General features: G+C 36.6%; 1 protein-coding gene across 1 annotated transcript; it reads right to left on the reverse strand.

Annotated features, from left to right (window-relative positions):
* Positions 1 to 36,411: 36,411 nt before the first annotated feature.
* Positions 36,412 to 37,166, reverse strand: LOC131624257 (light-harvesting complex-like protein OHP1, chloroplastic). The gene is made up of 3 exons (XM_058895209.1): positions 36,929 to 37,166; positions 36,720 to 36,842; positions 36,412 to 36,599 (listed from the first exon to the last, which is right to left on the reverse strand). Exons 1-3 carry the CDS (start codon positions 37,097 to 37,099, stop codon positions 36,531 to 36,533), a joined length of 363 nt encoding a protein of 120 aa, XP_058751192.1. The 5' UTR covers positions 37,100 to 37,166; the 3' UTR covers positions 36,412 to 36,530.
* Between the last annotated feature and the right edge of the window lie 34,923 nt (positions 37,167 to 72,089).

The following is a 72,089-nucleotide window of genomic DNA, read 5'->3' on the forward strand; positions in this document are numbered from 1 at the left end:
GCTCCTATCATCATGGTCCTCACCGGTGGATACCGATTGCGACAAGGTCTCCTGTAATTCATTTACATTTCAATAATTATTAGTGGAGATAAAAAATCATTTATATATCAAAAAACATTTGATTTAATTAAAGACACAGTGTTATACTTACACATTCAGCATAAACTCTTTAAACATCGGGATCGACAACTTGATTCTTGCCCACACGAGCTTCCTTCCACAACACATGTACTGGAAGTGAGGTTTCCTCACTTTTCGTCTCCTCTAACTATGCATTGACACAAATAAAATCGTCAAATAAAACACATTTAGACAATTAATTAAAACGCATTTCTATTTACTTACAATTTTTTCCTCTAAGCGTGCATATCCCAAACGCCCTTTTTTGTATGGATACGCGGCTTTTGATGCTCTCGCACTATTTGTGGCACTCCTTTTCCGAAAATCTTCATCTCTTTGCTCTACAAACTTAGCCCAATCATTATCATTGATGAACATCTCATACTTTTTTGGACGTCCCGGGGCCTCTTCAAGAAAGTTTCCTTCTTTATCCTTAAGATAGTTGTTTGTTAGATAAGCTTTCCACCCTCTATATCGTTTTCCGGCCAAACTAAGAATGAAGCGTTTACGCTCATCTGGTATGGTAAAAGACCTCTACAAACAAGCATACGCATAGAGTGTGTTAGTATAAGTAATTTAATCAAATTATCGTCAAGATAATAACAACAACCATATATGATACCTTAAGCTCGTCCCAAATCATGTCTTTTTTCTCGTCCAACTCTTTGCTTTTCAGATTCCATTTAGCTACGGAGACTGGAATATGCAAACGAACAAGTGTACCAATATAGCTTGTCAACTTTGCAGAATTAGGACCAATTGGTTGGTTATCAGAATTCCATTCCAAATTATATATCAATCCTTGGTCTCTATGTCGAATGATTCCCTTCATAAGGGACACACCTCGTGCAACTTCTTTTGATGATGTATCCAGAGCATCTATATCTTGTGAGTTTTCTTGTTGGTTCTCTTGTGGGTTTTCTTGTGGGTTCTCCTGTGGGTTTTCTTGATTACTAGCCATTGAACCTGTATAAAACAAACTAAAGCACATTAGTACACTATTAACAAGCTAACAATCTATACAAGTCAAATGGAAGTCAAACCATGCATGTACAAGTAAATCGGAATCGAAATCGGTGAAATCAGAATAAGCGACAAAAAAAGAAAGTTGTCGGAATTGAACGAAATTTACATGGCTATGGTAAAACGTCCTCACGGACTCAAAAATGAAGTCGGTTCAGACCCTAAGCCCGACTTTTGATCACGGGCAGAACCAAAACCGATAAAAAAACAGTCCCGAAATGTAAAGATAAGTGAATGAGCTGCTCCGGAATTGTCAAAATAGTATAGTTACATGTAAAGAAGTCGACAAACGGATACATGGTTCAAAAGTTATGTACAAAACGAAAATATGCACCAAAATTGAATAAGTATTGTAACAATCGGAATACAAATTGAAAAAACTATACAAATTGAATATATAACATTAGTCGGAATATGTATACCATTACCTTTTTCACTAACGTCTCTTTCTTTTCTTGGTAGGATTGTGTGCTACGCGTCTCTTAACAACGCGGACGGTTGGATTGATCCAAATACCCTCATTATGATCATTTCTAGTACAAGATTCGTTCTCATCTTGATCGTTTCTTGTACAAGATTCAATGCCAACACCAATATCACCTTGATCTCCAATGGTAAGATCGCGGGATCGACCACCTTACTGCAAATTGACCTGAAGAAGAAACACAACTTAGTTATTGCGCTTCTTACTTTTTCTGGCAGAATAGAACGTATACCTATTGGTAAAAAGTGTTCCATTATAACATGGCAATCATGCGTCTTCAAACTCTTTAACTTGAGGTCTTTCATGGACACAAGTCTTCTAATATCTGAAGAGTAGCCTTCTGGAACTTTAACTTCACTGAGGAACTTACACAATGTTTTCTTCTCCTTTCTAGATAGAGTGTAAACAGCAGGTGGCAGATATGTTCGTTTTCCTTTCGTCACGGGTCCCAATTCAGTTCTCATTCCCATGTTTACCATGTCCTTCCTTATGTTGAGGCCATCCTTAGACTTTCCTTGTATATTGAGTAACGTACCTATGACGCTGTCAAATACATTTTTTTCAATATGCATAACATCCAGGAAATGTCTTACGTACAACGACTTCCAATATGGAAGTTCAAAAAAAATTGACTTCTTCTTCCACCCACCCTTGACAAGTGAATGTGCAAAAGGCTTGCCAAACTGAGTGCTCACATCTTTCACCTTTTCAAAAATTTGATCACCTGACAAAAAAGGCGGGGCTGTACGATGTTCGGCCTTTCCATTGAATGCTTTTCTCCACCCACGGTAGTGATGATTAGAATTTAAGAATCTACGATGATTAGAATTTAAATAATGCATAATATCTTTTGTTTATTTATTTTAGGTTTTATTCATTTAATTACCAAATAAATAATACATAATATTTTTGTTTGTTTATTTAGGTTTTTTTTATTTTATTCACTTAATTACCAAATAAATAATATGAAGTATGAATGAAATCCAAAAAGAAAAAACATGGGACACTAACATTTTCTGCCAAGGGAATTCGGGAGACTCATTGGGCCAAAACAAGAAGGTTTAGATGAGATTTTCTAATCAATTTTCAATCACACTCAATGATCAATTCTTACCATATTTGTTGACCTAAAGAAATCACATATAAGAGGACAGAAGGTTTTCATAAAGGAGTGATGAGCCGCGGGAGGAGAATTGGAGAGGCTCCAAAAAAACGGTGTCCGAATTCAAGAAAAGAGGAAGGAAAATTGGAACTTGGTTTTTATGGTTGCAGGGCGATTCACTGGGTTTTGAGGATTCAAATACGTCCTTGGAGTATCCCTGAAGCTGACTGATCCTCCAGAGGCATCTAACAAGCTCGAAATCGTTGTATATATGCCGCGGTCTGTCAAGAAAATTTACATTTTCGAATATGCCAAATTATATGTCATAAATGGCTTTTGATTATGTTTTTGAGTTTATATGATTGTAAGGAGTGTTTCTGGATTGATAATTCGAAGTTTCGTTGCGAGATAGAGAATCCTCCATTAATAGGTTTTCAAGCTTTGAATTAGGGGTTCCGGATATAGGAGGAATTGGATCAAACAAGGGCCACCGTCGTGTTCGTGGGATTAAACCGAGTTGAACCGTTGCATTACTTGGGATTTACGTCGCGTGATGTGTCGTTTACGAGTCGCAGGAGCTACGGCCACGCAAACCAAAACCGTAGCCAAAGCTCTATGTCTCTGCAGAAAAGAGAAGGGCCACGCGAAGGAGAAGAAGGACGGCTGGGCGTGGATTTTCAAATTCATTCACGAGGAATTTCCTTTAAGTGGATTACGCGCCATGTTAATGTCAGCTAAAACGGATGGTTCAGTTGGCAAAGGTATGTTAGTGTTCAGCGTGAGGGCCTGGGTTCGAACCCTACTCTCAACGCTTTATTTTTTTATAAAGTGTGTCTGCAGATCCAATGTTGCTCTCTCACAAATACCCATGGTGCACCCGCGGCGAGGACCCTTGGATGATCTTAACTTTAGATCCGACGCACATCAACATGAAAGTCTACCATGGAGCTTCAAGAGGCTATAGCACAGGATTATTACCCAGGTTTTTCATACAATTTTTTTTATTTTTTATTATTTGAATATTTAGGTTAATATTAATTAATGCTATTTAGTTTAATTAATTAATTTAATTAGGATTAGAATTATAAAATTAGGATTAGGGTTTAGAATTATTTAGGATCACCCGATTATTCGACTTATTTAATTTAATCATTTTAATTAACTATTAAATCACAATAGAAACCCTAGATAGGTTCCCCACACATTAGGGTTTGCCCCAATCCCATTTGGGTAAAAATTTCAATTGATTCTTGATTAACTTTGAATTTTCTCCTCGAACCGACTATACCTATTAGTCGCATTAGGCGAGAAATAATTTTGATCAATTCAATTTATTTATATAAATTTAATGAATTCTGATTTAATTCTCTCCTCGACCTGACTAAATCAATTAGTCGCATTAGACGAGAGATAAAAAATATTACAAATCTAAAATACATTTTAATTTGCTGCCCGCGATGATCAATCTATCGATCTGAGTAATCAGCAATGCCCCTTAATCCGTTAGCTATACTGACCAAATCTATTGGTCACCGCATCTAACGGTGCCATATCAAATCAGGGTTGTACACCCAAACAAACATTCAAAACACACTAAACCACGACACTATGGATTTTTATCCTAGGCAATTCAAAATGCCTTTCAGATCAAATTCAAACTACGATAGGCCATTCAAAAAGCCTTCAAACACTTTCATAATCAATTCAAAGGCGTACAACCTTGTGCCCGAACTACGTTGACTCTGATTCTCCCTAAGGAGATACGTAGGCACTTGGATAACCAAGGCGAGTCCCCCTCCCTAAAATCTCAATTTTCCCCCAATTCAATTCCTTAGTTATTAACCTTAACTTTTAGCCATAAAACTTGACCCTTAGATTCAAAGCCAATAGGAAAGGGTTGAGGGTGCCTAACACCTTCCCTCGACCTGATTATAATAACTTACCCCGAATCTTTATACTGCGTAGGGTTTCCTATTCGCCCTTTAGAATAGATGGCGACTCTAAAAGCTTAATTTTTAGGGCAGGTTGCTATAGTTGGATATGAAGACACCTGAAGAAGTTTGGTCGAGACATCCACCAGATCTCGACAACTGAGAGTATTTGGCTGCATAGCACATGCTCACATTAGGCAAGACAAGGTCTAACCTAGAGCTCTAAAATGCATGTTAATGGAATTCCTGAAGGAGTCAAAGCTTATAGGCTATGGTTCCTATAGCCAGGTCACAAGAAGAGTATCACCAGTCGAGATGTAGTTTTCAATGAAGCTGAAATGGACTTTAAGAAAACTGATGATGTTGGTCTAAGTGAAGAAACATCTGACGAAGAGCTAGAAAAGGTAGAGATCCATGTTGAGGTGGAGCATGTTAATATGAATTGCATAACCCTGATGAAGTCAAAGAAGAAGCATAAGATGTTGAGGAAGTTGAGGAAAATCTTGATGATTATAGGTCATCAAGCCACCTCAAAGACTTGGGTATGCAGATCTTATAGCTTTTTCCATAATCTCTGCAAGTGAGGTTCTAGACGAAGAACCTAGAGACTATAAGGAAGTTATGAGGAGTCGAAATAAGACTGAATGGTTGAAGGTCATGAATGATGAGATGAAATCTTTTCATGATAATCACACTTGGGAAATGATCAAGAAACCTGTTGGGGCAAGGTTAGTCAGCTGTAAATGAATTTTCAAAGTTAAGGAAGGAATCGAATGAGTGGTGTCGAAAATATACAAGGCAAGGTTGGTCGCAAGGGGTTTCACTTAGAAAGAAGGTGTTGACTTCAATGATGTGTTTTCTCCTGTTGTGAAGTATAGGTCCATTCAAATTTTTCTTGTCATGGTGGCACAATTTAATCTTGAACTGGAACAGATGGATGTGAAGACTGCGTTCTTGTATGGTGATCTAGATGAAACAATCCTGATGAGGCAACCTGAAGGGTATGTCGAAAATGGGAAGAAAGATTATGTGTGCAAGCTGAATAGATCCTTATATGGACTGAAACAATCTCCTCGACAGTGGAATTAGAGATTCGACAAGTTCATGGCACGCATAAGTTTCGTTAGAAGCCAGTTCGACCACTGTGTTTACTTTCGATTTCGACCTTGTAATTCTTCGTTATTTTGTTGCTTTATGTGGATTATATTCTCATAGCAAGCAACAATGTCGAAGATGTAATGAGGGTGAAGTCTGAACTCAATAAGGAGTTCAATATGAAGGATCTGGGAGCTGCTTCCACGATTCTTGAGATTGACATTCGAAGAGATAGAAAGCAGTCAAAATTATGCTTATCTCAAGAGGCATACCTACGGAAGATTCTCGAAAAGTTTGGTATGTCGAATTCAAAGCCTGTTGTGACTCCAACAAACCCTCAATTCAAGCTGAGTATTGATCAGTTTCCCAGTACTGATGTTGAAAGAGCCTATATGAATAGCATCCCATATGCTAATATAGTTGGTTCTTTAATGGATGTTAAGGTCTGTACTGGACCTGACATAGCATATGTAGTAACTCTTGTAAGCAGGTACATGGAGAACCTTGGAAAGGCTCATTGGCAAGCATTGAAATGGATTTTAAGGTACATAAATGGATCTCTAAACAGAGTTCTAATTAATGGTAGAGCCTTGGGTGAAGATAGTAAAGCAGTAATTGAAGGATATGTCGACTCTGATTATGCAGGTTGTATGGATTCTAGATAGGGGTCCAGGTGCTGAAGGTTTCTACAGATCACAACGTTGCTGATATGATCACCAAGACATTACCAAGTTGCAATTTTTTCCACTGTATGCAGTTGATAAAATTGCATGAAGAAAACTAGTTTGTTCTTTAATGTTATAGAGTTTAATCCAAGGTGAATATTTGTGAGAATTGGATCAAAGTCTAGTGGTTCGAAGAGAGGCTTTTGGTTCAACAAGGTTTATGCATGCGTTGAAGTATGTTAACATGCTGGTGTCGAATACCCACATATTGCAGTCGAAGTGTGTTCTAGTACGTGGGTGTAGAAATGTTAGGGTTGTTAGTATTTCGAATTAGGCCTGTTTGTTATGTCCAATTTTTTAAGTTAGCTTGTACCCTAAGTTGACTTGTAATGTGTATTTGTGAAAAATCTCATTACTTTAGTGTGTTAAGTTTTATTATAAATAGCATACTAGTCTCTCATCATTGCAAGCAGCAAATCCTAATTTAGGGTGAGAGGGTTATTTGTTATTCTTGTAACACTTGTAATCTTGTTTCAAAGAGAAAGTAAAGAATAGCAGTTATAACCAATTCTTGTTGTTCTTCTTGCTTCTCATTGTGTTCCCTATTATACTTTGTTCTTAGCATCCTTTTCACAACAGAGAGGTTGAAGTTAAAAAACAAAAACTGAATAGGGTGTAATTGAAATTAAAATAGGCTACACTAAAACTATATTTTACATAAATAAATAGTTTTTTACTTTTAGAAAAGAAAATCTTGTTGGACATAAAAATAATAAGATAAAATAGTATCTAAATGTAAGTATTATAAATATTATATTATATTTAAAATATAGACGTGAGAATTTATCTTTTTACATTACACACAATCTCTCCCGTGAAAAACAATTAGGTTTTACCATCTCTTATAGTTTTTTGTTTTCATTCAGTGTGAGAATATGTCAGATCAACTAATCGGAATCTACTGTCTAACATACACAACTCAAGTCAGACCATGCTTTTTTTTAACTAAAAAGGCTAGGTCATGATTCGTTAAAAAAAGTCTTTTAAGTCTATCAGACCGATCTATTTAAGTAAACATCAATAAGTTTATTTTTATTATATTATATTTTGTACTTTGAATTAAAATACAAAAATAAAACTTAGTTATCTTAAATAACTTATTAAAATAAGTTGAAAAAACTTTATGAAATACTCCCTCTGTTTCTTTTTAAGTGTCGTTTTAGAAGAAATTTTTTGTTTCCATTTAAGTGTCATTTTTATAATTTAATGTTATAATTTGTCAATTATACCCTTACTTTTTCAATAAATCCACTTCACATTTTCCATAAAATTAATTATTTTCTCAATTGGTTATTGGAAAAAGAGAGAGTGTATGATTGAATTTATTTAGAAAGAGAAAATAAATGAGGGTATAATAGGAAAAATAACTCTAACAATCCACTATCTTGGTGTAAGAGCTTTTTGCTAAAACGACACTTAAAAAGAAACGGAGGGACGTTATCGTCATAAACTGTTTTCATAAGTTCTCTCGAACAAATAGTATAAAAAAACTTAAGCTAATATGTAAAATTGAACGAGTCAATGAAAACAAACATTTAATCTTATTGATCTTTTAATTTGATAGTCTCTTTAACATTAGTTGAATTGTCTATTTACAAATGTTCAAATGAAGTGGGCTTTTAAGTAGGCTAGTAGGTCAAGCGTAAGAATAAGCCTATGACAAGCCACCAGCCAGACTTAGGCTTTCATTTTTTTAGCAGGTCAAACTCAAACTTCGAAAAGCCTAACTCGGCCTAGCATATTTGCATTCCTAATTTTAATAGAGCTATGCACTTCATCATACTTGAGAGAACAATTACATTCTAATCTCACAAAAATAAGTCAAGTGTACCAGTAGCTGATAGATTATTCCAATAAGGTTTAGTGATACCACAAAATGAAAAAACAAATATATATCTAAAAGGATTTAACAGAAATACCTCATGGAATCTTAATCGTGACTAAAAGTCTATCAAAGATTTCTTCTAATGAAAGAATGTGTTAGATGATAGACTACAATCTAGAGGGGGTGAATAGATCCCACTAAAATATTTAAGCTTTTTAACTTGTTTTAAAAAAGGGCTAACGAAGGCGTTTCAGGATCGACTTTCGTATACTCCAAATCACTATTTATAGAATTGGATATGCGTCTAAACCTTTAATAAATGTGAGAGATACTAAAGATGAGAAGGAGCTTGAATCAATAGGTTTTGAAATTAGTCATTTGAACAATTAAACACTCAAGTCACCTACTCCCAATGATAATGAAAATGACAAAATTGACTCTCTCAATTTGTCGAACACTTGTTGTGCAAGTATTATTATGCACAAACAATTTCACAAAAAGTTGGTATGCAATTTATTGTAAGCCAATGTTATCTAAGTGTTATAGATTGTCAAATACAATTACAATTTACAATTGCAATTCTCTACACAAAACAGTTTTGCATCACAATTTAAACACTTAGAATTATTAGTAACTAAGTAATTGTATACCAACGTCAACAGCAAGTAAAGAGAAATAAGGAGAGAGGAACACAAAGATTTGGTTAGGAAGTTCACCAATCATTCTCACTACAATTAGATCTTCCCCCAATTCCAAAAAGGAATTGAGATGGTTTTTATTTATTGGCAAATGTTTTTACAAGAGAAGTTAAAACAACAAACAAACAGACTCAATTTTGATGTTGATTCTTTATCTTCTCTCCCATTAATTTTAAGCAAGATCAATTCGCCCAACAATTCTGAATCAATCTTCCAATTACCTTTACTCCCTTGACCGGATCCGTGTCCTTCAAGGCTTTCACTCGGATGAATTCCAATCGCGAATTGTTGTCACCCAATATCGTTGATTGATCCTCCGTCTACCGTTACTCCCTTGACTGAACCCACCATTCTTCAAGGTTTTCACTTGGGTGAATCTAATACAAAGCTTCTTGTAAACCCCCCCCCCTAAATCAATCTGATCTTGGAGAAAAAACCCCAATAGTTTTATTCAATGAAAACCCCAAAATTCTTCACCCAATTGGAATATACAAATCCCTAACTTTAGACTTTATCACTCTCAATCTATGATCACTCAATCAACTATGACTATGTGTAATTGATGAATGAGCAAGAAGAAGAATGAAGATGAAAATAATGTTTGTCTTTTCCAGGTTTCAAAGTTGTGTTGAAATGGATGCATGAATGTGTCGAAAGAGGGCAAAATCTGGAAAATTCATGTACAAAAATGCCCCAAAAGGAGTGATGTGTTTACCTCTAGGACCTTGTGTGCCGACCTTTACAAGGCAGTGAGGTCTAGAGGTAAACATGCATAGCATGCGTCGACCTCTTAGTCCTTATGCGTTGACCTACACAAGGCACTAGAGTTTGGAGGTGAATTGCATAACATGTGTCGACCTCTAGGACCTCATGCGTCGACATACACAAGACTATGCATCGACCTATAGCTTATGTGCGTCGACCTATGCCTAGAAGAAGTGTTTTCATGGATTTTTCCTTTTCTTGCTCAGTGGAGGTCGACCTCCAAGAGCTATGCATCAACCTATGGCATGCATTTTCACCCAAAGTCATGTTTTTTACTTGTGAACTTGATCCACATGCATATGAACATGTTTAGAATGATTATGGAAACATTTTTATGCAAGAGTGCACCTTAGTTTAAGAGGATCCGTCCAATACATTCTACTTCTAAAGACCTATTTTTGTCATCACTCAAAATAAACTACTTGAGGTATGCACTCACAGAATGATCATCTGAACCACATGATAAAAGTGTATTGAGAATTTAATAATATACCTTAATTATTTTGATTTGGGTATGATTAGTGAAGATAATATTGATTTGATGAATTAGAAACTCATGATGCATATATTGAGTCCTGCAGTTGTATCCTTTCATCTCTTAATGCTCCCACATAAATTTGTCTTCAACAAACAATTTTAATTAAACATTTACAATAAAAAATCAAATAAAAAAGTATTTTTTTACCCTAATAACATATACTATCTAAGATCATATATGCATATTCCTCAAAGCTACATCTGTATATATCTTCAGTTTCATAATATGCTATTTATAATACTAAAATTGTTAAAACACCAAAAGAAAAAAAGGAACCTGTGATGCACAAAACTATTTTAACAACACAAAACAGGAAGAAAACTAAAATTAAAAGAAACATTTAATTTAATCGAAGCACCTCAAAATCTTGAAAAAATAACAATGCGAAGAGATAAAAATTGGAAAAGGGACGTTTTCTAATATAAGGTTAGGGATGAAAAAGGAAAAAAATGAATTGAAGAATTGAATTTGGAAATTAAAAATAAAAAGAAAAGGAAACTAACTTATAAATATAATAAAGTAAAAATGATTTTAAAAAATAGAGAATCTGAGACATATGAGGAGTCGTCCAAAAAAACATCTGATTTATAGTTTTTTCCCTCAAAGTTACACTAGTTGCGATTTAATGGCTATCCGCTTAAAGATATATGATAAGTTAAGTATATTCTTTTCTATCAATTAATATTATCACATATCACTATATGTTTATTGTTTATGTCTAAACAACAACTTGAACTCAATTGTATTGTCTAATAGACGATTTCTCAGTTGATTTACCAATACGACAATATTAAGATTCGACAATGTATTTCTTAGTTTAGCATCTATGTCCATAGTTATAAGTCTAATATATGAAATTAAATCTATGTCCACGGTTTAGCATCTAATATATGGATATCTTTGATCTAATTAATAAAAGTATTTCTCAATAACATTTTAAATCCATTATAACAAGTTGTAAGTAGTTAATTATAACAAGCATTAAGAACAAAGATAATCATCAATATTAATGAATAATGACATCATATATAATGTCATCATCAAGATAAATATACGAGTATTTGGAAAAATACATATAATTCCTACAAAAGAGAATTTAGCTACTCTTACTCATGGTAGCTTTTCAATGATGATCAAGAAGAAGACATGAATAATCATTCACGGTCAAACGAAGCCTCTGCCTTTATTATTCAATATTTCCCTTTGGAATTTCTCTCTCAATTATCTCATGTTGTTATAGAATTTTTAACTAGAAAAATATGGATTGAACTTAATTAAAACATGGAATGAATGTTGTTAAACTAAATGAGAACTCTATTTATAGAATATTTTATAGTATCCTTATTTAGCAAGGTATTTGACGACTCGCCTAACGAGCTTTCCCTTTTTTCATAAGTAGTTTTGTTCAACTTGTCAAATTTATCCAAGTGGGTTTGGTCGCCTTATCTCGCTTAGTGAGCCTTCATTCTCACCAAGCGAGAAAACACTTTCTTTACCCCTATGTTACTTAATTAAGGGTATCTTCTGAATCGTCTTAATTTTCTTGGTGAGCTTGCCACCTCTCCCAATGAGTTATCTTACTTCATATTGAAGTAACTTGGCTTAGAAGAAATCCTTGACCGCTTGTCCTTGCCAACCAAGCTTATCTCTTTTCTTGATGATATGTAGTCAACAAGGTGCCCTCTTTTACTCTGTCATTAACATGCATTTGGTTAGACGGGCTTCTACCTTACCTAGCAAGTTTTCTGATATCAGCTTGAGCGGTTTGTGATTTCTCTGAATGATTTCAACTATACTCTTGAATATCATAGGTAAAATATTCATACAAGTGTTTTATCTTATTTGAATGTTAAATTGGTAGATTTTCATGTGATTTCTCGTGTTTTAAGTTAATAGGTGTTTATGATGAATAAATAAATTTGGAGCTTATCTTTTATCACTCAACACATTTGTTTGGTTTATAGATTGGGTAGGTTGAGTACTTGTTATAATGAGTAAAATATACATACAAGTGTTTTAATATGTACTTGTGTTTTCTTTCCATGGTTCTATTTTAGAGAGACATTAATATGTACTTGTGTTTTCTTTCCATGGTTCTATTTTAGAGAGACATGTGAGAATGTCAGTCCATGAGATATTTCGTCAAGGGTATAAAGTCTCGCCCAAAATTAGATTGAACAACTTTAATTTTGGTATGCAACTGAGTTTGTACATAAGTTGGGAAAAGTTTGAAAGCAGTTAAGGGTACATATTTATGTTTTAATAAGTAAATCCACGTGTAATTAGTATAGATATTGATAAATGCTATAAAATAAAGAGCTTAAAGGTAGTGCACTGTCAGTGTAAAATTCTTTACACAGTCAGTGTATCACAACCCTTGAAAATAAATACTTTAAATGTTATTTAAAGAAAAAGTCAAACAGTTATAAAAGTTAACGGTTAGAATTTTACTGACAGTGTAAAACTGCTTTACACTGTCGGTGTATTCCATTAAATCCTAAAATAAAATAAACCTTCACTAGATGGATTAAGTCTATGAGACTTTCCTATGCGGTTATATTTACGAAATTCAACACAATATTTATTACTCAAATGTATATTACATATATTGACAAACGCGTATAATTTTTAATTAAAAGATTTAATTAATATATAATTAATTTACAAACAAAATAATTCTATTATTTAATATGTTATAAATTGAATAGATAATTAATACTAATTTTTTTAAAACTTTCTTCATTTATAACCAAAGGGGTTTTAAGCAAATAAAATATTAAAAAAATTAACACTATTTGTATCACTTCTATTATGAAATATTGATGTTACAATTCTATTCCAAAAAAAATCCAAAATAATATTAAATTAAAATATATTTATTTTGCAAACAAAATAAAAATATATTTAATAGGTTTTAAATTGAATAGAAAATTAATATTAATGTGTAATCTTATTTAATTTAAATTAAAAAAGTTTAAATAATGTGTATTTAATTTGTAGTTATAGCATATTTAATAAATTATAAATTGAATAATTAACTAATCTTCAATCTTAAGTAAACAAACACATTTTTTTTTGGAAAAAAACAATTACTTCATTTCATTATCAATAAGAGAATGTATACATGTTGGTACATCAGTGAAAACCTGAAAACTAGCGAAGGATGTAGCCGCCCGAGCCAAGACATGAGCAATTTCATTAGTTTGTCTCCTAATGAACTTAACATGAGAGTTCCTAAAAAAAGATGCTAGTAGTCGTTTACATTCGAGAGTAATAGCACCACAATCCGTATTGTTAGGATGAGACCTATTCACATTATCCACAACGCTTTTTGCATCCAACTCAAAATCCATATTATTATAACCAAGTGTAAGCACACATTTGATAGTTGATAGAAGCCCCATAGCTTCTCCAACAGCAACTTCAGTGATAGGGGAGAACCATTCTGTCCTGGCTGCAATAAAGATGCCTTTATCATTCCTGATGCAAGCACCTATGCCCACTTTGTTATTAGAAAAAGAAGCATCAATGTTGCATTTGAGACGATCAACCGACGGAAGTAAACAAACACATTTCAAAAGCATAAAAATTGAAAAAAATACATTTCAATACATGCATAAAAATGCATCTCGGTGCATACCAAGACCATGCACGCAGAAAAATGTATTTAATTTCGAGATGTATAATTTTATTTAGGACATGTCATTTTATTGTAACTGAATAAATTCAATGCATAATAGTTATACCACATTAGTATAATTTAGGATGTATCAAATCAAGAATCATAAAGGGATCAGTAATCCAAAGTTAGCTTATATAGTTAATAAGTGTTTATTATATTTTTTTATTAAACAACAAGGTGTTTACTTGGAATTTTCTTTTCTTGACTATAAAGAAGATGCTCTGTTACCAAACTCTCTGTTACCAGACTCTTTGTTAAGAACTCATGTAGACATCTCTTTAAGGAAAATTGAATTAGCAAGCCTCTTGGGAGGGGTATTAGTTTAGCTGGTGCTTGGACTCCAATTCTGTTTTCCAAAAATGCTTAGTTGGGCAGAGCAATTTGAAGGTTCTCTGATGGTTGGCATGTGTTTTGCTAAAATATACTGAGGAACATCATGTTGAAAGAAATGCAAGATGAACTAGCACTTAGACTTCAATATGTCAAACAAGATGTCGTAACATTCTGTCATGACATCCTGACTGCAGGAGCTGATTTGGCAAGTAAATTAGGCGGTTTTATTTGCTACAAGAATCTCATGTTTCAGCTCAGAATATTCGGAGAAATCAATTAGCTGCTATTTTTACTAAGATTAATTCAATCAAGAGATTTCCACACTTTCTATTATTGGAGACAATATAGGAAAGTTTGGATTGAAGACCTATTTTCTTGGAGATCAAGTAGCATATTTTTTGGCAGCCTCTATGCTGCGATTTGAATCCCAATCCAGTCGAAGATATATATATATATATATATATATATATAGAGAGAGAGAGAGAGAGAGAGAGAGAGAGAGAGAAGGGTTGTAATCGAGTTTTAGTATATGCGTTAGGGTTTTAGGAATCCTTATTTTCTATGAGTTCCATATGTGTACATTCACAAACCTGTAGGTGTTGAATGTTGTGTGATCTCCGAAGCTTTTAAGCAAGGAGAGTATTTCATCCTCGTAAGATTTTAAGTATCGAGGAGTGTATGTCTTGGAAGTGTGTCTTATGGTTTCTTTGTTTATTTTATTTTGTCACAGGGCATTGTGATTGAGGGGATTTGAGGAGGGCTTCATACCTTGGTGAGTCTTAGGTAGAAGTCATAGGAAGGGTAGTGATTAAGTGAGAAGTGTAAACTGGGACGGATTAACTTCGAATTGATACTATCGTATATTGGTTTCATCCCTGGCTTGGTAGCCCCTAGAGTGGGAAGGATTGTTTCGAACTGGGTAAACATATCGATGTGTTCTTTACTTTCTGCATTATTATTATTGTTGCTATTCTACTTGTTCATAACTGTTAAAGTGCTCAGATATTGTGTCGTGACATCTCAATCGACATCACATATCTGATACCAGAATTTCTATTGGTATCAGAGCAGGCACTCTGCTCTGCATCTAGGTGAGATCTAGGGAGGTTACTTTCTGGTACGATGGACAAGGAAGTTGGATTTCTGAACAGACCACCTGTTCTGGATGGAAGAAATTATGACTATTGGAAACCTCGCATGGTGGCCTTCTCGAAATCCATAGATAGTCGGGCTTGGAAGGCACTGTTGAAAGGATGTAAACATCCTGTTATTGTGGGAGCAGACAAACAACCCATGAATGTGCTAAAGCCTGAGGAAGACTGGGACAAAGAAGACGATGAACTTGCGCTTGGAAATTCTAAGGCGTTAAATGCCATATTCAATGGAATTGACAAGAACATCTTTAGGCTGGTGAACACATGTGAGGTAGCCAAAGATGCATGAGAGATCCTTAGAACATCACACGAAGGCACCTCTAAAGTAAAGATGTCAAGATTTCAGCTGTTAACCACTCAATTTGAGAATCAAAGGATGAAAGTATTCATGACTTTCACATGAATGTTCTGGAGATAGCAAATGCGTCTAGTGCATTGGGAGAAAAGATACCTGAAGAAAAATTTGTGAGAAAGATGCTCAGGTCTCTTCCCAAAAGATTTGACATGAAGGTGACTGCTATTGAAGAAGCTCAAGACATTAATCGGATGAGGTTGGATGATCTAGTAGGATCGCTTCAGACGTTTGAGTTAAGTATCAATGATAGAGCCGAAAAGAAGAACAAAAGTGTAGCTGTTGCTGCCAACACTGAAGTTGGTTTGGAGGAATGTGACCTGGATTCACATGAAGGTATATCCAATGCAATAGTTCTACTTGGAAGACAATTCAACTGAGTGATGAAGCAAATGGGCAAAAATCCAAGATCAAATGTCCAGAACAACTCATCTGACATTCAAAATTCACATGATTCTGGAAAGAGGAAGTCTGAAGAAAAGCCTTCTCATGAAAAGGGTATACAGTGCTATGAATGTGGAGGTTTTGGACACATTAAACCTGAATGTCTTACATTCCTCAAGAGACAAATGAAGGGTTTATCTATAACCTGGTCTGAAGAAGATTCTGACAGTGACTCGAAGATGAATCGGCCAAACATGTGAATGCTTTAACCAGCATGTCGGTAGATGATGAGGATGATTCAACATATGATGATCTATTTGCATCATACAGAGAGCTGTATCTCACAAATGCTGAATTATTCGAAAGAGGGGAGAAACAAAAGGATCTAGTGCGACAACTGAATGAAGAGAAGAAAGAACACTTGAAGACTATCTCTGAACTGGAAGTAGAAATTAGCTCTCTACAATGTGAACTCAACAAAGCTCAAAAGTTAGTTAGAATGCATGATACTGGGTCTATCTCCCTTGAGGAAATTACTCAAGTAGAAAGAATGATAGGGGACATGAGTATCCTAGGGATGGATGAGGAAAGGAAGTCATCTTTAGACTCTAGTCATTCCCAGACTAGATCAAAGACGTTACATTAAATGTCTCAACATCCTGACAAAAGAAGTATGAATTTTGCCTCAACCTCCAGAACCAGGATAGAGATGACCCCTAAAAGCTCATCCGACGATGTGAGCGTGTTAAGAGAACCGTTCAACAACATAGGTAACTCCAGGCTGAATCATGAAGGGTATGAACAAAGGAATAAAATCATATATCTCAAGAAGCATGAGATAGGCTCAGATGTGTCATGGTCAGGAGAAAGGGTTAGACCAGAGAATGGAGTAACGAGACCATGGGGATCGATTGCTGAATCAGATGAATTTGATACTGAGTCATATATAGGTGAACTTACTGTAAGTGAACTGGCAGCAGGATTCTCAGAAACTTTCTTGGAAAACAAAAGGCTTCAGAAGAAAGTATTATAGCATAGAAATTCTACAGCTCTACTACAAAATGAGAGAAAGGAACTATTGGCAATCATCGAGGATCTTAAGAAGATGGTGTGATGTCTAAATTAGACCAACGCAACATGACTCAAATGAGAATAATCTCATGCACAGAGACCTCTGTGAAAGGAAGGAATCATTGGAAGGGAAAGAACAGTAAAAAGATCAAGAGTCCTAAATCAAGAAGTCCAGAAATTGGGGAGGCTCCTCAAAGGCATAAGCAGAGGATGTCAAGACCTGAGTCTCAACATCTCAAGACGGTAAAGAAAAGGTACGATAACTCTCAGCATAAACACATTAATTGTGATCACTGTGGCAGGTCCGGTCATTCAAGGGCTACTTGCTACAACTTGACTGGATTTCCCAAATGGATGTTGTCTCATAAAGAGAATCATAGTAAGACACACTCTGTGTCAGAGAAATTTCTCACTCCTAGGACAAGTGTGAAAAATGCATCTCAGGACACATGTCATGCTATGCACGAAAGAAAGTCCAAGTTAACAAAGGGTAAAGGCTCAAAAGGAGGGAATAATGCTGGTGTAATGAGTATTGACCTCTCTAAGGTCGAAATGATGAGGTCTGATCAAAGGAAGTTTGCGGATTTGAGGATTACAACTTGCAAGGAAGAGAACTGTGACATAACCAAATGGAAGGAGATAATGGATTATACTGATGTGATCATCAGTGACCCTATCACAAAAGAAAACACTGTCAAAACAACTGCACTAGCAACTGACAGAAGCTTAACTGAAGATGTTTCAACATATGATGTCAACCCTAATGGATCTAAAGCAAATGCTGAATCTGAAGAAATTCAGGTTGTTGCCAAAGACCTAGGTGTCAGAATGCATCAAGATATGTACGATGTTCCTAGCCCAAAAGCTACTTCCCAATCAAGTGAAGGCTCATCAAGTCTCAGTTGTAGCTTAGAGCATGATTCATAGGCTGATCGCACGGAAGCGGATCTCAATCAGTACATGAGGAATGATATAGAGAACTAGGTCTTAATAGATTATGACAGTGGCCTCAAGGATGAGGAGAGTCTTGACTATCAGATTGAATATCCAGGTGAAATTCAAATTGAAGGGGACTGTATAAGTAATCGGTTCCTGCTTGAACCCATACTCAAGCAATGAATGTGTGTGGGTGAAACTGACCAATACCCAAGTTTGTGGTATATGATGTTGGCTGAACCTCAAGTCCGTCATGGGAATAAAGGAAATGAAACTGACAAAGCTCTCTATGTTGAGAATAAATCAAGAAATTATGCTCAAATGTATATAAGTATCAAAGGGATATCGGATAAAATGATCCAACAACTTGTCAAACAGATACAACCAAAGATTGAGAAGTCTACAAGGAATGAAGAGTGGGGACTTAGCTTAAAAAATATCAGTCATGGACGAAACTAGAAACACTCATCAGATTGTGACTAAGGATGATGTCTCTCTAGATGTCATGACTTTGTCATGTGACATATCCAATACTTACAAGGATCCTAATCATCTCAACAGAGATACTGAGGAGCATGATGATAAGGAAATGATGCCTACTACAACTTCTATGAAAGACCCTAATGATACTAATCTCAAGAAAGATCTGTTAGAACAAGATTTGTTCTGATCAATATTCTTAGTTTTGATGATAACAATGTATATGAATTTTGTATGAGATAATGTGGTACTCTAATACTATGCAATTTCCATTTCAGGAATTATATAAAGAGTATGCACAAAATCAGCGCAAGAAGCACTGACTCAGAAGGTTCAGCATGCAACATCAGAACATGGTCTGGCAAGACATCAGAAGATGGTCAAGCAGAATCAGAACATGGTCTATGGAAGCATCAGAAGAACTTGAGATCAGAAGCAGAAGCACTGAAGTTCTCATGGTATCACTCTAAGAAGCACTTCAAGGTCAGAAGACAAGAAGATGCTCTGCACCAAGCTGTTTGTACTCTGATGATATTCAAATTTTGTTTACACAAACATCATATGAAAAGCAAGTACTAGCTGGCAGGCTACGATGACTGACAAAAGGAACGTTGAAAGCTATTAAAGGCAACGTCAGTATGTCATACCCCAATTTTTGACCTAAGATACCACCTCATATCATTTGCATATGCATCATTTGCATCTCTAACAAATTGCATAGCTTGTGTTTGCTACTTGTGACTCAGCAGGATTTAATCAGGAAATCACTCATCAGTGCAAATAACACTCAATTAGGGTTTTGTTCTCCCTTCATCTCAAATGAATCATCTTCATCAATAATCAACATTTGGTCCTCAGAGATTCATTTCAACAAGCTCAACAGCTTTGAGTCGACTGAATTAGGGTTTTGACGGAAGACAGCACACTCCTGACTTTTGCTCAGAATTTGACCTAATGGCTTGGGACATGATATCAAGACCTCAAGTGCATCATTTTGACCTAATCCATTGGCTCATAACATCTCCTACACAAAGATTGATCAGACAAATCCTCAGATCAGGGTTTTGAACTATCAGGGACTGAAATCAGGGATCACATTTGGGAAACCCTAAAAATCCCCAGGAAGTCAATCAAAGGTTTCAATCATCCTCAAATAATCCCTATGACAATATCCCATGGGAATTGCATCTCAATTCAAGGTCCACAGTCATCAATTTCATCAGGTCGACAATTAGGGTTTTGACCTAATTCACTGAATAACTGACTTTTTAATCAAGGCATGGTGCCACAACTCAAACCATGGCTCAATATCCTCTAATGCTTCAATATGATCCATTCATACCACTCATTTGGTGAGGATAGCCTGTTTCATTTGAAAACTCCAGAAACGCGATTCGTCTGAAAAAGTCAACTGTACAAGATCACCATTGACTTTTGGGGAATTTTGGTCAACCATGACTTTTGAAGTTTTAAATCATCAATATATGATATATGAAGTCATTTGATCAAGAAAAATCAAGAAAATCAATCAAGAATCAAAAAGTCAAAAGTTTGACTTTCATACTTAGAAAATTTTTCTAAGTGTTTTTCATAGTTTTTTCCAAACTTTGGGAAGGAATTTCTCAAAATTTCACCTACAAACTGAAAAAAACTTCCAACATGAAAGTTGTAGATTTTGATCCAATGAACAACTTTGTCACATATAATTTTTTCCATAAGATCAACCATTTAAGAGATATGGAGCTTCAAAGTTGGTATCTTTTGAAAACTTCACTTAAAACCTCATTTTTCTCAAAGTTCATGGATCTTTTTCACCCACTTCCTTAAAGATCTTGAAGAAACTTTCAACTAGGGTTTTGAAGTATGTAATATGAGCTTTCCAAAATGTCCAAGAGCATGAAAAAATATGGAGTGTAGCTATGGTTTTGAATTTTGACATTAGTGACCATTTTCACTTGAAATTTCAAGCCATTTTTGCAAAGTTATGAACCAATTTGCCAAATAATGCAAGTAATGACACACCAAAGCAATGATTGAATGATATTTTCTGGTTTAAGATCAGATAGGAAAGAGATAAGAAGCTTGGCCAAAATAACCATGGTTTAGTTACTTTTAACCATTGCATTAAATGTGAAAGATTCCTTTCTATCCCTTAAGCCAAATCATCAAACTTTGAAGCAAGTTGCAAAGCTCTGAGTGCAGACTCTTTGGCCTATAAATAGAGGTCCAAACTCCATTCAAAATCACACCAAAGTCACACAAATTATAGGCTTTCTCTTTCTTTCTTAGAATGCAAGTTTCTTAAGTTTCAAAGAGGTAAAATGCTCAACCTCTAAACCTTTGAATTTCTGACCAAAGTGATGCTTCCCACAAATCCCAAACATCATATGGGATGTGTTTGATCCACTCACACACTCTAAAAACATCTCAAACTCAAAATCACTACCTCACTTCTCAAATATGCATAATCTAAGCCTTATCATGCCAAAATCCATTCAAGATCATTTCTGTCCAAAATAACACTTCTAACACCTCACATATATCACATATGAACTATCCAAACACTCACATATGATCTGTAACCTCATAATCTTCAGATTCGATTCACACTCCAAGGTTATGCAGTTCGGGTACCACAGCTTAGCACAGATGAATTCATATGGTTCCAAGCATCCAGACACCTTCCATAATCATCATTGAAGCTATTCAGATTGATACAAAGCATCTGTAACATCTCCAGATCAAAATCCAATTCTCAGTTTGGCCGTTTTTGAGGTAAGTGCACTTGAACTTCAAACTCATACTTGCACGCATCATAAATGAAATATGAGCATACCATCTTGTTTCTGCACCTATGAGGATCATTAACCCTCAATCAATTGCATCATAACATGATCATACACGATTTCACATTGAATTTCAGTTCTAGGGTTCTTCGTGTTCATCAGAAAATTGATAGTCTTAGAGTGAAAATAAATGAAATTAAATGCTATCATCATGTTCCTCGTCCAAAACCGAGCAAGATAGACCCTTCACTTGATCAATTTGGTTCGGTTTCAAGAATTTTCAAAATCAAATGGGGATGGTGTTCTTGGCGCCATTTTCTGTTCATAATTTTCAAATATCAGTTTTCAAATATAATTAAACGAAGTTGTTATAATAACAAGCTGCGCGCGCAGCTGGGTTGGCAAGTGTTTTGGCTGGTAAACACAAGGGCGTGGGTTCAACACCCCTAGGGACCAAAACCATTTTTTTACAACTATTTTTCTTTCATTTTTTAACAAACTTCAATTAATTATTTAACTAACCAAATCAACTCATTTTTCATTCATTTTTTACACACCTCTCATTTAATATATATATTTTAAGAATATCAAAAAAAATCATCAAAAAATATTTATTTGATACATTTTAAATAGTTTTAAAATGACTTGTTTTAAAGTAATTTTAATACTTTTAAATACTATTTTTCATTTGATTTTCAAACTTAGTAACTTGTAAATATTTTTTGAAGCAAATCCTAATCGTCTAAGTGTTAATTGAGGATGATCTTTTGATTAAATTGACTTCTTTCAAAATTCAAATCGTTTTAAAACGAGCGATCGCGGTTCTTTTCAAAAACAATGAACCATTTCTTTTTGAAACTTTTGATTAAATCTTTTAATTGATCAATTGATTTTCAAAACGATGTGGGGCCTCTCGAATATTAGAGAGTATAAGTCCCTTTTCTTTTTCTTTGTACAGTTTTTTAAACAGAAAACTTTTTCCAAATTACTTCCAAACAGTTTTTAAAACAATAAATCTCACATCTTTTTTCAAAACCATCCACCCTGTTTTATGAAAATAAAACAGGGGCCTCTCGAATATTAGAGAGTATAAGACCCACTCCTTTTTCTTTTTACACAGTCTTTTTATTCAAAATAAATAAACTTTCTTTCAAAACAAACTTTCAAACCGTTTTTCAAACGACGCGACTGTAAATAAAACGATCAACCATGTTTTGTAAATAACTCCACGGGCCTCCACGTAGGTATAAGTCCCAAGCCCCTTTTGTACATACCCATTCCAGTACATGAAATTAGGTATTTCATTGTACGCCTTTTGTACATATCTCAATCAATGCGTTTTTTTTTACTTTGAATAACAAACCAAAAATGAAGGTTTCTTTAAATCTTCCCAAAAATATACCATGGGCCTCCATGTAGGTATAAGTCCCAAGCCCTTTGTAAATACCTGTTTACATAGCTTTGAATAAACTCAAGTGGACTTCTCCCCGAGTGTGAGTCCCGAGCCCTGTGTATACAAATGGATCATGCTTACAGGTATATTTCCTTCATAAACTCCATTATATACACGCACTTTGTCATATATGTATAACTGTTCATATTTGTTCATGTACTTGTTCATGTTTGTTCGTACTTGTTCATATGTGTGTTTGTGTTATATATGCTTATTCAACTTAGTACAACACTAGGTTCCCCATAGCCTCCTATTGGGCTTCGTGCAAAGAATCTCCACTAGTTTAGGTTAGGACATAGAGTATGGTTTCCCGGTGAAATCGCTCTAAGAGCTCAAACCAACTATACCATGCCTCCCCTTGGGCTTTGTACAAACGAGTGACCCTCCCATAGCCTCCTCTTGGGCTTACAATGCAAGGACCCTCGATAGTCCCTCCCATAGCCTCCTCTTGGGCTTACAATGCAAGGACCCTCGGATAGCCTCCTCTTGGGCTTCGTACAAGGACCCACGGGCTTCCTATAAGCATCCCCAATATCCAAAACAAATACCCTAGGAGATTAGACATTTTTCATCTCTATGCTAGGAGTATCTCTTTTATATCATCACAAACAATCAATCAATCAATCAATCAAACTTTTTTGCCACAAGGCTGGCTAATCAATCAAACTGTTTTACCACCGTACTGGATGATTAATCAAAGTTTTTGTCACAAGGCTGACTTCATTGAAACTTTTGCCACAAGGCTGGCTGATTAATCAAAGTTTTTGTCACAAGGCTGACTTCATTGAAACTTTTGCCACAAGGCTGGTTAAACAAACAAAAACATCTTTATCATTCTAAGCACCCTAAGTGGCATGGCCCCAGGCTTATAATGAAAAGATTTTCAAACAAAAAACAAACAGATGTATGTGATGATATAGATTAGATACATCTAGCATTTAGACGACATTTGTCTATTTTTCTTTGCTTCCACTAGCATAAGTGGGAACTACGATTGCTCTGACTTTCTTAACATCCCTTTGAGAATACGTAGGCACAAGGTCGATCCTTGGCGAGCAAAACAAAACAAAAAAAACCTTTCAAACCTTAGCACCCGTAGACCCCGAGCTACAGATGCTCTGATTCCCTCTAAGGGATATGTATGCAGAGGATCGCGATGATCTTTGCGAGCATAATCAAACAAACACCTTAGGTCCCACCTCTTTTTCACAAGAACCTCCACCACAACAAGAATGGAATAAACAAAACAAAGAAACCTATAGAGTACTATAGATACGTTGGGTGCTAATACCTTCCCTTCGTATAACCAACCCTCTTACCCGGAATCTCTCCCCCACCTTTTAGGTTATTGCAGCTTTTTTCCTTTTCCTCTTTTGGAAACAATAAAAAGTTTGGTCCGTACAAAGAAAAATCATTTTTTTGACCACTCGAGCCCAAAGAAGGCATCAGGTGTCTCATCCACAAAAAAGAGGAACAAAACGATTTTTCGCCCGCGACACAGTAGACACAGCAAAAGCAAGGCTCGAGGTAGTTGACAAAAGAGTGAAACATTAAATGCAATGCTGTACGAATACGCAAAGCATTAAATGCTCCCAACGGTCATCTTCTCAAACGCCTATAAATATGAAGTTCTGATGAGAAGCTATGTTACGAGTTCTGAATACAACACTTGCGCAAAATTTACAGAAATGTTGTAAAATTCAAAAAGCTCTCAAACTTCATCTTCAACCTCACTACATTGCTGTTGTAATATATTAGTGAGGTTAAGCTTAAACTTAAGAGAAAATCACAGTTGTGATAATAGCTTTATAAGAAGCATTGTAACTCTTAGAATTTGTTTACATTAAGTTGTAAGAATTAGAGTGATCAGGTTGTTGATCAGTATACTCTAGAAAGTCTTAGAGGGTATCTAAGCAGATTGTTCCTAGAGTGATCAGGTTGTGATCAATATACTCTAGAAGACTTAGAAGTTGTCTAAGTGGAAAACCATTGTAATCTTATGTGATTAGTGGATTAAATCCTCAGGTGAGGTAAATCACTCCAAGGGGGTGGACTGGAGTAGTTTAGTTAACAACGAACCAGGATAAAAATCATTGTGCAAATTGTTTTTATCTTACAAGTTTTAAAGCTACACTTATTCAAACCCCCCTTTCTAAGTGTTTTTCTATCCTTCAATTGGCATCAGAGTGCCGGTTCTAAGGTGCAAGCACTTAACCGTGTTTAGAAAAGATTCGGGAAGAGAAAAACGCTTAAGTCAAGATGTCTGGTGAAAATCCAACAAATACATCTACATCTGGCTCTGCTGACCAATACAATGGAAATGGTAACAATGGTTACACTAGACCACCAGTGTTTGATGGTGAAAACTTTGAATACTGGAAAGATAAACTTGAAAGTTACTTCCTTGGTCTAGATGGTGACTTATGGGATCTGCTGATGGATGGTTACAAACATCCAGTGAAAGCTACTGGCGTAAGGCTTACAAGACAAGAAATGAATGATGATCAAAAGAAGCAATTCAAAAATCATCATAAGTGTAGGACTGTTTTGCTGAATGCTATCTCTCATGCTGAATATGAGAAGATATCTAACAGGGAAACTGCCTATGACATATATGAGTCATTGAAAATGACCCATGAAGGAAATGCCCAAGTCAAGGAGACTAAAGCTCTTGCTTTGATCCAGAAATATGAAGCCTTCAAGATGGAGGATGATGAAAACATTAAGAAGATGTTCTCAAGATTTCAAATGCTAATTATAAAAATGCACTAACGCTTTTCAGGCTGAAGAAGTAGATTCTGAAGAATTAGAATCAGAAGAAGAAGATGAACTATCCATGATCTCCAGAAGGGTAAACCATCTCTAGAAGAGCAAGCAAAGGAATTTCAAGAGCTTCAGAAGTTCAAAGAAGCCTGAAAGAGGAGAATCTTCTGAAGGCAGAAGATCTGACAAGAAGAAGGTCATCTGCTATGAGTGCAATGAGCCTGGACACTTCAAGAATGAATGTCCAAAACTTCAGAAGGAGAATCCCAAGAAGAAGTTTCATAAGAAGAAAGGTCTGATGGCAACATGGGATGATTCAAAATCAGAATCAGAATCAGACTCTGAAGGTGAGCAGGCAAACCTTGCACTGATGGCCACAGTGGATGATGGATCAGACTCAGATTCTGAAGAGGTATTTTCTGAACTTTCTAGAGAAGAGTTAGTTTCCGGTTTAACTGAACTTCTGGAACTCAAGGCTCATCTTAGTATCAAATACAAAAAGCTGAAAAAGCTATTTGAATTTGAAACTAAGAAGCTGGAAGTGGAAAATACTGAACTGAAGGAAAAAGTTTTAAGATTATCCAAAGATATTGGATCTCCTTCTGAATCAGAAAAATCTATTCCTAGTCTCAATCATATTCTGAAAGAATATGACTCGAGCTTCAGGAAGTTTCTATCTAGAAGTATTGGAAGAAGTCATCTTGCTTCTATGATATATGGTGTTTCTGGAAACAAAAGGATTGGCGTTGGCTATGAGGGTGATACCTCACAAAAATTTGAACCTGTTGATGATTTGAAAATCACATACAAGCCTTTGTATGATCAGTTCAAATATGGCCACTCACATGATATTAGGCTCACTTCACATGCCAAAAGTTTTAACACTTCACACACCAAGAAGCATGTGACATAACCTAAAAAATATCATGCTGCCAAACCTAAAGAATATCATGTTGTTCCTCCTGTTACTTATCATGCTAAACCCAAGTTCAATCAGAACTTGAGGAAAACTAACAAAAAGGACCCAAGAAATTGTGGGTACCTAAGGAGAAGATAATTTATGTTGCAGATATCCTTAGCAGCAAAGAAGACAAAGCACAAAATGTCATGGTACCTGGACTCTGGGTGCTCGCGACACATGACGGGAAGAAGGTCTATGTTCCAAGACCTGGCACTTAAATCTGGTGGAGAAGTCAAGTTTGGAGGAGATCAGAAGGGCAAGATTATTGGCTCTGGAACCATAAGTATTGGTAACTCTCCTTCCATAACTAATGTACTTCTTGTAGAAGGATTAGCGCATAACTTATTGTCCATAAGTCAATTAAGTGACAATGGTTATGACATAATCTTCAATCAAAAGTCTTGCAAGGCTGTAAGTCAGAAGGATGGCTCAATCCTATTTACAAGCAAGAGAAAGAACAACATTTATAAGATTGATCTTTCAGATCTTGAGAAGCAGAAGGTGACTTGCCTTATGTCTGTTTCTGAAGAGCAATGGGTCTGGCACAGAAGATTAGGACATGCTAGTTTGAGAAAGATTTCTCAGATTAACAAACTAAATCTGGTCAGAGGACTCCCAAATCTGAAATACAAATCAGATGCTCTTTGTGAAGCATGTCAGAAGGGCAAGTTCTCCAGACCTGCATTCAAATCTAAGAATGTTGTCTCTTCCTCAAGGCCGTTAGAACTTCTGCATATTGATCTGTTTGGACCAGTCAAAACAGCATCTGTCAGAGGGAAGAAATATGGATTAGTCATCATCAAAAAGGGGGAGATTGTTAGAACAAGATTTGTTCTCATCAATATTTTTAGTTTTGATGATAACAATGTATATGAATTTTGTATGAGATAATGTGGTACTCTAATACTATGCAATTTCCATTTCAGGAATTATATAAAGAGTATGCACAAAATCAGCGCAAGAAGCACTGACTCAGAAGGTTCAGCATGCAACATCAGAACATGGTCTGGCAAGACATCAGAAGATGGTCAAGCAGAACCAGAACATGGTCTATGGAAGCATCAGAAGAACTTGAGATCAGAAGCAGAAGCACTGAAGTTCTCATGGTATCACGCTAAGAAGCACTTCAAGGTCAGAAGACAAGAAGATGCTCTGCACCAAGCTATTTGTACTCTGATGATATTCAAACGTTGTTTACACAAACATCAGATCAGAAGCAAGTACTAGCTGGCAGGCTACGCTGACTGACAAAAGGAACGTTGAAAGCTATTAAAGGCAACGTCAGTAGACACAACGAAAGCAAGGCTCAACGGTCATCTTCTCAACGGTCATCTTCTCAAACGCCTATAAATGATCCCAACGGTCATCTTCTCAAACGCCTATAAATATGAAGTTCTGATGAGAAGCTATGTTACGAGTTCTAAATACAACACTTGCGCAAAATTTACAGAAACGCTGTAAAATTCAAAAAGCTCTCAAACTTCATCTTCAACCTCACTACATTGCTGTTGTAATATATTAGTGAGATTAAGCTTAAACTTAAGAGAAAATCACAGTTGTGATAATAGCTTTATAAGAAGCATTGTAACTCTTAGAATTTGTTTACATTAAGTTGTAAGAACTAGAGTGATCAGGTTGTTGATCAGTATACTCTAGAAAGTCTTAGAGGGTATCTAAGCAGATTGTTCCTAGAGTGATCAGGTTGTGATCAGTATACTCTAGAAGACTTAGAAGTTGTCTAAGTGGAAAACCATTGTAATCTTGTGTGATTAGTGGATTAAATCCTCAGGTGAGGTAAATCACTCCAAGGGGGTGGACTGGAGTAGTTTAGTTAACAACGAACCAGGATAAAAATCATTGTGCAAATTGTTTTTATCTTACAAGTTTTAAAGCTACACTTATTCAAACCCCCCTTTCTAAGTGTTTTTCTATCCTTCAAGATCTTGAGATAAGTATTCATGAAGAAGTATAGCAAGTACTTCATGAGCCGCTAGTGGAAGGACTGAAGACAATGGAGCTTCTACTGTGACTGCGGGTGCATGACTTCTGGTCATGTGATTTTATTTTGTTTTGCATTATTTTGGTTTTTGATTTTGTAAGGGTGAAATGCCCAGGATATTTTGTTTAGCTTTCTGGAAAAAAATAACATAAAAAAATGTTGAATAGGTACCTTGCTTGGTTTTACTACCTTTGTCACTTTGTAGCTAAAAAAGGGGAGTAGAAGTTAAGTATATAGGAGGTGCTTGTGCTGAGGGGGAGTCTTTTTGGTGCTTGTAGGAAATTTTTCGCTGCTGGCTCGGATGGATGGTTTTGAAGGGGAACTGCTATCCCCACATATTTTTCTACTACTGTTTTTTTACATGTTTATTTGGTTATTTTAGCCAAAATGTGCCAAAGGAGGAGATTGAAGGTTCTCTGATGGTTGGCATGCATTTTGCTAAAACATAATGAGGAAGATCATGTTGTAAGAAATGCAAGATGAACTAGCACTCAGACTTCAACATGTCAAACAAGATGTCGTAACATTCTGTCATGGCATCCTAACTGTAGGAGCTGACTGGTAAGTGAATCAGGCGGTTTTATTTGCTACAAGAATCTCATGTTTCAGCTTAGAATATTTGAAGAAATCAATTAGCTGATATTTTTACCAAGATTAATTCAATCAAGAGATTTCCACACTTTCTATTATTGGAGACAAAATAGGAAAGTTTGGATTGAAGACCTATTTTCTTGGAGATCAAGTAGCAGATTTTTTGACAGCCTCTATGCTGCGATTTGAAGCCCAGTCCAGAATTTCATAACTCATGTCAGCAGTTGGGTCTTGTTTATACGATAACACATTTAGAATTGTTATAAAATATATTTCCTTTGAATAAAACTATAATACCATTTCAAAGGTTACTATTATAAAAGAGTGAGTCACCAGTATAATGAAAGAGAACATAAGTCATGATAATCAAATCAAAAATATAATGGGACATGAAATATGAAATGGAAGAACAAATGGACAAGAAAACTTAACAGCGAAGAAAGCACCATCAGATTTACAACTAATATATAAATTGCCAACATTTTACAACTAATCGATACATATTAGATAAACTGAAAATTTGAAATAATAACTATTTTTATTTCTGATAGCCCAACTCAAGTTTTGATTAAAAACGCAACACAACCAAAATTACACAATCTCGCCAAACAACCTGTCATTACAAAGAATCGAACCAATATCTAGTTAAAATTATTTTCCACCCACTCTTTGTTCTCCTTACTCGTTCCACCGATACAAAAGTGGAATACATCCTAGGCCTGTCAATAGTCATTTACTAATGGGATATCCAGTGTGACAACAACATCCTATTCCAGCAGTAGGTCAACCTCATATAGACTCATGAACCACATATTTTCCAAAATTGGGAGATCTAGGAGCTTTGGAAAACTATCTAGGTTCTCCATTTTTCCATGTAATTCACATGTATAAATTAGAATCAGTTCCATGGTTATGAGAAACTATGATAATGAAAAAGTGTTAAAATTAATAATTTTTTGAATAGATATATAATTCTAATAATAGAATAAACTCAAAATATGTTGAGAGAACTTGAGATTACTCACCTGCTCGTGGATACAATTTTGAAATATGAACTTGAGAGAACTTGTATAGTTGTATTCTTTTGCCACGGAAGTTCATAATAAAAATAGTAATTCTCTCATGAAGCTCTATCAAAATGTACATCCAAAGGGACAATTAGTAAATTAAAGAGGGAGCAGAGAACATACCATTCATCTTATATTGTCGGCTGATAACTGCATAGAAGGGACAGTCCTACGAAATATATACAAATCAATTTCTTGATTATCTTTCATCACCTACGTAAGATATCTCCAACTCAAACTTCTTATATGTATATTATTAATTTTATTTCAAAACCTTATAAAGCATAAAGGAGGTAGATATACTAGGGTTTGGCTAAGAGAGATGCCCTTTCTGTGATGACTCCTCATTGTTGATAGCAAATTGAATTTTACACTTTGTAGAAACTTCTCAGCAAGATCTCTAGGTTCAGCCACAAGAAATACGTCATAGTGCCAACTAAATACAAGGGTAGCATTATCAACATTTTGTCCGTAAGTAGAAAACCAATTTTTTATAACATAGATTTCTTAATAGTTTCTCATAAAAACGACTTCAAATAACAATAATTAAAGGAAAAAGGAGATAAGGTTAATAGTTATTACCAAGTATCTTATACCTTTCAATAGTTTGTCCTTGATTTTGAAGGACATCTTTTACCATACATCCAAACAAATGAACAAAGTAAGCTGCAAAATCTAAAAATTGTTCAATTATCCCAATGGAATAAACATCAAATTAAAAAACAACATAAAAATAATCCAAGTACACAAAGCAAGCAAACTATAAAAGCGAAGAACAACAACATTGAAAAAATGTTTCTTAACAATGTAGAAGTTAAAACTATGGCAAATGAAATGAACATTGAACAAATGTTTCATTGGATGTGAGTAGACTATAATACCTCATATGAAAAGGGAAGAAACTAGATCTAGAGTGAAGGAAATGAACATGAACATCTTCACACTAAAAAACTGGATAAGAAAAAATATAACCGAGTAAACAACATATTCACACTAAAAAGATGAAGAAAACTAAAAAATAAACATGAAAACGAATCTGTAACAGGTGAAAACGAAAAAATCTCAGTGAATCGCCATTACAGATTTAGTTGTGAAATTTCAAATCTAACATACAATGTAAAATTCTTCATGACACAATCAAAAACCCAAAACTGTATGGAAATCACTTCAAACACTCACCGTCATCTAATAAATCCCACCATTGTGTAACCATCCCTCCTCGGTAACTTATTTATCCGGAACACTAAAAACAACAACAACATCGTAGCCATCGTGTGAGTCTTCTTCATCTCATGACTCTCAATTGCGAGTTTTCTTCATCTTTCGCCCAAGTGCGAGTCTTTTTACATTTTTCGTCCAAGTACGATTCATTTTTCAAACACATTTTATCGCCCAAGCGCGAACCTTTTTTACCCTTTCTCCAACACTCGTCCATGTTGGTCTAGACACTTGTTATGTCGCCCAAACCCAAAAAAATTTAGTTCTCTAAGAACTACGTAAGCTATGAATTTCTCATTGCACGTGGGAATACGTAAGCACAAGGTTCTAAAATCTTGTCGAGCCCAAAAATAAAAAGCAAAAGCATTTTCCTTTCCTTTCTCTTTTCCTAGCATAATAATTAGGAAGCAAGTAGACATCACGCTAACATTCAATCACAAAGTTACCTAAATGGGTTTTGTTAAGTATAACAAATGTGAGGGGTGTCAATACCTTCTCCTTGCATAACTGACTCCTGGACCCTAATTTGGTTGCGGTGACCGTCTTATCCTTTCTTTCGCAAGTTTTATCGATATTTTCTCTTTCCTTTTGGAATAAATAAAGTTCGACGACGACTCTGTTGTATTATGAGCGCGCAATACGCCCAAGTATTTTTCGTGCCGCAAGACACCTTTATGAGCAAACCAATTTTGTGTATGTGTAGATCATATTGATGCATAGTAAGAATTGTAGCTTCCTTATGCTCTTTGTTGAGCTGGTTCAAAAAAAGTATCATAGCGATGCTAAAAATTAGTCACTAAATGTGCATATTTTCCACATAACTCACATGTTGGACGATTTCCATACTTGGAGTTTGTTTAGGCTCTGCTGCAACCTCAACTCATATTGTTGGGTCTTTTGTCATGTAACTGTTGGTGCCACCACGAGTGTTGTTCGAATCATGATTTGCTTAAGTGTTCACCATATTTGTCGTTGCATTTGTAATAAACAATTCTATTTGATACTTGTCTAGTTGAGCCTTGTATACATATAATAGGATGTTAAAGGTTCAATTTTGCCGTATGTAACATCCCGATTTTATTAATAATTTATTTTATTAATTAGTTAATTGGTGTTTTAATAATTCTTTATTTTAATTAATTATTATGTGGCATAATAATTATTTTAATATTTAATTATATGTGTATTTGTGCTACTTGGGTTAATAGAGATATCATGAGATAATATGTTATTGAGCCTAAGTGGTAAAGTTATAATATTAGGAGAATCGGTGGGATAAGCCCAATTAACTTGAGAAAGATAGTAAGAGAACTAGGTTAGTTTCATAACTTTCATTTTGGGGAAAAGAGGAAAAGAATAGAAGAGAGAAGAAAAGAGGATTGTGAGATTCTTGAAGATAGAAGGAGATTGACTTGAGGTAAGGGTTAGAATCCAAATTGATATAGGTTTATATGATTGGGTAATGTTGTGTGTATGCTTTGTGTGTAATCTCTTATTCTTTAAATTTCATGGATTTGGAAATGTTAGGGTTTATGTTGAAATCATGAGATTGATGCTATTAAACATGTTTTTAGTATAGATTGTTGGTAATATATGCTAAATATTGGTTGTAAGTGCTATTTTTAGTAGTATAAAGGTGGTTTAGAATGGTAGAGACCCTCATTTGCGAAACATATTTTTCTGCAATTTTTCTGCATAATCGCGAGTCCGCTAAGCGAGCTCAGACCGCTAAGCGAAGTATGGGAGCAAATTTAAGAAATCGCGAGTCAGCTAAGCGAACTTGGTTCGCTAAGCGAGATTTCGGAAACCAAACTTTCTGGATTTAGTCCAGGGAAGCACGCTAGGAGGCCGCTGAGCGAACATTGCTGTGTAAAATTTTATAAAACTTCTAAATATCATAACTTTTGATTTGTAACTCTGTTTTATGCACCATTCGAAGTGTTAGGAAGCCAATGTAATTATCTACATGATAAGATAGGATTTGTTGGTACTTATTGAATTAATTATGATGTTGTTGAGTGAATAACATGTAATTATGTATATGTGAGTTATGAATCGATGAATTATGGATGACATTTGTTGGTATGTATGAGATATGATATCCATGATATATGTGATTGAATTTCTATGTGCTAATTGATGCTTTGATGGTTGGTTTGAAGTCATGTTGTGTAATATGGTACAATGTTGGAAAGATGTGATTATGTAGTTTAAGAGGTTGAGAATCATCTTATTAGCATAAGTCTTGTTTGTTTTACACTTACACTAGCATGAGTCTTTGAAAGAGGCAATGTCGGTAATCTCGTGGAGATTATTTGTCTGTCTCAAACCTAACGAGTATGGGGTTTGAAAGCTTAACGAGTATGGGGCTTTGAGGTGGTTATCTAGTTTGAGATATGGACAATCGGCTTACCGGAAATGATAACGGAGGGATCCACATGCATATTGCATAGAGTCACACTTGAGTCGCACGTGTCGGTGTGAATTGTTGTTGTGTGTGATCATGTGATATGAATGTGTGGAGACGAGTTTTGATTGATATGTATATATGTGGATTTGGTGAATCATTTGACATGAATTGTTGAATGTGTTGTGGATGTGATATATGTGATTGAAGCATATGTGATGTAGATGTGAATATATAGGTATTAATGATATATGTCTATATGTGGATATTTGTGATTTGATTTTACATATTTGATTGTATTTCATTATTGGATTACAATTGTTGGTTTTGGTAATTGGATATGATTACTTGAATTATGGAACTTAGTCGAATGAGCTAAACATGTTAACCTTGATATATGGTATATGAATGTATGTTTTGAGAAGAGTGATGAATTTGTGAAATGTATTCTTGTTGTGTTTTGCATTTCCCATTATTATGTTTATCTATAATAATTTGAATTCTCACTCTTCTGTTTGAATGATGTTCATCGTGACATCGTGCAGGTTCCGACGAGTAGTGAACTTATTCGAGGATTTAGCCGAGGAGCTTTGGTTTATCCTTTGATTAGGTAGAGATTCAAATGCTCTGGTCATGTAACACTTGGGAGGGTTTATTTGAACTCATGATTTGGTTATTTGAATATTGTTATCTTTTTTCGTATTTGACATGATATTTGGATATGTTGTTAAAGGCTATGTTTCCTAGATCTTGGATTTCATATAGCATAGTGATTATGTTATTTTGAATTGGTAGATGAATATAGTATGAAATATATTCATTGAAATTATTTGAGTTATATTTATTCTTCCACGTGCGATATGTATTATATATGAAAGCATGAAGTGTCAAATTGTGTTACAATATGATTAGTGCATGTTTTGTATGTTGTTCTAGGTTTTCATTGCGGTGAAAATAACATGTGACGCCCTTTTTATTATATGCATATTAAGGGTCTGTTTGGTAAAAATAGCGATTGACTGATAAGCTAGCTGATAGCTTATAGCTTATGACTGATGGCTGATGACTGATGACTTATAGCTTATGGCGGATGGTTGAGACTGATAACTTATAAGCTCATTGAAGTGTTTGGTAATATTAGCGGTTTAATTAACTTATAAATGTAAAATGACATAAAAGATATTTAATATATAATTATTTTATTTTAAATTAAAATAAATTATAAGGGTTAAAAATGGATTTTAATTAAAATAATAAGGATAAAAAAGGAAGGAAACATAATAAGCTATAAGACATAAGCTAAAACGCTATTTGAAATAGCGTCTGGAAAATAAGCTATAAGCTAGTAAAATAAGCTATAAGTTCGTGAGGAAAAGACTGTTACCAAACGGGTCTAAATTATCATATGAGCTTATAAGACATAAGACATAAGCTATAAGCTCGAAAACATGTCTTACCAAACAGAGCCTAACACTCCGGGAATAATTGTTATAATTTAGAATTAGAAAATGGGTGTTACACCCTATATCATCATCACAAAGGGGTTGTACTCCTCTAGTGACCTAACATCAATTTTGTTTTTTATTCCAGATATTGCATTCCCAATAAGAGAAGGGAAATGGTTATTGCTCAAATACTTATAACATATTCTTAAAAGGATCGATTTTCTTTTTGTGGTTTTCAGTTATGACCTAACTTAATAAACATTAGCTTTCATAAGGGTGTTTAAGTGTTTATGAATCTGATCCCAAACATCATAGGCACGCTTCAAATAAGAACACGATGAACAACAGATTATGAGATTGCTGAAAGAAGTCATGCAAATAGAACATGATATTGAACTATCAAAGATTCATACTCCTCCGATTTTATGTTGTTGAAACGATCTTTCTCAATTTTGAAAATTGGGGGAATTTGGAGTATGCGACAAAGTTTTGGAATAGAATTATCCCTTCAAACATTAAGTTAGCGACATACAATTTCCTTTTTGTGATTCTAGTGACAATTAAATTTCTGATAGATGAAAGGGATAGACAAAGTGCTTATGTGAAGCTTGGTCTAGCCGAATGATACCATACTAGAATTAAAACTTAGCCATTTGTTAGAAACTTCCCATTCATTGTATTTTCCCCTTTAACTATTAGACTGATTACATGAGGCTAATTGTATATGAGCTTTTGAATAGAATATAATTACAACTAACTAACTAAACTGCATTTCTAACATAATGGTAATTACCAATATCATTTACATCCACTTATCAAACTAACTTGCTAATACAAGGTGAAAACAATATTTACTGCTGCTATTACTTCACCCAAATACTTATGACTCATTGTTAGAGAAACGAAATTATGAATCAATGACTTTTACTTAATTTGTGTCTAGTAGACTAGTACATAAGTTTTTCTAACACTTAAAAGTAATGATAAAACATTTAAGGACAGAGTTAAAGGACACATTCACAATTGTATTGGCATCTCTTAATCCAAAATTTTGATGTAGCCAAATGACTAGAAATGAGAAAACATGTTCTTATAACAACTTTAACTGAATACATGTGACAATAGTTACATTACATGATTAATCAAAGAGGAATATCAAGGCCTTTTCCAATCTCAACTCCAATCACTTCAAGTATACCCTTGTGTATTATCTGCAAAATACATCACACTCACACAGTTTACTAAACTATAGAATGAATAGAACTTAGTGCTTGTTTATCATTTGCAAAATGCAAAGTGTGATTAAAATAATAACCATAGAAGATACTTACAAGCTCTACAATGAAAGTTCCAATGAGTCCAATCATGCATGCTCTAGAGTTCCATATTTCTGCTGTCTTTGTAAATCCAAGAAATGGGGGTTTAAATTGAGGCTTCACTTTTGGAAATTCAACCTGAAAATTCAACTTCATAAATAACAATATTTTAAAAAATGAAAATTAACAAAAAAGTAAGAGAGCTTAAAAATGAAGTTGCTTACACCAGAAGGAGTTTTGACTGCTTGGACAGTCAAGGAGACTCTCTTCTTGTGAAGTGATGATGATAAATTCAAGTTATGGTTTTGAAGAAATGAAACTTGGTGGTTTGTAGAGTGAAGTGATGGGGTTCCTAAGATGAAGGATGATGGTAATTTGGTTGATGAGATAGCCATGGCAAAGGTAATGGTTGAGAACCGCAACCACTTCTACACTGTGGGGGTTATCTATTTTTTTTTTCCTTTCATTTTTCCACTTGTTTTTGTGTGGTTCAAAATGGAAGAAGATGGGGTTGACATACTTGTTACGTGTAACGATAACAATGGCAGATAACTAGATGTGATAAACCAAGAATAGTTGAAAAATTACTCTATCTAGTATTTTTTTCAAATATCTTTTTTTTTTTTTAATCTAAAGTTAAATGTGTGAGACTATTACAGAAACGTTATTCTTACACTTACACCGTATATACGGACGTCACTGTTCATGTACGGACGAATACTATTCATGTACGGACATGTACTATTCATGTACAGACGTTTATTTTTAATACTTGAACGTGCATTAACCAATTTCATTACTGCATTAACCAAGTTTTTACACTGCATTAACCAAGTTTGATGCCTGCTAAAAAATATTTTTAATACCTGTATGTTGCATTAACCAACTTTATTACTGAATTAACCAAAACTTTTACACCGCATTAACCAAGTTTGGTGACTGCTAAAAATTATTTTTAATACCTGAATGTTGCATTAACCAACTTCATTACTGCATTAACCAAATTTTTACACTGCATTAACCAAATTTAATGACTACTGTAAAGTACTTTTGAGTGTAAGTATTGGTGTAACAATTAGGTGTATGAATAGCATTACTCAGACTATTATTATAATTTTTGAATGTTAATAAAATTACAAATACATTCCTAAGTTATTTTTGTTTGGTGTTTTATAAACTAAATATAAGATATATATTTTTTAAAATTAAAGTAATTAATTAAATATGTTTAATGTTTAAAATTAAAATAATTAAGTAAGGTGATACCGAATACTTTTTATAATAATCTAGAGTATTTTGGTATTTGTTATGATATAATTTATTATACCTCTCTTTTTCATTTAATATAATACTTTAAGGTGTGAGGTAGGGATGTCAATGGGACGCGACGGGGCGGGGGCAGGGGATACATTTCCATCACAATCTCCACCCTCGAATTTATTCTCCATCCCCTCTTCGGATCCCTGTTATGGGAGATTTTATACTCCATCTCCATTCTTGCGGATTCCCGCGGGTCCCCACGGATCCTCAAGGTTTATGCGGAGATCCATAAATATAATTTTTTATATTTATTATTTTAAACCAAATTAATAGTAAAAACTTCAAAAACTAACCACGAAAAATTTATAAATTATTTATTTATGATAAATATATTATTTTAACAGTATTTAATATATAATATTAAGTATAATGACCACCAAAATTTCAAACCAACAAAAAATTGAAATAATCATATAGATCTAGCTCTTTTACTAACACTACATACATATTTTAAATTTGTGTACAAGATTAATTATATGAAATGACAAATAAACTTACATAATAATTTAAAATTATATATAAATTAAGAATATTATGTTATTTAGGCGGGACGGGGGATATTTACGCCACCCCCGTCTCCGAATTGCCTTCGGGGAGACTTTGTTCCACATTTCCGTCTTTGCAGGGGAAAATTCTCCGCCTTTGGGGTCCCAAACAGGGAATTTTTACGGGGATCCCCGCTAATGGATACAAGTTGGAACCCCTAATGTGATGATGAAGTTTCAAACTAAGGTAAGGAAAAAATCTAAAATTTAAGATTCACTCACAAAAGATTTGAAATAAATATACATAAAAAGAGCATTGATGGGGATATGACAAATATCAAATTGTTGCAAATATAGTATCACTTAATATTGAAAATGAAGACTGAAATTATTATTGAATATATCATTGGAAAAGAAAGTTTTTTAGTTGGTTTGAGAGATTTAATGCTAAAAACAATAATTTGTAAATATTCTATACTAGAATTAGGAATATATGAAAGGTTGAAGATGAACATCACGTGAAAGCTTTCGAAGAGGTGGTTAAGGTTTTGATGAATAGAAGGGAGTACTTGCAAAAAGATAGAATTCAAAAGTTCAATTTAGTGTTTGAATGAAGTGGAATTTTGCAACTATGAGTCCAAAAAATATATTTGCAAGACTTAGGCTCACGCTCTGTGGTGTCATTTTTTTTACCTCCCCGTTTCACTTGGGAGGACGGCACGCTAGACCCTTCACGCGGAATTTGGAAGGAGAATGCGCCTGTGGCGGGATGAATTTTGTTTCAGTTCTTCCTATGATAACACACAAACTTTTTAATTATCCTACGAGTAGGAAGGGAGAAAAAGATCTCAAATAAACCCTAGGAGTTTGCTAAGTGTGGGGATTCACCTAGACTAGAAATTCTGGAGTCCGGGAGGTCGGTTATACATAGGGAAGGTTTTAAGCACCCTACATATCCGTAGTACTCTACGGGAACCTTCTCTGTGTCTATGTGTTTGTGTTTGTTGCTTATTGATTGGGAAAGTTTCTCCTTTGTATTAGGAGAAGGAATTGAATTGAATTAAAAAGAAGACAGACTGACTGACTATTTTTGGTTTTTTATTAGCCCGCTGAGATTTCTTGTGAACCTCATGCCTACATATCCCTAATGGAAGTCAGAGCTTTTTGTAGTTCGAAGAACTAATTAGGGAAATTAATTATTTTTTGTGCCTTGCTTAAAGCTCAAGGTTGAAGCTTGAATTAAATCTCTGTTTACAGTAAAGAGACATGAAATCATCTTTACAAAGAGGTATTTCTACTATTCCACCATAAACATTAAAAGAGTGACAGAAAAGCTGAATTCATTTCATTCAAGAGGGGGAATGAAAGAAAGGTGCTCAACCAAATTAGGGAAAGTTACAACATGCCTGGGTTTACTGACAGAGCATGACTTTCAAAATCCTAAATGGGAGACTGATTAAAATTAAAATGTAATGTAATGTTTGTTTGAATGTGGTGAGATAGGAGAAAGATCTCTCTATAGAGATAAGCTATCTCTATCTACTGTATGAAAGATTTGACTTTAGCTAGCTTGTATGAGGCCCAAGCTTGAGGCTTTTTTATTGATTTTTATTGACTTTGGGAGATTACTCCACTGAGGATTAATTTAAGCTAAAAGGTTTTGTGTTTTGTACAAAGCCCAGAATTGAGGCTGACTCTAGTTGGAGAGTGTTTATTTGATGGATTTTATTTGGTGTTCTGTACAAAGCCCAGAATTGTGGCTGACTCTACTTAGGGAGTATATTATTTTCTGCCTTGTATGAAGCCCAAGGTTGTGGCTGACTCTTACTAGGAAAGACACTATTTTCTGCCTTGTACAAAGCCCAAGGTTGTGGCGGACTCTTAAAGAAACGGAATATGGATGACTCTATGGGGAAAAGATCCTAAAAGTTAGGAATTTTTTGACACAGGGAATGTAATTTTATTTGCCTTGTACAAAGCCCAAGGTTGTGGCTACTTGATGGTGAAGAACTCACTGGGGAGACTCTATTATTTGCCTTGCACAAAGCCCAAGGTTGTGGCTGACTCTGAATAAGGGAATACTGATCAGTGCATTTTTATGCACGTTCTTCCATGTTTGTACTAAGCATTTCTTCGGTTTGTTTTATTTATTTTTATGTTTTAATATGTTTTTATATTTTATTTTATTTTTGCACTTATTAGTTTTTCGTATTAATTTTTCAGCTTTAGCAGTCTGCACGGAAACAATCATAACTGGAGTTCCAGGAGTTCGATTGAGGCGTTCTAATAATCGCCGGAAAGCTAAGAGAAAGAGCTACAATTCTTATGTTGGATTCGAGGTCAGAATCGGACTGTAGCAGGACCAGAAAATTAGTTGAAGTTGCAGCACTAGTTTTAATTAAGTTTCGGGTCATTAGTTTTGGGCCTGGGTCGTATGTTTGACCCAGTTGGATTGTAAAACGAGTTGTACTATTTCCCCTTAGGGTAGGAGCCGCGGTACTGTTCATCTTCATCACTATTCACGTAAAAAAAAACCAGGCTTGTACGATCCCATGGCGAACTAATCCCTATTGAGTTGATCTGCTGTAATTCGGATTCCAAGACTTGAGGTTAATATTATTTTATAATATAATTTCTATTCATATCAATCTTATTTTGTGTCATTCGTTTGCTTTATCTGAATTATCATAGAATAACATTGTTAATTCGATTGATTTATGCTTCCTGAATTTATATGCGTTATATCGTCTGCTTAATTCGTTATTCTGCTGATTGTTGAACCGTTTGCTTAATCCGGTGAAAGAGGAACATAATTCTTATAATTCCATTCTCGCTTGTTGAATGTTTTTGTGTTCGAATGTGAATAAAATCCGCAGAATTATATTTATCGATGATAGTAGGAACCGAAACAGCAGATTAGCTTAACTCCATAATCACTTAAATTCAAAACAGCTTATTTTATAATCACTTATTTTAAGCACTTTTTCTATAAATCGAACCTGAACCAAACCCCCCCCCCCATCGATTTTGCAGCAGTTGATAATAAACAAGAATCCTTGCGATACGACTCGAGCCATTGTTGCTATACTACCGTTTTCAAAATAACTCGTTTTTTATCCGCGCGCGACAGCGTATCAAATTGGCGCCGTTGCCGGGGATTCTTGTGAATATTAACTGATATTAGAGTCTTAGGTTTAGTGTTTGTGCGTTTTGGCCATAGGTTCCTCGCGGTTTCGGCCATAACGCCTTTTGAGTCGAAAAATCGGTTTTTGGGAAAATTGCACCGTTTCGAAAATCTGTCCCGACAGTTAGGTGTGAAAAAATTCCCTGGTCAAAAGTCACTTACTACAAAGTAGTTATGTGACAAATTTCTCGAATCGCGAAAAAAAGTTTTTTACTATTTTTAATGATTTATTTTCTGCTTTCATAGAGTCGAAAAAATCCAAAAAAATTATCAAAATTCTATTTTTATGTCGTTTGATTAATTTCGGTGTCAGTTTATTTTTTTGAATTGTTTTTAATCGATTTGCTTCATTTTGTTTGTTTTAGGGACATAGTTGGCATTTTCACGATTGTTGCTGCATTGCTGTGCACTATTCCTGGCTACTAGGTCTTCCTGTCATGAACTTGTTGCTTTTGATCCTGAGGTAGAGAGAACCTTGCACACACTTTGTAGAGCAGGCCAGGCTAGCAATAGTTCTCCTTCACCGACCATAGTTGAGTCTGATTTTGAGTCTGACTATTTGCATAACTTGTTTGCTTCTGATTCTGAATTTGCTTTTGAAATGGCTGAAAATAGAACTCTAAGGCAACCTGCAGCCCCTGATGTGAATTATAATGGCTTGTGTATTGAATATGATGCTGTTGCTGTTCCTTTTTAATTAAAATCGGGTTTAATACACTTGTTGCCAAAGTTTAATGGTCTTGCAGGTGAGGATCCACACAAACATTTGAAGGAATTCCAGGTGGTGTGTTCTACACCATTGAAGCCTGAAGGGATCACTGAAGATCATATCAAACTTCGTGCTTTTCCTTTTTCTTTGCAGGGTGCAGCGAAGGACTGGATATACGATCTCGCACCGAATTCAATCACAAGCTGGAATACTCTGAAAAGAGTGTTCTTGGAGAGATATTTCCCTGCCTCTAGAGCTGCTTCAATCTGAAAAGAAATATGTGGTATTAGACAAGAAAATGAGTCATTGGCTGAGTACTGGGATAGGTTCAAGAAGTTGGTTTCAAGCTGTCCTCAACATCAGATTACCGAGCAACTTCTCATTCAGTACTTTTATGAGGGGTTGTTACCTATGGATAGAAACATTCTTGATGCTGCTAGTGGTGGAGCACTTGTTGACAAAACTCCAGCTGCTGCCAGGGCCCTTATTTAAAATATGTCCTTAAATTCACAGCAGTTCACCACTCGAACCAATTCTGTCCAGACCAAAGGTGTGCATCAAATTCAGGGTTCTTCGAACAAAGCTTTAGAAACCAGAATTGATGAGCTGGCCGCATTAGTCAAACAACTTGCAGTAGAAAAACCTCAAACAACAACTGTATGTGGCATTTGTACAGCTCATGATCATCCAACCGATACTTGTCCTCTTCTGAAAGATGATACTGTTACCGAGCTGCCTCAAGCTTATGCAGCCAACCTTTACAACCAGAACATGTACAACAACACCCCTGACCTGTCCACCAATAAATATCATCCCAATTGGAGGAATCATCCCAACCTTCGATATGGAAATCAGCAGCCCTCCCAGCAGCAGCTGACCGTTCCATTACCCCAGCCACATCACACCCCTCTAGTTGCTTCCGGACCATCCTTGGAAGATCTTGTTAAACAAATGGCCTTGAACAACCTTCAGTTCCAACAAAGGACCGATGCTAGCATTCAGACCTTGAACACACAGATGGGACAGCTTGCTACTCAAATAAATAACATGCAAGCTCAAGGTTCGAACCAACTTCCAACTGTTGAAAGTATTTGTGGGTAAATATTTTCGGTAATATATCGTATCCACAGGGATTGGTTTAATATCACTTCCGTTCTATAGTTGATTATTTTGAGTGAAAAAAGTTAATTGGGTTTGTTTTATGATTATAATACTATCAAATGTAAACAATAATTTAAATGCAAATAATGAACGTTTGTTAACGATTAAGGAAATATGTTGAGCTTTAGGGTTCATCAACCTATTCCTATACAATTTATCAATTAATTCACAATTGAACAATCTTTTGAATTACTATCTTCACTTATCCTCAAATATGATTCCATGTCTGCAAATCAAATTAGATAAACTTCTACCGGTATGAGATTCGATCTCTCCAAATATCAATATCGATAAGAGTAATAAAGCACGATAATTATGAAAACTCAATCACAATTCCATCTCTGCAAATTGAGATTGAATCAATATAGTAACCTAGGGCAAAAGTAGAACCTTTTCCTTCGATCAAAGAGTCAACAATGGTGTAAAGTAAAAACAAGGTTTCTTATTGATAATAAATTCAAACAATTGTTCATAGGAAATAATTAATGGCATTGTATATTCATAGGTTAACTACTACCTTAAACTCAACAAGAGGAATTTAGTTCTCCATAGACATGAAGAACACACAAGAATTAATGGAGGGATTCATCTTCATCAATGGAATGTCTTCGATTGGTAAAGAATTGGCCTTCAATTGTTGTTCTTGACTGCAAACTCAGAATGCTCTCCTAATTTCGCTCACAAAAGATCTGCCCTTTACTTGGAAGCTAGGGCTTTTATTTATAAGTTTTGGGCTTTTAACGCCGCGGCCGCGACGCGGCAACGGATGTGTGCGGCGCGATCAAAAACAGAGACTTTGGCGCAGCGCCGGCTAGAGCTCCCGCGGCGCGCCCTTGTCAAACTTCATCTTTTTGTTTTGCCTTTGAGACTTCCAGCTTTCTTTCCTCTTCATGTTTTCCTAAAGTTCCATTTCAGCTCTAAACCTGCATCAATAATACCCACAAGTGATTCGATTTGCTTTACACATGAACTAAACCTTTTCAGTTCAATTCTCACTAAAAACCTATGGATCTATCACAATTTGCATTAGTTTAGAAAAGAAATTACTTATATTAACACATGAATTTACCATTAATTCACTCCTAACAAACTCTCCTCAACTTAGATTTTTGTTTGTCCCTAAACAAAATTACTTACCTCTAACAAAACATACCGACAGTCATGCAACAAGTTTTTCAAAAAGGTTTTTCAAGTGGTTCAATTCAGTAACCAAGTCAAATACTCCTCCTCTTCCTGCAAACTCAGAACATACACACGAAACAAATTTTGAAAGCAAATTACCTCCAGAAGTTCAAAACATTACACAATTGTAATTGAATCAGCACTAATCACTCTCATCAAAAAGTATGATGAACAACAGAGGGGTTCAACACTCATCCAATCAATTAAATCAACAAGGATCCATATCTTACATTCACCAAATTGTTAGCATCAAGTCCTGTGGAATCTGAGAATCAGAAGGTCTTTCTAGGGTTGTAATGTGGTTTAGATTCAAAGAAAAGAAGATAATCAAGGGTTGTTCCTAATCTAGGGAAGCATCTGAATCATAACTCATTCCTCCTTCTCTATAACTTTCGCTTTCTCACCTGGTCATCTTTTCTCATTCGTAGCTCGGTTTTTCTTTTTCTCTTTTTTCAACAACTATTAGATTCAACGTTGTTCTTCTTTTTTTTTTTCATCTATATTTTTTTTTCGAGCTACGAATTTCTTTTGTCCTTCACTGATTAGCACTTGTACTTACTTTTCTTTGGATTGTGATTCTCCCCAACTTGGAGATCAACCTGTACTTAGATTATGTGAATGCTCCCCTACTTTCTAAGAAAGGTCAAAGAGAAAACACATCACCAAATTTTTTTTGGTTGATGGTTCGAAACAAAACTTTTTATTGAGATCAAAACTCACCAGGTATTTTCCTTGGTGCATATTATGATGCTTATCTTGACCTCATGCTCAAAGAATGGTTAGCAAAGGATCACACTCTCACAGAAGAAAATAAGTTTTCCGTTGGAATTGGCTTAAAGAAACTCTCAGATTCAAACAAGTGCCTAAATCACTTTCACAGATTTCCACAAACGATGCGACAAATGGTTTAGTATGATACAAACAAGTCAAAACAATTGATGGTCTCCTGCATATAGTAAACAATGGAAGGCTTTCCTCACAATGGTTAAGGCTAAACCGATCCAATAAAATAGTGTACCATAAAGAACTTCTGTTAAGTATTTACTAACAACCTATGTTTCATGTACACATTAGGAGTTTGAGTTTGAAAATTCATACCTGACTTGTTACTTATTGAAAAAGAAAGGGAAAAATTTTTATTTTTGAAAAATTTCCACTCATTACCACTTTCATGCATGTTGCTCCATTGTTGGTATTTTCACTATCTTGCTTGAGCTTTTCATTATGCTGTGGAACTACTCATTCTAAATTGGGGACAAATAACAAAAATAAAAGCATAAAATTGAAAAATGCAAAAGAGTAAATCCACCCCCAAACTTGAACTAAACATTGACCTCAATGTTTCAGAACAAGCCCGAGAGGGTTGACTCACAAAGGGTATTGCCATATCAATTGCTTCTTCCTAGCTTTCACCAGAAAGGTCCCCTTATTATTTCCTGAAATAAAAATAAGCAAAACAAAATAAAACATTAGCAGTGTGGGTTACCTCCCACGAAGTGCCTCGTTTAACGTCACATAGCTTGACGGTTCATGGTTGAATCATCAACCATTGTCTCTTTTCCTTGGTACTTTTCTTACCAATGTGAAACCCCAAAAGTATTTAAAGTTTGCATGTTTGGTTTCTTCATCCTTAATTCTTATCACTTCAACTCGCAATCTCTCTTCCTTCATTTGTTTTTTCCTCTCCTCAAGAGAGATAACCTCCTTATCCGTTAATTTCTTCGTCGGTGAAAACCTATCCTTGATGAATTTGACAAATTTTGGCTTTAACTTTAAACCTTCTAAAGATGGGATGGTGATTTGCAAACGGCTAAAAATTTCTATTGGCCGAAAGTAATGACTCTCATTCCCTTCTTTATTATGAACCTGTAGAGGAAGTAATTCCAATGATAGTTTATGCTCCTTTGCATTACTACTCTTCTTTAACTCTAAGTCCACCATATTCTCTTTTGAAAAAATTTCAACTTTTGAAGTTTCTAACTCATTCGCGACTTCTTTGATTAAATCCTCCTTTTTTGTTCCTTCGACAAACACATCATCTCCTATTTTAGGAGGTCTTGGATAAGGTAGCTTCATTAAGAGCTCATACTCAACTTCTATATTTTTCTTGATGTTAACATACTCTATATTATCCCTTTCAGCAACATCTTCCTTGTCATCATCATTGTTTTCAACTTCCTCATCAATCACTTTTACACTCCTTATAGAAGTAGCATTGCAGGTTTCTACACAAGTCATAGGGTTTTGAAAAGTTGAGACTTGACTTACGTTTTGCTCGGTGACGAATTTGGTAAGTTGAACATCTTGCGTTTCCCGGTTTTGTTGAATGGCTAAAGAGAATTCCATGAATTGATTCATGGTTTCCTCTAACTCAGTGGGTCCTCTTTGATAACCTTGATTATAGTGTGAAAACCCTTGTTGTTGGTATTCATGGTTAGCCATATGATACTCCATCGCATCTTCCGGTGTGCACCATCCGATATCCTGAAACTCATTAACTTGAGGTGTGAACTGTGACACACTTTGAAGGAGATACTCCATTTGTTGAATTAGGATCTCGTTTTGAGCATGAATCGCAACATTTATATTTGGGTCAAACATTCCGACAAACACAACTCTACAAAACTAGCAAACAAGTGAAATAACAAGAGGAAAAAATAATAATAATAAAAAAAAATAAAAATTAAAAGGCTATTGCAATAACAAAATCTAAAATAAAATAACTAACTAAAAATATAAAATAAAGGAGCTAAACTAAAAATCTAAAATTAAGTAACTAAACAAAAAAATCTAAAAATAAGTAACTAAACAAAAAATCTAAAAATAAGGACTAAACAAAAAAAACTAAAATTAAGTAAATAACTAAAAAAAAAAATCTAAAATTAAGTAAATAACTAAAAATAGTAGTGTATGTTCCTCTCCTAGCGGTTCTCTCGATCTCGGGATCAAAAAGAAGTTGATCGCTGGAAACTTTGTTGCGCATACACTAAATCTGCAAAAACTAACAAACACTTGAAACAACCAAATCGATAAAATAGTAACAAAAACTCAAAATAAAAACTATTGCAATGCGTGCAATATTGACACCAATCCCCGGCAACGGCGCCAATTTGTTGAAAGTATTTGTGGGTAAATATTTTCGGTAATATATCGTATCCACAGGGATTGGTTTAATATCACTGCCGTTCTATAGTTGATTATTTTGAGTGAAAAAAGTTAATTGGGTTTGTTTTATGATTATAATACTATCAAATGTAAACAATAATTTAAATGCAAATAATGAACGTTTGTTAACGATTAAGGAAATATGTTGAGCTTTAGGGTTCATCAACCTATTCCTATACAATTTATCAATTAATTCACAATTGAACAATCTTTTGAATTACTATCTTCACTTATCCTCAAATATGATTCCATGTCTGCAAATCAAATTAGATAAACTTCTACCGGTATGAGATTCGATCTCTCCAAATATCAATATCGATAAGAGTAATAAAGCACGATAATTATGAAAACTCAATCACAATTCCATCTCTGCAAATTGAGATTGAATCAATATAGTAACCTAGGGCAAAAGTAGAACCTTTTCTTTCGATCAAAGATTCAACAATGGTGTAAAGTAAAAACAAGGTTTCTTATTGATAATAAATTCAAACAATTGTTCATAGGAAATAATTAATGGCATTGTATATTCATAGGTTAACTACTACCTTAAACTCAACAAGAGGAATTTAGCTCTCCATAGACATGAAGAACACACAAGAATTAATGGAGGGATTCATCTTCATCAATGGAATGTCTTCGATTGGTAAAGAATTGGCCTTCAATTGTTGTTCTTGACTGCAAACTCAGAATGCTCTCCTAATTTCGCTCACAAAAGATCTGCCCTTTACTTGGAAGCTAGGGCTTTTATTTATAAATTTTGGGCTTTTAACGCCGCGGCCGCGGCGCGACAACGGATGTGTGCGGCGCGATCAAAAACAGAGACTTTGGCGCGGCGCCGGCTAGAGCTCCCGCGGCGCGCCCTTGTCAAACTTCATCTTTTTGTATTACCTTTGAGACTTCCAGCTTTCTTTCCTCTTCATGTTTTCCTAAAGTTCCATTTCAGCTCTAAACCTGCATCAATAATACCCACAAGTGATTCGATTTGCTTTACACATGAACTAAACCTTTTCAGTTCAATTCTCACTAAAAACCTATGGATCTATCACAATTTGAATTAGTTTAGAAAAGAAATTACTTATATTAACACATGAATTTACCATTAATTCACTCCTAACACCAGCCCAGACAGTTGTCAATCCGAATGGTCCTAATGCTAATGTGAGTGCTATTTCTTTGCGATCTGGGAAAGTTACAAAAACAACCCCTGAAATGAATAAAAAAATCATTGAGGTAACTTCTAAACTTTCTTCTTCTGAACCTCTTCCAGCTGAACTTTCTTCTCCTTCTTCTGTTGTGGTCGAAACTGAAAAAAATAAAGAAAAGGAATATGTGCCACCAGTCCCTTTCCCACATAGAGTTCTGAAAAATAAAAGAATTTTGGAGGGAGACAAAGAAAAAGAAATTCTGGATATGTTCAGGAAAGTAGCGGTAAACATTCCGCTTCTTGATGTGATTAAGCAAGTTCCAAGGTATGCAAAGTTTCTGAAAGATCTATGTACAAACAAGATAAAAGTGAAAGGGAGCGACAGAGTCAACTTGGGAAGAAGCATCTCTGCTTTCATTCAACCCGAGCAAAGTGTTTCAGCCATCTCTCAGGTCTTGCCACAAAAGTGCAAGGACCCGAGAACTTTTACTATTCCTTGTACCATCGGGGATAAGAAATTTGATAATTGTTTACTTGATTTAGGAGCGGGCATTAATGTTATGCCTACTTCTATTTATAATAACCTTTGCCTTGGTCCCATGCAGCATACAGGTTTAATCGTTCAACTGGCGAGCAGGAGCAATGCACGTCCCACCGGCATAGTGGAAGACGTCCTCGTTCAAGTTAACGATTTAATTTTTCCTGCAGATTTTTACATTCTGGACATGGAAGGAGAAACTAAGTCAAGCAGAGCTCCCATCATCTTAGGCAGACCGTTCATGAAAACGGCGAAGACAAAAGTTGATGTTGATGATGGAACCATGTCCATGGAATTTGGTGACATCGTTGCAAAATTTAACATCTTCGATGCCATGAAACACCCTGTGGAGGAGCATTCGGTTTTTAATATTGAGGTAATATCTGAATTAGTTGATGACACCTGTTCTGAATTATTTTCTATGGGTTTCCCGTCTTTATCGGGATTTGATGATATTTACTCGTGTTCTGATTGCACTGACACTAACGCGTGTGTTGTTTTTGCTGAGATTAATGATGCTTTGCAGGCTGATGTGTTTCCCACATGTGAAGATGTTTTTACAGTTGATGCTCTTGATATCCCGGCTGCCCCAAGCCTTCCATCCATCGAGCAGCCCCCATCCTTAGAGCTAAAAGAGCTCCCTGAGAACCTGAAATATGCTTACTTGGAGCGTAATGAAAAACTTCCTGTTATTATCTCTTCTAACCTTGATTTCAATCAAGAAGATAAACGTTTGCAGGTTTTAAAGAGGCACAAGAAAGCAATCGGGTGAACATTAGCCGACCTTCCAGGTATTAGTCCTTCGATGTGCATGCACAGGATTTTACTTGAGGATGGAGCGAAAACAGTAAGGCAGCCCCAAAGGAGGCTTAATCCTTTGATTCTTGATGTTGTAAAGAAAGAGGTAACCAAACTCTTGCAAGCAGGTATCATTTATCCTATCTCTGACAATAAGTGGGTAAGTCCAGTGCAGGTTGTACCTAAGAAATCTAAACTCACAGTGGTAAAAAATGAAAAGAATGAACTTGTTCCCACTAGAGTCCAGAACAGCTGGAGAGTTTGTATTGATTACAGGAGATTGAACCAGGCTACTAGAAAGGATCACTTTCCTTTGCCGTTCATTGACCAGATGCTTGAACGGCTAGCTGGTAAATCACATTATTGTTTTCTTGATGGTTTTTCAGGTTACTTTCAGATTCATATTGCACCTGAAGATCAAGAAAAGACCACTTTCACGTGCCCATTCGGTACATTTGCTTACAGGAGGATGCCTTTTGGCCTTTGCAATGCTCCTGGCACTTTCCAACGATGCATGATGAGTATTTTCTCTGATTTTATTGAAATTTGCATGGAAGTGTTTATGGATGACTTTACTGTCTATGGTTCTTCTTTTGATGCATGCTTGAACAGTTTAAGCTTGATTTTAGAAAGATGCATCGAGACTAACCTTGTGTTGAATTATGAAAAGTGTCATTTTATGGTTGAGCAGAGAATTGTTCTTGGTCACATTATTTCTGAAAAGGAATTTCTGTTGATCCTGCTAAGATTGATGTGATTTCTACACTGCCTTACCCTTCTTGCATTCACGAGATTCGTTCTTTTCTTGGTCATGCAGGTTTTTACAGGCGTTTCATCAAGGATTTCAGCAAGATAGCTCTTCCGTTGTCAAACTTGTTGAAGAATGACGTCACTTTCGATTTTGATGACAAATGCAAACAAGCGTTTGACTTCTTGAAGAAAGCATTGACCTCCACTCCCATCATTCAGCCCCCTGACTGGACACTTCCTTTTGAGCTCATGTGTGACGCTTCTAATTATGCTGTTGGGGCTGTCCTTGCATAAAGAGTTGACAAGGCTGCCCATGTTATTTACTATGCTTCTAGGACTTTAGATTCGGCACAGTCGACTTACACTACCACTGAAAAAGAACTAGTAGCTATTGCTTTTGCTCTTGACAAATTCAGATCTTATTTGCTAGGTTCCAAGGTTGTTGTTTTTACTGACCATGCAGCTTTAAAGTACTTGCTGAAGAAGCCGGATGCAAAACCGAGATTGATTCGGTGGATGTTGTTGCTCCAAGAGTTTAATGTCGAGATTAAAGACAAAAGTGGAGCTGAGAACTTAGTGGCTGACCACTTGAGCAGGATAGAGAGAGATGAAGACCCTTTACCTATTCAGGATGACTTTCCTGATGAGCAGTTGTTTCTTTTGCATGGGATTACACCTTGGTTTGCTGACATTGTTAATTTTCTTGTTGCTGGTGTTTTTCCTACAGGTGCATCTAGATCACAGGTTCACAAACTCAAAAGTGATGCCAAATATTATGTTTGGGATGATCCATATCTATGGAAGTTTGGCAGTGATCAGGTAATCAGGAGATGTGTCCCCGACAATGAGATTGAATCTATTTTGAAATTTTCTCATGCATCTCAAGTTAGCGGACACTTTGGTCCTCAAAGGACTGCGAGAAAAGTCCTTGATTCAGGTTTCTATTGGCCAACTATTTTTAAGGATGCTTTTGAGATTTATCGCACTTGTAAAGAGTGCTAGATAGCAGGTACAAACATCACTCGCAAGAGTGAAATGCCTCAGCAGCCTATGCTTTTCTGTGAGGTATTTGATGTATGGGGAATCGATCTCATGGGTCCTTTTCCTGTATCATTTGGTTTCCTTTACATTTTACTTGATGTGGATTATGTTTCAAAGTGGGTGGAAGCTATTCCCACTAGGACTAATGATTCTAGAGTTGTTGCAAATTTTGTCAGGTCTAATATCTTTTGCAGGTTTGGAATACCGCGAGCTATCATAAGTGACCAAGGCACTCATTTCTGTAACCGCACCATGGAAGCCTTACTCCGAAAGTATGGAGTTGTGCACAGAGTCTCTACTGCATATCACCCACAGACTAATAGGCAAGCTGAGATCTCCAACAGAGAGATCAAACAGGTTTTAGAGAAAATGGTGCAGCCAAACAGGAAAGACTGGAGTCGTCGGCTAGAAAACGCACTTTGGGCTCAAAGGACAGCTTTCAAGACACCCATTGGGATGTCTCTTTATAGACTTGTTTTTGGTAAGGCATGTCATCTTCCTGTTGAGATAGAACACCGTGATTTTTGGGCGGTGAAAAGTTGTAATTTGGAGATGCAACAAGAAGGTATTGAAAGAAAACTCCAATTACAACAGTTGGAAGAGCTTAGATTATAGGCTTATGAGAGCTCTAGGGTTTATAAAGAGAAAACTAAGCACTTCCATGATAAAATGATTTCTAGGAAGGAATTTTCTGTGGGCCAACGGGTTTTACTGTTTAACTCCCGCCTTAAGCTTATGGCTGGGAAACTTCGATCTAAATGGATTGGCCCCTTTGTTGTTACTAATGTTTTCCCTCATGGTGCAGTAGAAATAAAAAGTGCAGGTACTGACAAAGTCTTCAAGGTTAACGGGCAGCGGCTGAAGTTATTCCATGAAAGTTAGGTGCCTGAAGATGTCAGCATAGAGGAGCTTTCTTTGGAAGCACCTGACTACACTGCAACTTGATCAGGGAGTCTTTCTTTCCTTCTCTCTACTTTATTAGTAATGTCCTTTCATTGAGGGCAATGCTTAGTTTAAGTGTGGGGGAGGGAATCGTGTGTTTTCTTTGTTTTTGTTAGTATTTTGTTTAATTTCAATGAAAAAAAATGCATCTTCTTGAAAGTTTTAGGCTATAGACTAATTTGAGTCGAGTTTGCGGAGATTTGGAAAAAAATTCACAAGATCGGTATCGTTCTAACACCGTAAGTCTCCTGCATATGGAAATTGATTTGAATTTGTTATTATGTTTTAGCCTTAATTTTGCATTCTTTGACAGCTCTTGAGTAGTTTATTTCAGCAGTCGGCACCATCTCTCACACACTTTAAGCAGGGAAGCCGATGAATATAAGTGAATGTTCCAAAAAGAAAAAAAAAAGAGAAAAGAAAAAGGTAATGCACCTTCTAAGTTTGGTGACCCTCACCCGGTCACTTAACCCAACGGTTGTGGAACCTTCAAAAAAAAAGATTTCAAAACTCTTTGTTAGTTGGTTCAGCGGTTTTTGGTGCTGAACTTGGTAGGGAGGATTACGGTCCTATCCCCCACAACTACAACTGAGTAAACAAAGGGTTATGCCACGTAAGTACCGGAACCCCGTGCAGAAAAGGATCAGAGTCACTAACCGGTCGTCCTGCTATAAGTGTGTGGAGATAACGAGCTTAATGTGATTACGCCTGAATGAAAAAGAGCAAAAAGGATGAGTAAGTTAGGCTATGGTATAATAATATGATTTGAATTGGTTTTTGTATTTAGGAGGCTTATGTCTGCATATTTGTGGTTAGTGTTCTTACGATATCCTTAGTGTGCAAGATTAGTACCTGTCGATGCAAACTTACCCGAAGAAGATTCTTAGCCTAGGATGAGTAACTGTTGATGTATTTGTGCTTTCTTTGTTTTGTTTTTCATTTTGCTCGGAGTGCAAAAGTTCAAGTGTGGGGGAATTTGATCAGTGCATTTTGATGCACGTTCTTCCATGTTTGTACTAAGCATTTCTTCGGTTTATTTTATTTATTTTTATGTTTTAATATGTTTTTATATTTTATTTTATTTTTGCACTTATTTGTTTTTCGTTTTAATTTTTCAGCTTTAGCAGTCTGCACGGAAACGATCATAACTGGAGTTCCAAGAGTCCGATTGAGGCGTTCTAATAATCGCCGGAAAACTAAGAGAAAGTGCTACAATTCTTATGTTGCAGTCGAGGTCAAAATCAGACTGTAGCAGGGCCAGAAAATTCGTTGAAGTTGCAGCACTAGTTTTAATTAACTTTCGGGTCATTAGTTTTGGGCCTGGGTCGTATGTTTGACCCAGTTGGATTGTAAAACGGGTTGTACTATTTCCCCTTAGGGTAGGAGCCGCGGTACTGTTCATCTTCATCACTATTCACATAAAAAAAACCAGGCTTGTACGATCCCATGGCGAACTAATCCCTATTGAGTTGATCTGCTATAATTCGGATTCCAAGACTTGAGGTTAATATTATTTTGCAATATAATTTCTATTCAAATCAATCTTATTTTGTGTCATTCGTTTGCTTTATCCAAATTATCATAGAATAACATAGTTAATTCGATTGATTTATGCTTCCTGAATTTATATGCGTTATATCGTCTTCTTAATTCGTTATTCCGCTGATTGTTGAACCGTTTGCTTAATCCGGTGAAAGAGGAACATAATTCTTATAATTCCATTCTCACTTGTTGAATGTTTTTGTGTTCGAATGTGAATAAAATCCGCAGAATTATATTTATCGATGATAGTAGGAACCGAAACAGCAGATTAGCTTAACTCCATAATCACTTAAATTCAAAACAGCTTATTTTATAATCACCTATTTTAAGCGCTTTTTCTATAAATCGAACCTGAACCAACCCCCCCCCCCATCGATTTTGCAGCAGTTGATAATAAACAAGAATCCTTGCGATACCACTCGAGCCATTGTCGCTATATTACCGTTTTCAAAATAACTCGTTCTTTATCCGCGCGCGACAGCGGATCAAATTGGCGCCGTTGTTGGGGATTCTTGTGAATATTAACTGATATTAGAGTCTTAGGTTTAGTGTTTGTGCGTTTTGGCCGTAGGTTCCTCGCGGTTTCGGCCATAACGCCTTTTGAGTCGAAAAATCGGTTTTTGGGAAAATTGCACCGTTTCGAAAATCTGTCCCGACAGTTAGGTGTGAAAAAATTCCCTGGTCAAAAGTCATTTACTACAAAGTAGTTATGTGACAAATTTTTTGAATTGCGAAAAAAAGTTTTTTACTATTTTTAATGATTTATTTTCTGCTTTCATAGAGTCGAAAAAATCCAAAAAAATTATCAAAATTCTATTTTTATGTCGTTTGATTAATTTCGGTGTCAGTTTATTTTTTTGAATTGTTTTTAATCGATTTGCTTCATTTTGTTTATTTTAGAGACATAGTTGGCATTTTCACGATTGTTGGTGCATTGCTGTGCACTAGTCCTGGCTACTAGGTCTTTCTGTCCTGAACTTGTTGCTTTTGATCCTGAGGTAGAGAGAACCTTGCACACACTTCGTAGAGCAGGCCAGGCTAGCAATAGTTCACCTTCACCGACCATAGTTGAGTCTGATTTTGAGTCTGACTATTTGCATAACTTATTTGCTTCTGATTCTGAATTTGCTTTTGAAATGGCTGAAAATAGAACTCTAAGGCAACTTGCAGCCCCTGATGTGAATTATAATGGCTTGTGTATTGAATATGATGCTGTTGCTGTTCCTTTTTAATTAAAATCGGGTTTAATACACTTGTTGCCAAAGTTTAATGGTCTTGCAGGTGAGGATCCACACAAACATTTGAAGGAATTCCAGGTGGTGTGTTCTACACCATTGAAGCCTGAAGGGATCACTGAAAATCATATCAAACTTCGTGCTTTTCCTTTTTCTTTGGAGGGTGTAGCAAAGGACTGGATATACGATCTCGCACCGAATTCAATCACAAGCTGGAATGCTCTGAAAAGAGTGTTCTTGGAGAGATATTTCCCTGCCTCTAGAGCTGCTTCAATCCGAAAAGAAATATGTGGTATTAGACAATCAAATGAGTCATTGGCTGAGTACTGGGATAGGTTCAAGAAGTTGGTTTCAAGCTGTCCTCAACATCAGATTACCGAGTAACTTCTCATTCAGTACTTTTATGAGGGGTTGTTACCTATGGATAGAAACATTCTTGATGCTGCTAGTGGTGGAGAACTTGTTGACAAAACTCCAGCTGCTGCCAGGGCCCTTATTGAAAATATGTCCTTAAATTCACAGCAGTTCACCACTCGAACCAATTCTGTCCAGACCAAAGGTGTGCATCAAATTCAGGGTTCTTCGAACAAAGCTTTAGAAACCAGAATTGATGAGCTGACCGCATTAGTCAAACAACTTGCAGTAGCAAAACCTCAAACAACAACTGTATGTGGCATTTGTACAGCTCATGATCATCCAACCGATACTTGTCCTCTTTTGAAAGATGATACTGTTACCGAGCTTCCTAAAGCTTATGCAGCCAACCTTTACAACCAGAACAGGTACAACAACACCCCTGACCTGTCCACCAATAAATATCATCCCAATTGGAGGAATCATCCCAACCTTCGATATGGAAATCAGCAGCCCTCCCAACAACAGCTGACCGTTCCATTACCCCAGCCCCATCACACCCCACCAGCTACTTCCGGACCATCCTTGGAAGATCTTGTTAAACAAATGGTCGTGAACAACCTTCAGTTCCAACAAAGGACCGATGCTAGCATTCAGACCTTGAACACACAGATGGGACAGCTTGCTACTCAAATAAATAACATGCAAGCTCAAGGTTCGAACCAACTTCCAGCCCAGACAGTTGTCAATCCGAATGGTCCTAATGCTAATGTGAGTGCTATTTCTTTGCGATCTGGGAAAGTTACAGAAACAACCCCTGAAAAGAATAAAAAAATCATTGAGGTAACTTCTGAACTTTCTTCTTCTGAACCTCCTCCAGCTGAACTTTCTTCTCCTTCTTCTGTTGTGGTCGAAACTGAAAAAAATAAAGAAAAGGAATATGTGCCACCAGTCCCTTTCCCACATAGAGTTCTGAAAAATAAAAGAATTGAGGAGGGAGACAAAGAAAAAGAAATTGTGGATATGTTCAGGAAAGTAGAGGTAAACATTCCGCTTCTTGATGTGATTAAGCAAGTTCCAAGGTATGCAAAGTTTCTGAAAGATCTATGTACAAACAAGAGAAAAGTGAAAGGGAGCGACAGAGTCAACTTGGGAAGAAGCATATCTGCTTTCATTCAACCCGAGCAAAGTGTTTCAGCCATCTCTCAGGTCTTCCACAAAAGTGCAAGGACCCGGGAACTTTTACTATTCCTTGTTCCATCGGGGATAAGAAATTTGATAATTGTTTACTTGATTTAGGAGCGGGCATGTTATGCCTACTTCTATTTATAATAACCTTTGCCTTGGTCCTATGCAGCATACAGGTTTAATCGTTCAACTGGCGAACAGGAGTAATGCACATCCCACCGGCATAGTGGAAGACGTCCTTGAAGGATAGAAAAACACTTAGAAGGGGGGGGGGGGGGGTTTGAATAAGTGTAGTTTAAAAACTTGAAAGATAAAAACAATTTGCACAGTTATTTTTATACTGGTTCGTTGTTAACTAAACTACTCCAGTCCACCCCCACGGAGTGATTTACCTCACCTGAGGATTTAATCCACTAATCACAACAGATTACAATGGTTTTCCACTTAGCCCACGACTAAGTCTTCTAGAGTATCCTGATCACAACCTAATCACTCTAGGAACACATGCTTAGACACAAGCTAAGACTTTCTTAGAGTATCCTGACCACCACGTGATCACTCTAATTACAACTGCTTAGACACAAGCTAAGACTTCCTAGAGTATCCTGATCAACACTTGATCATTCTAGTTACTTACAAATTAATGTAATCAAATAAGAGTTTTACAATGCTTCTGAAAAGCTATAATCACAACAGTGATATTTCTCTTAACGTTTAAGCTTAATCTCACTAATATATTACAACAGCAATGTAGTGAGCTTTGATGAAGATGAAGTTTCTGAGCTTTGAGTTTGAACAGCGTTTCAACAACGTAATTGTTAGCAAATCGTCTGGAAAATTGGTAACCTTGCTTCTCATCAGAACTTCATATTTATAGGCACTAGAGAAGATGACCGTTGGGAGCATTTAATGCTTTGCGTGTTCCGTACAGCATTGCATATAATGTTTCACGCTTTTGTCAACTACCTCGAGCCTTGTTCACGTTGTGTCTACTGACGTTGCCTTTAATAGCTTCCAACGTTCCTTTTGTCAGTCAGCGTAGCCTGCCACCTGTACTTTCTTCTGATCTGATGTTTGTGAATAAAACGTTTGAATATCATCAGAGTCAAACAGCTTGGTGCATAGCATCTTCTTGTCTTCTGACCTTGAAGTGCTTCTGAGCGTGATACCATGAGAACTTCAGTGCTTCTGCTTCTGATCTCAAGTTCTTCTGATGCTTCCATAGACCCATGTTCTGATTCTGCCTTGACCATCTTCTGATGTCTTGCTAGACCATGTTCTGATGTTGCATGCTGAACCTTCTGAGACAAAGCTTCTGAGCGCTGATTTGTGCATACTCTTTATATATTTCCTGAAATGGAAATTGCAATGTATTAGAGAATCACATTATCTCACACAAAATTCATATCCTTGTTATCATCAAAACTAAGAATATTGATCAGAACAAATCTTGTTCTAACAGTCCTCGTTCAAGTTAACGATTTAATTTTTCCTGCAGATTTTTACATTCTGGACATGGAAGGAGAAACTAAGTCAAGCAAAGCTCCCATCATCTTAGGCAGACCGTTCATGAAAACGGCGAAGACAAAAGTTGATGTTGATGATGGAACCATGTCCATGGAATTTGGTGACATCGTTGCAAAATTTAACATCTTCGATGCCATGAAACACCCTGTGGAGGAGCATTCGGTTTTTAATATTGAGTTAATATCTGAATTAGTAGATGACACCTGTTCTGAATTATTTTCTATGGGTTTCCCGTCTTTATCGGGATTTGATGATATTTACTCGTGTTCTGATTGCACTGACACTAAAGTGTGTGTTGTTTGTGCTGAGATTAATGATGCTTTGCAGGCTGATGTGTTTCCCACATGTGAAGATGTTTTTACAGTTGATGCTCTTGATATCCCGGCTGCCCCAAGCCTTCCATCCATCGAGCAGCCCCCATCCTTAGAGCTAAAAGAGCTCCCTGAGAACCTGAAATATGCTTACTTGGAGCGTAATGAAAAACTTCCTGTTATTATCTCTTCTAACCTTGATTTCAATCAAGAAGACAAACTTTTGCAGGTTTTAAAGAGGCACAAGAAAGCAATCGGGTGGACATTAGCCGACCTTCCAGGTATTATTCCTTCGATATGCATGCACATGATTTTACTTGAGGATGGAGCGAAAACAGTAAGGCAGCCCCAAAGGAGGCTTAATCCTTTGACTCTTGATGTTGTAAAGAAAGAGGTAACCAAACTCTTGCAAGCAGGTATCATTTATCCTATCTCTGACAGTAAGTGGGTAAGTCCAGTGCAGGTTGTACCTAAGAAATCTGGACTCACAGTGGTAAAAAATGAAAAGAATGAACTTGTTTCCACTAGAGTCCAGAACAGCTGGAGAGTTTGTATTGATTATAGGAGATGGAACCAGGCTACTAGAAAGGATCACTTTCCTTTGCCGTTCATTGACCAGATGCTTGAACGGCTAGCTGGTAAATCACATTATTGTTTTCTTGATGGTTTTTCAGGTTACTTTCAGATTCATATTGCACCTGAAGATCAAGAAAAGACCACTTTCACGTGCCCATTCGGTACATTTGCTTACAGGAGGATGCCTTTTGGCCTTTGCAATGCTCCTGGCACTTTCCAACGATGCATGATGAGTATTTTCTCTGATTTTATTGAAAATTGCATGGAAGTGTTTATGGATGACTTTACTGTCTATGGTTCTTCTTTTGATGCATGCTTGAACAGTTTAAGCTTGATTTTAGAAAGATGCATCGAGACTAACCTTGTGTTGAATTATGAAAAGTGTCATTTTATGGTTGAGCAGGGAATTGTTCTTGGTCACTTTATTTCTGAAAAAAGAAATTTCTGTTGACCCTGCTAAGATTGATGTGATTTCTACACTGCCTTACCCTTCTTGCATTCGCGAGATTCGTTCTTTTCTTGGTCATGCAGGTTTTTACAGGTGTTTCATCAAGGATTTCAGCAAGATAGCTCTTCTGCTATCAAACTTGTTGAAGAATGACGTCACTTTCGATTTTAATGACAAATGCAAACAAGCGTTTGACTTCTTGAAGAAAGCATTGACCTCCACTCCCATCATTCAGCCCCCTGACTGGACACTTCCTTTTGAGCTCATGTGTGACGCTTCTAATTATGCTGTTGGGGCTGTCCTTGCACAAAGAGTTGACAAGGCTGCCCATGTTATTTACTATGCTTCTAGGACTTTAGATTCGACACAGTCGAATTACACTACCACTGAAAAAGAACTGCTAGCTATTGCTTTTGCTCTTGACAAATTCAGATCTTATTTGCTAGGTTCCAAGGTTGTTGTTTTTACTGACCATGCAGCTTTAAAGTACTTGCTGAAGAAGCCGGATGCAAAACCGAGATTGATTCGGTGGATGTTGTTGCTCAAAGAGTTTAATGTCGAGATTAAAGACAAAAGTGGAGCTGAGAACTTAGTGGCGGACCACTTGAGCAGGATAGAGAGTGATGAAGACCCTTTTCCTATTCAGGATGACTTTCCTGATGAGCAGTTGTTTCTTTTGCATGGGATTACACCTTGGTTTGCTGACATTGTTAATTTTCTTGTTGCTGGTGTTTTTCCTACAGGTGCATCTAGATCACAGGTTCACAAACTCAAAAGTGATGCCAAATATTATGTTTGGGATGATCCATATCTATGGAAGTTTGGCAGTGATCAGGTAATCAGGAGATGTGTCCCCGACAATGAGATTGAATCTATTTTGAAATTTTCTCATGCATCTCAAGTCAGCGGACACTTTGGTCCTCAAAGAACTGCGAGAAAAGTCCTTGATTCAGGTTTCTATTGGCCAACTATTTTTAAGGATGCTTTTGAGATTTATCGCACTTGTAAAGAGTGCTAGATAGCAGGTACAAACATCACTCGCAAGAGTGAAATGCCTCAGCAGCCTATGCTTTTCTGTGAGGTATTTGATGTATGGGGAATCGATCTCATGGGTCCTTTTCCTGTATCATTTGGTTTCCTTTACATTTTACTTGATGTGGATTATGTTTCAAAGTGGGTGGAAGCTATTCCCACTAGGACTAATGATTCTAGAGTTGTTGCAGATTTTGTCAGGTCTAATATCTTTTGCAGGTTTGGAATACCGCGAGCTATCATAAGTGACCAAGGCACTCATTTCTGTAACCGCACCATGGAAGCCTTACTCCGAAAGTATGGAGTTGTGCACAGAGTCTCTACTGCATATCACCCACAGACTAATGGGCAAGCTGAGATCTCCAACAGAGAGATCAAACAGGTTTTAGAGAAAATGGTGCAGCCAAACAGGAAAGACTGGAGCCGTCGGCTAGAAGACGCACTTTGGGCTCAAAGGACAGCTTTCAAGACACCAATTGGGATGTCTCCTTATAGACTTGTTTTTGATAAGGCATGTCATCTTCCTGTTGAGATAGAACACCGTGATTTTTGGGCGGTGAAAAGTCGTAATTTGGAGATGCAACAAGCAGGTATTGAAAGAAAACTCCAATTACAACAGTTGGAAGAGCTTAGATTAGAGGCTTATGAGAGCTCTAGGATTTATAAAGAGAAAACTAAGCACTTCCATGATAAAATGATTTCTAGGAAGGAATTTTCTGTGGGCCAACGGGTTTTACTGTTTAACTCCCGCCTTAAGCTTATGGCTGGGAAACTTCGATCCAAATGGATTGGCCCCTTTGTTGTTACTAATGTTTTCCCTCATGGTGCAGTAGAAATAAAAAGTGCAGGTACTGATAAAGTCTTCAATGTTTTCCCTTATAAGTGAATGTTCCAAAAAGGAAAAAAAAAAGAGAAAAGAAAAAGGTAACGCACCTTCTAAGTTTGGTGACCCTCACCCGGTCACTTAACCCAACGGTTGTGGAACCTTCAAAAAAAAAGATTTCAAAACTCTTTGTTAGTTGGTTCAGCGGTTTCTGGTGCTGAACTTGGTAGGGAGGATTACGGTCCTATCCCCCGCAACTACAACTTAGTAAACAAAGGGTTATGCCACGTAAGTACCGGAACCCCGTGCAGAAAAGGATCAGAGTCACTAACCGGTCGTCCTGCTATAAGTGTGTGGAGATAACGAGCTTAATGTGATTGCGCCTGAATGAAAGAGAGCAAAAAGGATGAGTAAGTTAGGCTATGGTATAATAATATGATTTGAATTGGTTTGTATTTAGGAGGCTTATGTCTGCATATTTGTGGTTAGTGTTCTTACGATATCCTTAGTGTGCAAGATTAGTACCTGGTGATGCAAACTTACCCGAAGAAGATTTGTAGCCTAGGATGAGTAAGTGTTGATGTATTTGTGCTTTCTTTGTTTTGTTTTTCATTTTGCTCGAAGTGAAAAAGTTCAAGTGTGGGGGAATTTGATCAGTGCATTTTAATGGTCTTGCAGGTGAGGATCCACACAAACATTTGAAGGAATTCCAGGTGGTGTGTTCTACACCATTGAAGCCTGAAGGGATCACTGAAAATCATATCAAACTTCGTGTTTTTCCTTTTTCTTTGGAGGGTGTAGCGAAGGACTGGATATACGATCTCGCACCGAATTCAATCACAAGCTGGAATGCTCTGAAAAGAGTGTTCTTGGAGAGATATTTCCCTGCCTCTAGAGCTGCTTCAATTCGAAAAGAAATATGTGGTATTAGACAATCAAATGAGTCATTGGCTGAGTACTGGGATAGGTTCAAGAAGTTGGTTTCAAGCTGTCCTCAACATCAGATTACCGAGCAACTTCTCATTCAGTACTTTTATGAGGGGTTGTTACCTATGGATAAAAACATTCTTGATGCTGCTAGTGGTGGAGAACTTGTTGACAAAACTCCAGCTGCTGCCAGGGCCCTTATTGAAAATATGTCCTTAAATTCACAGCAGTTCACCACTCGAACCAATTCTGTCCAGACCAAAGGTGTGCATCAAATTCAGGGTTCTTCGAACAAAGCTTTAGAAACCAGAATTGATGAGCTGACCGCATTAGTCAAACAACTTGCAGTAGCAAAACCTCAAACAACAACTGTATGTGGCATTTGTACAGCTCATGATCATCCAACCGATACATGTCCTCTTTTGAAAGATGATACTGTTACCGAGCTTCCTAAAGCTTATGCAGCCAACCTTTACAACCAGAACAGGTACAACAACACCCCTGACCTGTCCACCAATAAATATCATCCCAATTGGAGGAATCATCCCAACCTTCGATATGGAAATCAGCAGCCCTCCCAACAACAGCTGACCGTTCCATTACCCCAGCCACATCACACCCCACCAGCTACTTCCGGACCATCCTTGGAAGATCTTGTTAAACAAATGGCCGTGAACAACCTTCAGTTCCAACAAAGGACCGATGCTAGCATTCAGACCTTGAACACACAGATGGGACAGCTTGCTACTCAAATAAATAACATGCAAGCTCAAGGTTCGAACCAACTTCCAGCCCAGACAGTTGTCAATCCGAATGGTCCTAATGCTAATGTGAGTGCTATTTCTTTGCGATCTGGGAAAGTTACAGAAACAACCCCTGAAAAGAATAAAAAAATCATTGAGGTAACTTCTGAACTTTCTTCTTCTGAACCTCCTCCAGCTGAACTTTCTTCTCCTTCTTCTGTTGTGGTCGAAACTGAAAAAAATAAAGAAAAAGGAATATGTGCCACCAGTCCCTTTCCCACATAGAGTTCTGAAAAATAAAAGAATTGAGGAGGGAGACAAAGAAAAAGAAATTATGGATATGTTCAGGAAAGTAGAGGTAAACATTCCGCTTCTTGATGTGATTAAGCAAGTTCCAAGGTATGCAAAGTTTCTGAAAGATCTATGTACAAACAAGAGAAAAGTGAAAGGGAGCGACAGAGTCAACTTGGGAAGAAGCATATCTGCTTTCATTCAACCCGAGCAAAGTGTTTCAGCCATCTCTCAGGTCTTCCACAAAAGTGCAAGGACCCGGGAACTTTTACTATTCCTTGTTCCATCGGGGATAAGAAATTTGATAATTGTTTACTTGATTTAGGAGCGGGCATGTTATGCCTACTTCTATTTATAATAACCTTTGCCTTGGTCCTATGCAGCATACAGGTTTAATCGTTCAACTGGCGAACAGGAGTAATGCACATCCCACCGGCATAGTGGAAGACGTCCTTGAAGGATAGAAAAACACTTAGAAGGGGGGGGGGGGGGTTTGAATAAGTGTAGTTTAAAAACTTGAAAGATAAAAACAATTTGCACAGTTATTTTTATCCTGGTTCGTTGTTAACTAAACTACTCCAGTCCACCCCCACGGAGTGATTTACCTCACCTGAGGATTTAATCTACTAATCACAACAGATTACAATGGTTTTCCACTTAGCCCACGACTAAGTCTTCTAGAGTATCCTGATCACAACCTAATCACTCTAGGAACAAATGCTTAGACACAAGCTAAGACTTTCTTAGAGTATCCTGACCACCACGTGATCACTCTAATTACAACTGCTTAGACACAAGCTAAGACTTCCTAGAGTATCCTGATCAACACTTGATCATTCTAGTTACTTACAAATTAATGTAATCAAATAAGAGTTTTACAATGCTTCTGAAAAGCTATAATCACAACAGTGATATTTCTCTTAACGTTTAAGCTTAATCTCACTAATATATTACAACAGCAATGTAGTGAGCTTTGATGAAGATGAAGTTTCTGAGCTTTGAGTTTGAACAGCGTTTCAGCAAGGTAATTGTTAGCAAATCGTCTGGAAAATTGGTAACCTTGCTTCTCATCAGAACTTCATATTTATAGGCACTAGAGAAGATGACCGTTGGGAGCATTTAATGCTTTGCGTGTTCCGTACAGCATTGCATATAATGTTTCACGCTTTTGTCAACTACCTCGAGCCTTGTTCACGTTGTGTCTACTGACGTTGCCTTTAATAGCTTCCAACGTTCCTTTTGTCAGTCAGCGTAGCCTGCCACCTGTACTTTCTTCTGATCTGATGTTTGTGAATAAAACGTTTGAATATCATCAGAGTCAAACAGCTTGGTGCATAGCATCTTCTTGTCTTCTGACCTTGAAGTGCTTCTGAGCGTGATACCATGAGAACTTCAGTGCTTCTGCTTCTAATCTCAAGTTCTTCTGATGCTTCCATAGACCCATGTTCTGATTCTGCCTTGACCATCTTCTGATGTCTTGCCAGACCATGTTCTGATGTTGCATGCTGAACCTTCTGAGACAAAGCTTCTGAGCGCTGATTTGTGCATACTCTTTATATATTTCCTGAAAGGGAAATTGCAATGTATTAGAGTACCACATTATCTCACACAAAATTCATATCCTTGTTATCATCAAAACTAAGAATATTGATCAGAACAAATCTTGTTCTAACAGTCCTCGTTCAAGTTAACGATTTAATTTTTCCTGCAGATTTTTACATTCTGGACATGGAAGGAGAAACTAAGTCAAGCAAAGCTCCCATCATCTTAGGCAGACCGTTCATGAAAACGGTGAAGACAAAAGTTGATGTTGATGATGGAACCATGTCCATGGAATTTGGTGACATCGTTGCAAAATTTAACATCTTCGATGCCATGAAACACCCTGTGGAGGAGCATTCGGTTTTTAATATTGAGTTAATATCTGAATTAGTAGATGAAACCTGTTCTGAATTATTTTCTATGGGTTTCCCGTCTTTATCGGGATTTGATGATATTTACTCGTGTTCTGATTGCACTGACACTAAAGTGTGTGTTGTTTGTGCTGAGATTAATGATGCTTTGCAGGCTGATGTGTTTCCCACATGTGAAGATGTTTTTACAGTTGATGCTCTTGATATCCCGGCTGCCCCAAGCCTTCCATCCATCGAGCAGCCCCCATCCTTAGAGCTAAAAGAGCTCCCTGAGAACCTGAAATATGCTTACTTGGAGCGTAATGAAAAACTTCCTGTTATTATCTCTTCTAACCTTGATTTCAATCAAGAAGACAAACTTTTGCAGGTTTTAAAGAGGCACAAGAAAGTAATCGGGTGGACATTAGCCGACCTTCCAGGTATTATTCCTTCGATGTGCATGCACATGATTTTACTTGAGGATGGAGCGAAAACAGTAAGGCAGCCCCAAAGGAGGCTTAATCCTTTGACTCTTGATGTTGTAAAGAAAGAGGTAACCAAACTCTTGCAAGCAGGTATCATTTATCCTATCTCTGACAGTAAGTGGGTAAGTCCAGTGCAGGTTGTACCTAAGAAATCTGGACTCACAGTGGTAAAAAATGAAAAGAATGAACTTGTTTCCACTAGAGTCCAGAACAGCTGGAGAGTTTGTATTGATTATAGGAGATGGAACCAGGCTACTAGAAAGGATCACTTTCCTTTGCCGTTCATTGACCAGATGCTTGAACGGCTAGCTGGTAAATCACATTATTGTTTTCTTGATGGTTTTTCAGGTTACTTTCAGATTCATATTGCACCTGAAGATCAAGAAAAGACCACTTTCACGTGCCCATTCGGTACATTTGCTTACAGGAGGATGCCTTTTGGCCTTTGCAATGCTCCTGGCACTTTCCAACGATGCATGATGAGTATTTTCTCTGATTTTATTGAAAATTGCATGGAAGTGTTTATGGATGACTTTACTGTCTATGGTTCTTCTTTTGATGCATGCTTGAACAGTTTAAGCTTGATTTTAGAAAGATGCATCGAGACTAACCTTGTGTTGAATTATGAAAAGTGTCATTTTATGGTTGAGCAGGGAATTGTTCTTGGTCACTTTATTTCTGAAAAAGGAATTTTTGTTGACCCTGCTAAGATTGATGTGATTTCTACACTGCCTTACCCTTCTTGCATTCGCGAGATTCGTTCTTTTCTTGGTCATGCAGGTTTTTACAGGTGTTTCATCAAGGATTTCAGCAAGATAGCTCTTCTGCTATCAAACTTGTTGAAGAATGACGTCACTTTCGATTTTAATGACAAATGCAAACAAGCGTTTGACTTCTTGAAGAAAGCATTGACCTCCACTCCCATCATTCAGCCCCCTGACTGGACACTTCCTTTTGAGCTCATGTGTGACGCTTCTAATTATGCTGTTGGGGCTGTCCTTGCACAAAGAGTTGACAAGGCTGCCCATGTTATTTACTATGCTTCTAGGACTTTAGATTCGACACAGTCGAATTACACTACCACTGAAAAAGAACTGCTAGCAATTGCTTTTGCTCTTGACAAATTCAGATCTTATTTGCTAGGTTCCAAGGTTGTTGTTTTTACTGACCATGCAGCTTTAAAGTACTTGCTGAAGAAGCCGGATGCAAAACCGAGATTGATTCGGTGGATGTTGTTGCTCCAAGAGTTTAATGTCGAGATTAAAGACAAAAGTGGAGCTGAGAACTTAGTGGCTGACCACTTGAGCAGGATAGAGAGAGATGAAGACCCTTTTCCTATTCAGGATGACTTTCCTGATGAGCAGTTGTTTCTTTTGCATGGGATTACACCTTGGTTTGCTGACATTGTTAATTTTCTTGTTGCTGGTGTTTTTCCTACAGGTGCATCTAGATCACAGGTTCACAAACTCAAAAGTGATGCCAAATATTATGTTTGGGATGATCCATATCTATGGAAGTTTGGCAGTGATCAGGTAATCAGGAGATGTGTCCCCGACAATGAGATTGAATCTATTTTGAAATTTTCTCATGCATCTCAAGTCAGCGGACACTTTGGTCCTCAAAGGACTGCGAGAAAAGTCCTTGATTCAGGTTTCTATTGGCCAACTATTTTTAAGGATGCTTTTGAGATTTATCGCACTTGTAAAGAGTGCTAGATAGCAGGTACAAACATCACTCGCAAGAGTGAAATGCCTCAGCAGCCTTTGCTTTTCTGTGAGGTATTTGATGTATGGGGAATCGATCTCATGGGTCCTTTTCCTGTATCATTTGGTTTCCTTTACATTTTACTTGATGTGGATTATGTTTCAAAGTGGGTGGAAGCTATTCCCACTAGGACTAATGATTCTAGAGTTGTTGCAGATTTTGTCAGGTCTAATATCTTTTGCAGGTTTGGAATACCGCGAGCTATCATAAGTGACCAAGGCACTCATTTCTGTAACCGCACCATGGAAGCCTTACTCCGAAAGTATGGAGTTGTGCACAGAGTCTCTACTGCATATCACCCACAGACTAATGGGCAAGCTGAGATCTCCAACAGAGAGATCAAACAGGTTTTAGAGAAAATGGTGCAGCCAAACAGGAAAGACTGGAGCCGTCGGCTAGAAGACGCACTTTGGGCTCAAAGGACAGCTTTCAAGACACCAATTGGGATGTCTCCTTATAGACTTGTTTTTGATAAGGCATGTCATCTTCCTGTTGAGATAGAACACCGTGATTTTTGGGCGGTGAAAAGTCGTAATTTGGAGATGCAACAAGCAGGTATTGAAAGAAAACTCCAATTACAACAGTTGGAAGAGCTTAGATTAGAGGCTTATGAGAGCTCTAGGATTTATAAAGAGAAAACTAAGCACTTCCATGATAAAATGATTTCTAGGAAGGAATTTTCTGTGGGCCAACGGGTTTTACTGTTTAACTCCCGCCTTAAGCTTATGGCTGGGAAACTTCGATCCAAATGGATTGGCCCCTTTGTTGTTACTAATGTTTTCCCTCATGGTGCAGTAGAAATAAAAAGTGCAGGTACTAATAAAGTCTTCAATGTTTTCCCTTATAAGTGAATGTTCCAAAAAGGAAAAAAAAAAGAGAAAAGAAAAAGGTAACGCACCTTCTAAGTTTGGTGACCCTCACCCGGTCACTTAACCCAACGGTTGTGGAACCTTCAAAAAAAAAGATTTCAAAACTCTTTGTTAGTTGGTTCAGCGGTTTCTGGTGCTGAACTTGGTAGGGAGGATTACGGTCCTATCCCCCGCAACTACAACTTAGTAAACAAAGGGTTATGCCACGTAAGTACCGGAACCCCGTGCAGAAAAGGATCAGAGTCACTAACCGGTCGTCCTGCTATAAGTGTGTGGAGATAACGAGCTTAATGTGATTGCGCCTGAATGAAAGAGAGCAAAAAGGATGAGTAAGTTAGGCTATGGTATAATAATATGATTTGAATTGGTTTGTATTTAGGAGGCTTATGTCTGCATATTTGTGGTTAGTGTTCTTACGATATCCTTAGTGTGCAAGATTAGTACCTGGTGATGCAAACTTACCCGAAGAAGATTTGTAGCCTAGGATGAGTAACTGTTGATGTATTTGTGCTTTCTTTGTTTTGTTTTTCATTTTGCTCGAAGTGAAAAAGTTCAAGTGTGGGGGAATTTGATCAGTGCATTTTAATGGTCTTGCAGGTGAGGATCCACACAAACATTTGAAGGAATTCCAGGTGGTGTGTTCTACACCATTGAAGCCTGAAGGGATCACTGAAAATCATATCAAACTTCGTGTGTTTCCTTTTTCTTTGGAGGGTGTAGCGAAGGACTGGATATACGATCTCGCACCGAATTCAATCACAAGCTGGAATGCTCTGAAAAGAGTGTTCTTGGAGAGATATTTCCCTGCCTCTAGAGCTGCTTCAATCCGAAAAGAAATATGTGGTATTAGACAATCAAATGAGTCATTGGCTGAGTACTGGGATAGGTTCAAGAAGTTGGTTTCAAGCTGTCCTCAACATCAGATTACCGAGCAACTTCTCATTCAGTACTTTTATGAGGGGTTGTTACCTATGGATAGAAACATTCTTGATGCTGCTAGTGGTGGAGAACTTGTTGACAAAACTCCAGCTGCTGCCAGGGCCCTTATTGAAAATATGTCCTTAAATTCACAACAGTTCACCACTCGAACCAATTCTGTCCAGACCAAAGGTGTGCATCAAATTCAGGGTTCTTCGAACAAAGCTTTAGAAACCAGAATTGATGAGCTGACCGCATTAGTCAAACAACTTGCAGTAGCAAAACCTCAAACAACAACTGTATGTGGCATTTGTACAGCTCATGATCATCCAACCGATACTTGTCCTCTTTTGAAAGATGAGACTGTTACCGAGCTTCCTAAAGCTTATGCAGCCAACCTTTACAACCAGAACAGGTACAACAACACCCCTGACCTGTCCACCAATAAATATCATCCCAATTGGAGGAATCATCCCAACCTTCGATATGGAAATCAGCAGCCCTCCCAACAACAGCTGACCGTTCCATTACCCCAACCCCATCACACCCCACCAGCTACTTCCGGACCATCCTTGGAAGATCTTGTTAAACAAATGGCCGTGAACAACCTTCAGTTCCAACAAAGGACCGATGCTAGCATTCAGACCTTGAACACACAGATGGGACAGCTTGCTACTCAAATAAATAACATGCAAGCTCAAGGTTCGAACCAACTTCCAGCCCAGACAGTTGTCAATCCGAATGGTCCTAATGCTAATGTGAGTGCTATTTCTTTGCGATCTGGGAAAGTTACAGAAACAACCCCTGAAAAGAATAAAAAAATCATTGAGGTAACTTCTGAACTTTCTTCTTCTGAACCTCCTCCAGCTGAACTTTCTTCTCCTTCTTCTGTTGTGGTCGAAACTGAAAAAAATAAAGAAAAGGAATATGTGCCACCAGTCCCTTTCCCACATAGAGTTCTGAAAAATAAAAGAATTGAGGAGGGAGACAAAGAAAAAGAAATTGTGGATATGTTCAGGAAAGTAGAGGTAAACATTCCGCTTCTTGATGTGATTAAGCAAGTTCCAAGGTATGCAAAGTTTCTGAAAGATCTATGTACAAACAAGAGAAAAGTGAAAGGGAGCGACAGAGTCAACTTGGGAAGAAGCATATCTGCTTTCATTCAACCCGAGCAAAGTGTTTCAGCCATCTCTCAGGTCTTCCACAAAAGTGCAAGGACCCGGGAACTTTTACTATTCCTTGTTCCATCGGGGATAAGAAATTTGATAATTGTTTACTTGATTTAGGAGCGGGCATGTTATGCCTACTTCTATTTATAATAACCTTTGCCTTGGTCCTATGCAGCATACAGGTTTAATCGTTCAACTGGCGAACAGGAGTAATGCACATCCCACCGGCATAGTGGAAGACGTCCTTGAAGGATAGAAAAACACTTAGAAGGGGGGGGGGGGGGGTTGAATAAGTGTAGTTTAAAAACTTGAAAGATAAAAACAATTTGCACAGTTATTTTTATCCTGGTTCGTTGTTAACTAAACTACTCCAGTCCACCCCCACGGAGTGATTTACCTCACCTGAGGATTTAATCCACTAATCACAACAGATTACAATGGTTTTCCACTTAGCCCACGACTAAGTCTTCTAGAGTATCCTGATCACAACCTAATCACTCTAGGAACAAATGCTTAGACACAAGCTAAGACTTTCTTAGAGTATCCTGACCACCACGTGATCACTCTAATTACAACTACTTAGACACAAGCTAAGACTTCCTAGAGTATCCTGATCAACACTTGATCATTCTAGTTACTTACAAATTAATGTAATCAAATAAGAGTTTTACAATGCTTCTGAAAAGCTATAATCACAACAGTGATATTTCTCTTAACGTTTAAGCTTAATCTCACTAATATATTACAACAGCAATGTAGTGAGCTTTGATGAAGATGAAGTTTCTGAGCTTTGAGTTTGAACAGCGTTTCAGCAAGGTAATTGTTAGCAAATCGTCTGGAAAATTGGTAACCTTGCTTCTCATCAGAACTTC

This window comes from Vicia villosa, unplaced genomic scaffold (genome assembly GCF_029867415.1).
Source record: "Vicia villosa cultivar HV-30 ecotype Madison, WI unplaced genomic scaffold, Vvil1.0 ctg.000113F_1_1, whole genome shotgun sequence".
Lineage (NCBI taxonomy): Eukaryota > Viridiplantae > Streptophyta > Magnoliopsida > Fabales > Fabaceae > Vicia > Vicia villosa.

Excerpts from the sequence above, each read along its gene's own strand:
- LOC131624257 (XM_058895209.1), bottom strand. The coding sequence starts at position 37,099 with ATGGCTATCTCATCAACCAAATTACCATCATCCTTCATCTTAGGAACC. Across the intron at positions 36,843-36,928 it reads CAGTCAAAACTCCTTCTGGT|GTTGAATTTCCAAAAGTGAA; the intron begins GTAAGCAACTTC and ends TTGAATTTTCAG. Across the intron at positions 36,600-36,719 it reads GAACTTTCATTGTAGAGCTT|ATAATACACAAGGGTATACT; the intron begins GTAAGTATCTTC and ends TGTATTTTGCAG.